Below are 69256 nucleotides of genomic sequence, written 5' to 3' on the forward strand. Positions count from 1 at the left end.
CACCTCTGATTCTGAGATTAGCTCAGGGCAAACCTGGGTCTGTCTGCACCTGATAGTGCCCCCAGACTCACCCATTGCTTTAGACAGTACTGGTTAGGACAGAGAAGAACACAAAGTAGTTAATTGTTGTGTAGACCTGAGTGCGCTCTCTAGAAGCATTTACACTTTTGTTTGTGTTCCAGTGTGGGCAGACCAAAGCATGTTCGTGTTATGGCTGGTGCTTTAGAAGGGGATATTTTCATTGGTCCAAAGGCAGAGGTAAGAAAACTTGTGTACTGCACTTCTCCGTATATCTCAATATGCTGCGGTAAGATGGGCTGTAGCAGTTGTGCTTAAAAGGGCTGTGGTTCCTTGATATCAGTGTATAGATCTGAAGAGCAGAATAGATTGTCACTTTCAAGTTTGTCCCAGGTGGAGTGGGAATTCCTGAAATTCTTGTGCCAGCCTGCTGACCACAGACCTTTTTCCCAAGTCCTATCTCTCTCACTTTTTTTCTAGGCTACTTCTAGGTCAGTATGGTTACATCCTTGTGTTTTTGACTGGGAACTTTAGAAATGGACCCTACTTGGTTGCCTTTTATCTCCCTGGTGTGGGCAAGAAGCTGTCTTTCTGCAGTCCTGATTTTGTCAGCATGTAGCTGTATGGTCTTACATTTCTTGTGAGCCCTCCAAACTACATTCCCCAATACCACCCTGTTATGTGTTATATCGTGACTGAGCTGGTAGAACAAAGATACCGTTTGATAAGTGTCTGTATGTTGGCTTGAAAAGTGTTAGGATGGAATGTGCTCTGCAAATGGCAGACTTTCCTACTTGGTCTAAAAAGGCCTTTTTTAATCTCATGAATACTTCTCTGGGAGAGATGTTTGTGATTAATGTTCAATTTTTTCCTTATATGCTAAAGACAAATTGTCTTTTAGTGGAATCAAAAAGTGTCTCTGAAATTAAATCATAGTCATGGTGCTCAGAAATGTGATTGTTTGGGTCTGACAGATATGGTCTGTTGTCCTCTCTGTTTTCTCAGGAGCACAGAGGTCTCCTCTCAATCCGATACCCGATGGAGCATGGCATAGTGAAGGACTGGAACGACATGGAGCGCATTTGGCAGTATGTGTATTCAAAAGACCAGCTTCAGACATTCTCAGAGGAGGTGAGATACCTCATCATGGAATGGCACAGGCATCATTCAGTGTGTGTATAACACATAACACCAGGAGCCTTGTAACTCCAGGAAAGATTTGGGGCGTTTCCTTTGCTTTTCTTTCTAAATGTGTCTGTTGTTAAATTAGGCTCTTTCACCTCTCAGGAGGTAGTACACAAGAAACATCCAAGTAGAATTTCTCCCTGGATCTAATGTTCTGGCCTGACTGAAAATCTAACTTTCAGATTTTGTTATTCACACTCTCTCTAATGATTCTGCTCTAGGCCAGGTGCTTCCCGCTTTTCCTGTTCTGCCTGCACATCAGGCATATCCACCCAGCAGAGACATGATTTGAAGTGAGGAAGGAGAAAACCACAATCCTGTAGTCTGGAAGGAGCTGACCAAAAATTATTAAATGACTTAGAGCAATAGGTTGTATAAGTGGAGTAGGAATATTTTGCCTGCTCGTGCTAAGACCATATGCCTTCACCCTTTCTTAGGGTCTGTGTATTTTGGCTAATCTGGCTGAATTTTGGCACCGAGAGTCATCTTGTTCATCCTTCACAGGACAGGGTCACTCACAGAGTAATTTCCTAACACTTCTTTGTAACCAAACCAGAACACTGCTGGTCTTTCAACTTTATAGAGGTTATTCACAGTCTAATACAGCTCAGTAGCGGAAATTACTCCTTTCTGCCTGCCTTCTTGCACCACTGGTTCCTAAAGTGAATAAGCAGAATTTTTCAGGAACACATGTCTAGCTGCCTCCTGATTATTGCAGCACAGCTCCATGTTTTCTTTACCAGCATCCTGTGCTGCTGACGGAAGCACCCCTAAACCCGCGCAAGAACAGAGAGCGTGCTGCTGAGGTGTTTTTTGAGACCTTCAATGTGCCAGCACTATTCATCTCCATGCAAGCTGTGCTTAGTCTGTAAGTGTCTTTTGTCTTTGATTTGCGCTTGTGAAATGTTGCCGTGAAATCCATTTTTTCAGAAACAAAAAAACCCCATGGAAGACCACACTAATGTCTGACTTATCCCCTTTTCAAGCAAGAACTGAAACTCAATTTAATTTCTGTAATAAGGAGTTTACAGGAACTTGCTGAACTATGATGAGAACTAGGTTTTGGGATTTCTTTTAAGCCCCTGTTTATGTGAAATCTCTGCTCCCCGAGTTGAGCCTGGATGTGCTGCATGCTTGGGGTCACTTTGAATTGCTTGTTCTGACTTGGTTGTTTTCCCCTTTGCTAGCTATGCGACTGGAAGGACTACAGGAGTGGTGCTGGACTCCGGGGATGGCGTTACCCATGCGGTTCCCATCTATGAAGGCTTTGCCATGCCTCACTCCATCATGCGGATTGACATTGCTGGCCGTGATGTCTCACGCTTCCTGCGTCTCTATCTCCGGAAGGAAGGCTATGATTTCCACACAACCTCTGAGTTTGAGATTGTCAAGACCATCAAGGAGGTGATGCACTGTTTCTGTGTTGAAGTCATGACTTGTGAAATCTAGTGGGAAGTGCCAGCCTGCCTAGCTCTGCACCTCCTTCCTTTATCTACTCGAGGGAGACTAAGGCCACTAAGATTGTTAAAGGACTGGAGCATCTCTCATATGAGGACAGACTAAGAGAGCTGGGACTGTTGAGCCGTTAGAAGAGAAGGTTGGGGAGGGTCTCATCAGTTTATATAGATGTCTGAAGGGAGGGTACGGAGAAAACAGAGCCAGGCTCATTTCAGTGATGTCTAGTGAGAGGGCAAGAGGCACAAACTGAAGCACAGGAGGTTCTGTCTGAACATAAACTTTTTTATTGTGAGGGTGACCAAGCACTGGTACAGGTTGTCCAGAGAGTTATGGAGTCTCCAGCCTTGGTGATATTCAAAAGCCGTCCAGATGTGGTCCTGGGCAACCTGTTCTAGGTGATCCTGCTTGAACAAGGGGAGTGGACAAGATGACATCCAAGGATGTCCCTTGCAACTTCAACCATCCTGTATTCTGGGACACTTATAGTCAAGGTCACATCTAATCCCTATTGAGGGTCTGTTAACACGGAGATGAAGGCAGAATCTGTTTTGCATTTATCTGTGCTGCAGTTTCTCAGGGTCTGATGATAATCTTTCACTAGTGTTTGTTTACCCTTCAGGGCATGGGTCTGTAAAATCCATGGCAGGTAGGGATCGCAAGTGGGATATTGAAAGTTGTTTTCCCCCGCCCCCCTCTGTGAAAGAATTCACTCACAGCATTTACACTTATAAAAGATTCCCCTCTTTATGGGGTCTGCAGTGTTTAGTGACCTTAGAGCAATGCAGCAATCTGGAAAGGCACGATTAAGATCCCTAGCAAAGCAGTTACCTTGGCTTCTGTTGCGTGCCAAGAGAGGAGGACAGAGGTGGGACAGCGAATAATAGCTCAGAGCTGCTGACCACTCACATCAGCTTTGCAGCATCGCCGTGCTCACACAGACGGGTTGCTCTCTGATTTCAGCAAGGCTGTGTGTGACTCAGGGCTGCCTACGCGTCCATGCCTTCAGTATTCGGGGCCAGTCTTCAGGCCAGTGCTGGCTGTGATTTCTGTGTGCTGATGCCTGGCAGTTGCCGCCACGCTGTGGGCCCCCATCACAAGCTATGGTTGCCGCAGATAACTCTGGGCTGAGTCAGAATCCTGTACCAGGGCTTGAGAACGTTAATGTGCTATTCTTGAGTCTGTGACCTACTGGCAAAGGACCATAATGGAAATAGTTTGCTTGTTCTGCATGGCCGTGGCTCAGTGTCGCTGTGCTGAGGGAGCAGTGTTCGTGCTTCATGTCATGGTGCAGCTGAATGGCTTTTGCAGAGCAGGAGACTTTATAGGGTTGTAGGTTTTAACCTGGTAGCTGCTTTCTGTTCTACAAGTGTTTATTGCTGAATGGGAGGAAAAAACCTGACGTGTGTAGATAATGCAGCATCTGTGGACCAGAAGATCTGGTGATCAGAGGCGTGCTGGAGAACTTTGTGCTTCAGAAGCAGCCTGTTTTGTACCAAGCAGCAGTCGCAGTGCAATTGCAGTGACCTTATGGGACAAAGCAAGAGGCTTGTACTCTTCAGAAACACACTTGTACTTTTCATAAACGGCCAAGGCTCCCTTTGCATCTTGGGTGCTGAAACTATTAAAAGGCATTGTGCTGACCGTTAACTGCAAAGTCTTGCACCAGTGCAATCTTTTCTCTAGACTATACACTTAGGGAAACAAAGAGCATGGGAAAGGAAGCCAAGTCCCGCTTTGCGTACTGGCTACACTCACCAGTAGTGAGTCAGAGAGAGGAAACAACCTGATTTTTGCTCTCCGGCGTACACATTTTGCTTTGCTTTAAGATTAATACCTACTTCAGTGCAAACATTGTTCTCTTTTTCTTGGCTCACTGTGAGGGTGGTCAAACACTGTAGCAGGTTGTGCCCAGAGAGGTTTGTAGATTCTCCATCTGTGGAGGTAATCCAAACATGACTGGACGTGGGTTTGAGCAGCCCGCTCTAGCTGACCATGCTTGAGCAAGGGGGTTGGAATAGATGATCTCACGAGGTGCCTTCCAACCTAAATGTTTCAGCGATTCTGTTCAGATACTATTTTTTTTTAATCCCCAAATGATAACCATTTGGAATAACAAAGCTTACTGTGGAAGAAAAAAAAATGGGGTGCTGGAGCAGTTTGAAAAGTCAAAGTATTTTGTTTCCTGTAACTTAAAACATAGGTGGTCAATGGGAAGTGAGCAGCTTAGATCATGTTAAGGAATTTTTGCTGTTAGTTATTAGTTATCGTTTACCCTGTTGAAATGCAGTAAGGGACTTTGTTCATGCTCCTAATGTGTTGCAAAGTTACCTGAGCGCACCTTTATACGAGGTTAATGGCACTAAAGGTGTTTCAGGTGCATGTTTTACTTTGCCCTACAGTAGGTTGGAAGCGCTCACAGGATAGTTACCCCATCTGCGCTAGAGGGAGGTAACTCCTAAGCAGTAAGAGGTGAGCAGCAGCTAGAGGGCGGGGTGAGCGTCCTTGATGTCTCTAATCATCACACGGAGCTGCAGCATGAATAGGTATTTTTACCTGATGTGAACCCAAAAGATCTTTTCCTCAGCACAAAATATTGTTGAAATTGGTCTCCCTTGAGGGAGAATACATGAATTTTTGTTGTTAGTGAGAAAAGCATTTTATCAGAGGCATTTGGGTTTACCCTTCTCATCTCCCCCTCCCTGATTCTTTCCTCTGCAGCGTGCCTGCTACCTGTCAATAAACCCCCAGAAGGATGAGACTCTGGAGACCGAGAAGGCTCAGTACTACCTGCCAGATGGAAGTACTATTGAGGTTTGTAAGGGCGACCCTCAGAGAATTCCTGATGTGAAGCACAGGGTTTCTAGAATATCTTTCAGCCTAGTGATGGGAAATTTAATGCGGTGTTAGACGGGAGGGGATAATTTTAAAAGACCAGAACTCATCCCAGACTGTTGACTGCGCACTGGAATTTTTAGGGGAAGGAAGCCTTATTATAAACCTCACAACTTCTACTGGAAGTCCTGGGTAAGGGTACAACGTGACCATGGGGACTCTGAACTGTTTGAGTGCAGGCTCTGATTTAGCAAGTCTTTATGCAGATGAGGAACAGAGTGTGGATAGTTATTAGGTCACTGTAAATTCAGCAGTGGTTTTGTATGTGGCTTTTGTCCTGCCTAGAGGTGCAGAAACAATTACTTTGAAGAGTGAGCTGGGAATACTCCTGAAAAGATTGAGCCTACTATAGAATGGTTGAAGGAGAAGAAATACAGGTTTTACCTCCAGCACCAGGGGTGGATCTGCTCCTTTTTCTGCCAGTGACCTGCTGTATGGGACTGAGCAGGTTTCTTCATCTCTTTCATCTGCAAAATGGAAACAGCACCTTTTCTAAGAGCAGTAGACCAAACTGGTGTTCACTTGGGAGCTAGTGATGCAGCATGAAATGTCCAGGAAACTTTGTTACTCTCAAATTTCATGTAGTAAAGGCAGGCCCAAACTGTAGACAGTGAACAGAGTCACACTGCTCTCTCTTCCTCTCTGATCCCTTGCAGATCGGCCCTGCCCGTTTTCGAGCCCCAGAGCTCCTGTTCCGGCCAGACCTGATAGGGGAGGAATGTGAAGGACTCCACGAGGTGCTCGTTTTTGCCATTCAAAAATCAGACATGGACCTGAGGCGAACGCTGTTCTCCAACATTGTGCTGTCTGGAGGCTCCACGCTTTTCAAAGGTTCCTGCCTCTCCTCTTTCAGTGGGCTGTGACATATCTGATCTCTTGCTTCCTTCTCATGTGAAACTGGGAAGACAACCTAGATCACCCAGCTTGTCCTGTGAGATGAGGACTGTGGGAACTCTGCTCTCTCAGGGGGGTTACTGTCTGATTTTCCGAGTCCTAGTCATACCCTTCTGGGTATGCAAGACACCTCTGCCCTTGTATATCACTTGCTGGGCTTGGGGGGACTTTTATCTTTTTTCCTCCTATCACTCTGCCTGTGTCAGGACTGAATAGCTGTGCTCATTTCTGCTGCTCTGTTCAGGATAGCTGAGACTGGATACCTAAAAGGCACTTGCATCTCCTGAGGTTCCTTAGGTCTTTGGTACCTGAGAGAGTCCAACAGTCCTGGTACTGCATGAAATGTCAGCTACATGTGTGCAGAAAACTTTCTACCCATCCCCTCAGGGCTCAGCTGGCCCCCATCAACTTAAAGATCTCCTCTGCCAGAACCCGTCAGCGTGTTATCCACAGGTGGACGTCTCCAGATGTCCTGGTCTTCCCAGTCAAACCCTGTTCCCCAGTACAAATGGGCTGGACACAGGAGGAACGCCCAGAGGAGGAGGAGGGAAATGGCCCACCAGTGTTATGAGCAAAAAATCTTGTTTGCTTGTCTCAAGCTGCTGCTGAGGGATAGAGCCTGTTGTGCCAGTGTTTGAGGTCTGGCTGAGGGAGACAGAAACGTTGTCTCCCTGGCTGTGTTCTCTGCATCTCCAAACTGCTGTCTCTGTGAGATCTGGAGTGGGATACTTGAATAGGACTGCACAGGACATGTCCACATTGTTAGTAGATAGAACTTGGGATTTTGCTGAGGGGCTCAGACTACGCATTTTCTGTCTTATGTAGGCTTTGGTGACAGGCTGTTGAGCGAAGTGAAGAAACTAGCTCCGAAGGACGTCAAAATAAGGGTAGGAGCAGTCTCTTTTGTGTTTTATCACTTACTATATGTTGTTGTTCTGTAGCCTTTAAAGAACTGTGCTGAGAGTGCAGCTGTCATTTGTTTCAAACCGGAAACAGCTTTCCTGAGACAGCCCAACAGTATTTGCTGTTGTCATGAAAACCTGTTTGGTTTCACCACAGAGAAGATGGCTCCTGTGACAACGTGACCCCCGTCCAGTATCCTGGACTACTGTGGCTGTTTTGGGGTGGTGGGCAGGGGTTTTGCTGGGTGTCTTTCTAGTGGGAGAGATCATACCTGTATTTGTCAGCTGTAGTGAAATGGGGGGAAGCGTGGCAGAAGGAGCAGACTGGATCTTGGGAAGGTACTGACTGATTCTCTCTTTCTCCCAGATATCAGCTCCTCAGGAGAGATTGTATTCCACGTGGATTGGGTACGTACTGCGCAGTGATACATCTTGTGGTGGGATGAGGGCTGGGGAGGCATAGCCTATTGGCACTCATGCTGTTGTCCCGTCTGGTGCTGTGTGTCAGGAGGTCTCATCCTTCAGCTGCGCGGTGCTCAGTGTGGCTACTGAGCTTGACTCCATCTGCACTGCCAGCCCTTTAGCCTTTTCTGTCATTAAGGATCCTGCAGGACCCATTAATTCTCCTTTTCTTACCAGTCTTAACATCCAGTCTGAGGTGGAACAAGCTCATAGGTAGTACATTACTTGGGCAGAAGCTCTAGGTACATTCTCCCTCTTGTGTATGTCTTTGCTGCAGATTGGGAGAACTAAGCTCTGCTCCACAATCCTAGAAAATGAGACCAGATCCTGTGTGACGAGAGCTGGGGTTTGGAGCAGCAATCGGGAGGTCGTGTGGGAGGGGGCGGCTGGTGCTAGGCTCTGTAGTGCTGCCATGTTTGAGGCTAACAGGAGGGGAAGCGACTGTCCAGAGAGCATTTCTGTTGCAGATAACTGGGAAGTGTCATACAATGGAAACAGCTCATCTCTGCAGAGATATGATGAGGGTGCCCCCAACATTTTCCTTTAACTCATAACGTGCCTGTCTCTCCCCAGCGGCTCTATCCTGGCCTCACTGGACACCTTTAAGAAAATGTGGGTTTCGAAAAAGGAATATGAAGAAGATGGAGCTCGTGCCATCCAACGAAAAAGCTTCTAGCCCTGGGACCTGTCCTCAGTCTCCTCTGAAGACTCACTTCAGTTCTAAACTCGCTTTTCTGAGTCCGAGTGTCTGAGAGCTGCCTGTGTGTGTGTGTGTGCGCCAGCATGCCCCGATGTCACTGAGCAAAGACGACAGCAGCAGGAGGGTTGTATTAGTACTACTAACTTCTTATTTTTTTTAATTTTTTTTTTGAACGGAAAGGAGAAAATACCAGGGAATTTCTCCTGAATGGCCCATTCCTTTTTCATTTCAGTCCCTTAATTTCTGTATTGCAATCACATTTGTCACTGTAAAACAAACAAGCAAGCAAGCAAGCAAAAACAAAGGGAACAGCTTATAGAAACTGCCTAGCAAGCCAGAAGGGAGCCAACCACTGCAGACTGCTCACGCAGGCGTTAGTCAGCCCGACTGTGATGCCTGGATTGTCTGGAAACGCACAGCTGAGGTCCCATAGCTACTTTCTTCTTCAGCAGTGTCTTCACCATCAGTAGGTTTTTTGAAGTTGTTTTTAATATATTTTTTATTAAGAGAAAGCACATTCTCAACAGTTAAACCCATTTGCCCCCACTGTTTTGGGGTGTGAGTGCGTGTATGCGTGTGTAACTTCTTAGCCTGGTGTGTGGGTCTGCACCACAGCTGGAGAAGTTGGTGATAGGACTTAGTTTGTATTGCATGGAGTAGAACAAAGCAAATCTAATCAGCTATCATTGTACTAGACGGTTATTCTCTCGTACCTTGTTTTAAATATCTTTTCTCCTCTGGAAGCAAGTGCCCCAGAATGGGGGTGAAGGCACTTGTGTGTTTCCCCCTCAACCTGCCAAGATTTACAGTGCTGAGTTCTCATGTTCTTTCTCTGTAAGAGTCGAGGCTGTTTCCCACCTTCCTGCCATGTTAGGGCAAAGGGAGCATGTATTTGCAGCCAGGCATAACTCTTGTGTACTTTATCCATTCTGGGGCAAAATAATAATTGGGAAGGTGCATTGTAATGTAAGAATTGTTTTATTTATTGAAATGTCTGAGGATATCTCAAATACTGACCACAGCACCTGGGAATTACGCTTTGGGTCTTCTTTGAACACCTGCTACCCAGCTGTCCATTGTTTGGTGTTAACACTGTTCACAGCTTAGCGGAACAACCGGCCAGCTCTGCCATGCCACTGCCTAACTGGTCTTGAGGGAGTCGCGCTGTTCTCTATGAATACACTGCGTTAGAGGACAATAAACTGTACCAGGACGTTGGTGTGAGCAGGAAGCTGTCGCCATGGCTGTGTTTGGCAGTACTGCACATGCCTTTCTGCTCACCTGGTGGCTGCTTTGCTTCTGCTTTTACAGCCACGGGCAGGCCTGCAGACCTGCTTGCACTGGGGTGTGCCACTGTTTCCCCTCTAGGTTTTACTTACGCGTTATTTGGTGCTCTGTCTTTTTTTTTTTTTTTTTTTCTTCCCCCCCCCTTGTCAGTTTTCTGCAGTACCTGGCAGTAGCTGTGGAGCTGGAGTTGCTCGGTGGCAGTTCCTGCCTGTTCCCCACCTTTCTGTTCATTGCCACACACCACCTCGGGGTCACTCTCAAGCGCAGAGATGGGGTAAGAGCTGAAGGGCTGCTGCAGAGACGTGGCACAAGCTGGTGCATCACCCCAACTGACGTGAATGTAAGCAGCAGCGTGTTGCCCCTGTGGGAACCATGTTCTTGGAGCTTGAGGCTGGGCTGGGAGAGATTGTAGGCAGGCAGGTGTGGTGGTCTCTTCCCAGCTGAGGCCAGGCTGCTCCTTCATCTACCCTGATCAGAACAGACTGTTATTTAAAGCAAGAACCTGTTGGGTAGAGAAGAGCCATCAATGCTCAGCCTTGTTCTGCTGAAAAAAATCAGTTGTGTTCTTGCTGGTTTGCTGCAGAGGGGAAGAAGCAAACCCCCTCTGGGTTTGGTTACCACACGCCCCCCAGGCAGTGCCCCGGTCTCTTCCTCCCCTTCCCAGCCCCTCTGCCGGCCTTGCAGAAGCAGCAGTGCTCCATTTTGTAACCTGCAGTGACCGGGTAGAAAGGTGCCGTCTCCAATCTAGCATTTGTTTGACCTGCCTGACTGTTCCCTTGCACACTGTCCAAACCATGTTGCCTGGTGGTGCCCAGCATACTTAAATAAAGTCATTCATATACAACCCTCAAGCCTCCTGGCCTCATCTTCCCACATTTGCATTTTTAAGGAGGTTACTTGTGTTTTTTTTCTTGCCTGTGCAGAATTGTTGCTGGCCAGTCTCTGCAAAGAGACCGTTTCTGGTCCAGCATTGCCTTCCTGATCCAGCTTTTGAGCGGAGCGAGGAGAACCTTGGGCTGCATCTGTGGTCTGTACTGGTGATGTCCAAAGCTATTTTTCTCCTCAGCAACCATTATATATTCTGTTTCTCACTGCAGACGGGACAGCCGAGGCGCAGAGAAGCTGTGAGTGAGGGCTGGTGCAGGCAGTGAAGGCAGCCCTGGGAAGGTGGCATGGTGCCCAGCAACATCCCCAGCCTTGTCCCCAGAAGTTGAAGGAACAGGACAGTCTAGTCCCCGAGGCCTTCTAAAGCAGCAGGGGTAAGTGACTCGCCTCCCCACAAAAGGCAGGCGACACACCAGTCCCCTGATCCTCTCTGCCCCCTGCAGAAACAGGCCAGGTCCCAGCAGAGTTTTGCTGCAGGGGAACGTCCCTTTTTCTCCCATACAACCCCAGTTGTGCCCCTGCGGCACCACGTGAACCCGGCCAGGTTAGATCCCCCTGCTAGAAAAATCACCAAGCAGTACAGAAAAGATCATCTTTAATTTATGAAATGAAGAATCATTCTCAAACTTAGTTGCACAAATAACTTATGATTGAACTATCAAGAGTTACAGAAGCCTTGCGGCAAGAACGTCTTGGTCCAAGACAGAAGGCAGCCGTGTCCTGAGGCAAGAGGGCAGGTTTGTGGGCTGAGACCCCCGAGGGAACCTGGCACTAAATAAAGAACAGCACACCCCCAAGCACGGAGCAGCCTTCAAACGCTGCCTGCAACCCCCCTGCTCCTGCAGGGATGCGCAGGGCAGAGCTCTGCTTTGGCACATCTCTTCTGCCTGCCCCCAAACAGGGATGGAGGAGACATTCCCTCACCACAGCGATCCCTTTGGTGACTACCTGCCCGCTCTGCTCCGAGGCAGAACCAGGGAGACCAAACCACCTGCTCTCTTCCTTGGGTCCACAGCTCAGCAGCCAGATGATGTTGGAGGTTGGAACAAGGTCCCTTCCAACCCAAACCATTCTGTGATTCTATGATTAAACTCTGGGGCACTGTTTTAAGTGGAGAGGAGCCAAAGTGTCAGTCTCTCCCCACAGAGGTAAAATCTCAACCCTGTGAATGCCCACCATTGTATCAGACAAGCTCCTAAGAGGAACTGAAGGCACAAAAGCAGGACCTGGTGTCTCCTCCAGACTGTGCTATCCCCCTGTGAGAGGGGAAGGCGCCAGGCTACCTCACAGGGTCACCTGGGATGGCCCTAGGCAGGGAAGCACCTCCATTGGCTTGGTTAGGGGTTGGTTCCCTGACCTTGGCCCCATGGCCCCAGCCAGCATGGCAGGGGGCTCTGGCACAGCTGTGTGATGGTGACAGTGCTGAGTGGAAGAGGATGTGGAGGAAAGAGGAGGAATAAACACAGGCAATGGGATGCCAGATGAGATGTTCCAGCTCAAGACTCTTGATCCCAGTTCAAGCCCCGCACCTTTCCCAGTCCAGCAACAACTGCCTCTGTGAGGTTGCGAAGGAGGGAGCCTCAGCATAAAACAATCACAGCCAGCAGACCCTGGCTGTGCAGGATATTGTCCTGTGAATGAGAAATGCCTAAGAGCAGATTTGGTCCAAGAACCACAGCACTGTACGTGGGAGAGGTTGTATCAGCTACTGGGAAAGGCCTCCAGGTCCTCCCATTCCTGCTCCTGCTGTCCTGAAATCACCCTCTGGGTCACTTGGTCCCTCAGGAGCCTCCCACTCCACTCCCCAAAGCTGCAGAGCTCTAGCAAGGAAGGAGTCCCCATGCTGTCCCTTTCTGCTCAGCTAGAGCCATAACCAGGGCAGAGGACCACGCTGGAGATGGGGCTGTCCCCAGCACACACTGCAACACAGCACCTCCCTGCTGGGATGAGCAGCCCTCTGCTCCCTGCAACAGGCTATGATAAAGTGTTCTTGCTCCTGTGGCCAAGCAATCTATCCCAGGCCCCTCAAACATTGAGCTTCTCTGCCTTCCCCAGCGATCACCTCCTGGAATGAGTAAACATTGGCATTACAGCATTTCACAGTTGAACTGTAAACATCGAGGTTTCTCAGCCTGCCATTCCTGTGCTTTGCCTGCTGTCCTGCACCAGCCTAGGACCAGCAACGCCCCGGGGGCTCAGACACCTCTAGATTGTTTTGACCTCCGGTGCTCGGCCTTGCGTCAGGTTTTGGCGCTGAGCCTTCACCATCTGCAGACGTTTCCCATGCAAGCTGAACTGCGACCAGCTGAGGAGCTGCAGCAGTGCGCACACGATGGGTACAAAGACGAGGAGGTAAAAGCAGCCCTGGCGCAGAGTTGGCTCCAAGGCTGCAGCAGACTCCAGCTTCGGCTGGGCACTCACAACGTTGCTCAAGGGGTTGCGCTGGAAGATGTCGTAGCCTGGTGTCAGAGAAGAGTTTGTGAGACCGGGGACAATGGGGATGGACCCTTGTCCGTTCTGAGTGACTGGCTTGGAGATGCAGAGACCAGGCACAGCTTAGCAACTGGAAGAACTTTCTGCACCCACCCAGGGCACTGAACGCAGTGGAGGTCTGCCCTCTCCTGCCCCAATGCTTTCCTCAGGAGCAGACTTACCTGTGTACGTGCAGAGCAGCCAGGTGCCGATCAGAGGGGCGAAGGTCTGTCCTGGCTTGGTGACCAGAGCCACCATCCCAAAGAGCAGTGCGGAGGCCGCCTGCTTCCTACGGTTCAGGACTAGATCCTCATCCACCAAGTCGGTGACCACCAGGTTGAGCAACTTGCAGGTCCCTTCTGTGAACACCCGGTTGCTGCAGAACAACAGGCAAAACACTGAATAGAGGCATCAAGAAATGACTGGAGTATGAGAGAGATCAGAGAAAATGGCAAGAGGGTAGAGAAAGGTTCCCCAACACTTAAAAAAAGAATTTGAGAAGCTCTGGCTACAGGAGGGGAACAGTGCTAGCAATAAGCCTTGTGTACCATGCCATGATGTCTTAGATCAGTCCTGACCTGCCACACAGACAGGGCTGGGGATAGGACACGCTGGGCCAGTGGCTAACAGGCAGCTGCAGAGGTGGGGAGCTCAGCTCAGCAGCCGGCAGAGGCTGCTGCAGGCTGCCGCCAGCCCTGCTGGGTCTCTGTCCTCCTGAACATCCCTGCCTCCCTCACTCTGCTGCAGGCACAGCCTACGGATTCTGCAGTGACACGTTGCAAGCTCAGGTGCAGTCAGAGCTGGGAGCCATATGGCTTCTGTGCAACCCTGGCTACTGCTGCCCACCTCCCACTCCTCTCTGTAAAACAGGGACAAGTCATTTCCCCTCCCAGGTGGCAGAGAGCAGGGGAATTGAGTGTTGCCTGTCTACATACCTGGCAATGAAGATGCAGAGCAGATACACCTGATCGGGTCCTGCCAGGAGCATGACAACGCTGAGAGCCAGCTTCAGGAAGAAGAGTCCTCGCACCACAGCGTAAACCCCACAGCGGCGGCAGAGGGACAGGAAGTAGAGGTTGTTGAGATGGGGGGCAATGTAGGAAACACCTGAGCAGAGACAGAGGCACAAATAGCTTCAGGGAGTTTCAGCATCCACCATGTCCCCAGGACCGATACCGAGAGAGGGGATACAGCTAGCTATTGTCAGCAGGGCTGTAGGACACAAAGTACAGAATAGCCCCCATGCACACAGAGAAGGCTTCGTGGCACAGCAAACACTCTTCCTACAGATGGAGGCCACCTTCCATCAACCTCACAGGCAGGAAGGGAGAGAATACTTTCCCAGTGTCACACAGGGCCTGTGACTCAGCCCTGGAACAGAAATGAGAGGGAGAGGACAGCATGACCAGACCTGGCCCACACAGAACCCTCCCAGGGTAATCCTAGGACCAGTGCCCACAGATGTGGGGCAGCCTAGAAATGGTCTATACACCACAGAGAGGAAGGGATTAAATTCAGGGCTGTGTTCCCTGATACACCCTGGGGACGCTATCTGCAGCCACTAATGTTCAGAACAATACCTCTGTGGCATCTAGCCCAGAGTCCAACATGCTGGTCTCACCACCACTAGAAGAGGCTCCAAGTTACTTCCGTGCCCAGGAAGGAAGACACAGAGGTCCCAGGGAAGCGTGTGGGATGTGTGCATGTGTGAATCTTACGGCCCACAGACTGGCGTGTGAGCACACCTCTCTCCAGATGAGGTCTGGGAAGAGTGAATCCAGACTCAGGCCAGGTCCCAACCCAGCTGCTCCCTCCAGTCCCACCTGAGACTCACCGAGCAGGAAGGATCCAGTAGAGACCGAGATCTTGTCTGACAGCAGGTGCTCCAGGAACAGAGGGAAGAAGTTGCTGTTAAAGTGGCAGTGAAAAACCTGTGAAGGCAGCATGCAGATGAGCTGGTCAGCAGGAACAGCAGTAAAAGAGAACAGAAAAAGCTAACAGCCCTCTGGACTCTGTTATCCTAGGAGCCCTGTGCCAAGGGACCATGCAGGATGGGCCTGGAGTACTTTAGTAGAGCAAGAGCTTGTCTGTGGAGTTCACGACACTGAAGGCTTTGAGACCACAAAGCTGCAATGCCACCAGCCATGCCCACTGCACCCCTGGGGTCAGCACCACTTCCCAGCTGCTGAGGCACTGCTCACAGGGCACCTGCTCAGCACACAGTGCTGCTGGGGCAGGCAGGGCAAGGAGGTGACGGCAGTGACCACAACGGTTTGGGGGAGACAGTGACATGGCAGGAGGGAGGAGGCAGCTGTCAGGAGGACAAGGATAAGGTGGCAGCAAGGCTCAAGGCTCGAACACAAAGATGCAGAGCAGCATCAAGAGCCTGCCTGAGGGGAACTGAGGGATCGCTGGGGAGACAGGAGCTGTGATTGCAGCACACAAAACCGAGGAAAGCTGGGCAGGCTGCCGGCATTTGGTAGTAATCACTGAAAAGTATGAAGAACAGAAATGCCAAAAGCCAGCTCGGAGGTGGATCCATCTGGGCATCTGAAAACAGTGATGTGAGCCTCAGGAATGCAGGAGAAGGAGACACTGCTGACAGCCACACCACCAAACCGCACTCCTGAACTCATCCCCACCATGAGCCAGGTTTTGTGCTTCTGCACCCCAGATGGGCTGCACAGAGCTCAGCCAACCTCCGTAATCCAGCCTACACCCAGGAGAGGAGAGGAAGGAACATCCCACAGCTTGCTCAGGAAGTATCCTCAGGTCACAAGCAGGGAGAGTGGCTACCAACTGCTGAATCAGCCAGCACGTGCGAGAGGCTCCAAGAGCAAGTGGGTGCTGGAAACACCTCTGCCCTTCCTGGGGAACTCACATACTGCTGAATCACCATCTCAGACAGCCAGAGCCAGCACTCATCCTCTGAATCACAACATGTTGCTGTTGCGCCTACCTGGACGAGGTTCATGCAGACAAACCAGAGGAAATTGCGATGTCGGGAGAGCTGCTGGAGATACTCTGCCAGGGTGATCCTCTGCTCCTGGGGGACGGAGAGTTTCTCAATGTACAGCCTAAAGGGAGAGAAGGAAAAAAACAAAAAAGCAACCATGAATCCCTCACATCAAGCAAGAGAGAGCCCCCAGCTGCAAAGCTGTCTCTCCTCAGCTCCCACCCCAACTTTCCTGCTCCCTGGCCCAAATCAAAAGAGCACTTTACAACAATGTTTGCTTATTGCTAACAGGAACCACAGGCAACGGGTCTCCCAAAGAACATTTGGCTTCTGAATTCAAAATTCAGATTTCTGTCCATAAAAGCATTGTCCTCTTATTAGCCATTCCGCTATGCATACACTCCTCTTCCAGATCCCTGCGTTAGCTCACCTGGCAGATCTCAACAGGATCTGCTGTGTTAGTACAGCATAATGTTGGCAGCTCAATACACAAGACAAGTGAGGCAGCCCAAGGAAAAGCAAGGGAGCTGAACGGGCAAAACCAGCTGCGTGGTGGCCCACCAACAGCCCAGCCACTATCAGGTAGCTAAAGCAAGTGAAAGGGTAAGAGACATTTGCTTGTCCAACTCCACAGGAAACGGGCAGCAAGGTGGTCTCATGCTCAAGCAGGAATGCTTTCCTGATAAGCTGCTTCTGATATTTTGCCACTCACAGGCCTCACTGGGTGCTCTAGACATTAACTCATTTCAAGTTCCAAACACTGGATGGGCCATACAGCAGGTCAGGGCTCTGCCTCCAGTTTGGGCCAGGGGTGCCACGAGACAGTTTTGTCCTATTTTCAGAAGGCCTTAGGAGCCAGTGTGACAGAGGTGATTCTGAAAACTGTATCAACAGACAAGAACCGTAAGAGATTAACAAAAGTTTGCCTCGTCCTGGATCTTCCCAACATTTAGTTTGCTGCAGTGCATTAAAGGACTCTACAGATCTATGCCAGGCCTTTGTTCCTGCTGCAGAATTGATGACACTTACTCTTTCAGGGTTGATTCTTGGTCCCATTTTGCTTTCCCGTCAGCCTCAAACCGCTGGCGGAGCAGCTGTGTGGACAGGGTGAAACCAACAATGGAGCAGAGGGCCAGCACGATGCAAAATATGCGAAAGGAAAAGAAGTCCTCTTTGTTCCACACTGCGTAGGACATGAACACAGAGAGGGAGCCTATGGCACTGAAGAGGGAGCAGTAGAAGTTGAGGCTAGTCCTGTCTTTTGCTGAAACAGCCAGGTCTGCGAGCAAGGCGTTGTGATGGAGGTCAACCATGGTGAGAAAGCTGTCGTACGTGCAAAGGCAAAGAAGGAACTGCAAACCAGGATGAGCCCAGGCAACCCAGAAAGCCAGGAAAGAGATGGCAAAGAGGGGGCCATTGTGGCTTAGCGCTCTGAGCCTCTTCAGAACTACTTCTGGGGAGGAAATCTCTGCTCCTGGCCTGCAAAAGAAGACAACAATTTTAGACACTTGGATAAAACCCTGCATGAACATGTATTCTCCCTCTTCAAGGAAGTCATATGAACAGCTTAGACACAAATACAGCTTTTGATCATGCAACAAGCACCCACATCAGATATCTTCTCAGCTAATATGTGAATACACTGAAAAGATGGGTTTAAGAAGGCCAAAAAGCATGAAGGAAAGGGATTTTTTTTCTCCAGAGCAAGTCTCTCACGGAGAGTGCTGCACTGTCTGTGCTTTGCACGGCATAAATGTTAAACACTTAGAAGTTTTTACTAGTTGCAGGAAGCCACACCATGATTCTCATTAAAAGCTTGACATAAATGAGAAATGCTGATGGCCAACAGTGATCCATGATCCAGGGAGTTTGGGAACAACTGCTCTGAGGCATTCCAGGTGGAAATAATTGTCCTTTCCCACCTGGCATCTCCAAAACCACATACAGACACTCTCCAACACCCTACTAAGAGGCTTGCTCATATAGGAGGGGCTTGAGATTTTAGATGCCCATATATTAGGTTTTGTATAACTTGTGATTGTTAGGGGTTAGGGTCACATCTACCCAATAGGTGCATGACTTCCTCTATCCAGCCAAGTACTGAAATAACATGCAAAGAGCACTGAACTTTAGAGATGCCAGGAAAAGGAGGTATTTAAGAGTACCACGCCCCAGAAACCATTCCCACACTATCATCTTAAAGCTTCCCATTTCCCATCATTTCCCCCAGAGACTAAACAACTTCCCAGCCTCTGCTGGAAGTGGAACTGAACTTACTGCTGTGTGCTAAGGAACACTCGGTCACTCAGCCAACCAAACAGAGGGTCATTGAGGCTGTTCCAGATCAGAAACACTGTCTAGGAAAGAAAACAGGACAGTGAAACAAACCACAGGACGGCTCCCGCAAAGACCCAGTTCTGTTACTAAAGCAAGCAGTGCTGAGCTGGCGTGCTGAACAACCAGCAGGAACAGTTCCAGTGCACCTTCCCTGCCCCATTGCCGCTGTACGATTCTCCTGTCTGGGGCAACTGCCAGATGAATACAGCAAGGCCAGTGGTTTTCCCTGCTTGTGAAACACCCCAACATCCCCAGAGGAAAGGTAGTCTTAAGAACAAAGTCTCTGGGTTTTCTATCCCAGTTTGTTCTATCTTTATGTAAGCAGAAAAAAATGAAAAGCCGAAATTAGCACTCAGAAGGCTCCCTTGCTTGCTCTCCGAAGGGAAACATTGCTATTACAACTAACGCTCTTAACATTTCTAGCAAGGAATGGTCTTGGTTTCAGAATTTCTTACTTAAAAGGGCAGAAATCTATGGAAGACTAACCTCTCCTATCCAAAAGGACAGTTTATCAATCTTGTAAACAGAGACAAAGGTGTCCACGTAGTACAGGAGGAACACATTGTGCAAAATGGAAACAAACAGCGACAGGGACCCGTAGATCACTGCAGTGGGCAGATGAAAAAGACAAGCCAACGGTCGCAACCCCATGTTGGTGTGGTCAGCGTTCAGCTCCCTCGATCACCTCCATTTCAGATGGGATGTCTTCTCCCAACACCTGCTACATCTTTGTTGGGGCCAATCCATTTTTGCTCCTGCAGGAGGGAAAAAGTACATAAATAAAATAAAATAAAAACAGATTAAATGTCTTAAATGAACTAAAAGTTGAATCAAATTAATTGGTAAATCTTTGCCAGCAGAGATCAGAATTCATATTACTTTGAGGAGCTGTTCAAAAGTGGATTGGAGGGGATTTAACAGACTAAAAGCTGTCTGCTGCACTAAAGCTGTTTCATTAAGCTGGGGCCAGGCTGCGGGCTCCCGGGGGTACAACTGTCTCCTGGCGAGCAGGCTGCCCCGTCCTTTACCCTGTAATGTCCTTTGTCATCCAGCAAGTAGCCGATTAGCTCTCTCCAGCTCTTTAAAGGCAAGGTCACAAGAGGATTCAAGCCAGATAGCTGCAAAGAACAAAGTAGCCTTCAGAAAACACACCTAGTCACTGACATTTTTAGATACCGGTATGCATTTTTAGCCAAATAAAAATGGCAACAGCTGTGATGTAATCTCACACGTGCACACTGCTTTCCCCCAGCAGTCACAGCAGACTGCACCTGGGCTGGCTCAGGCAGGAGTTATTTATGGCAAGCAGTGCTGCTGCTCTGTGACATGAAGAGACACAACCAGAACATGACGGCATGCAGCGGACACGCTGCTGTCGTGCAATAAAGGCAGTGAAGAGTCACTTAGCAGCTGTCCAGCTCATCTTGGAGTGGCCTGAATTTTAGGATTGGTGTCTGAAATAAAGATGCTTTGGCTGGACAGCAATATATATATAGAAATAAAACAAGTGGAAACAACAGACCTGTACCAGAACAAGCCACTGTAAGTTCACAAGGGGCTGAGGTGTGAGGGGAGGACTCCTCACACTGGCGCTGGCTGGAGCTCACAGCCAGGAGGTGGGACCATCGTCCTCCCATGATGGAGGACCCCTCTCACACTCAAGTTGCTACAGACCAAAAGCGAAACACAAGGCACCTCTTCTGAGGCACTTGTGTATCTGGTGAGATGTTAAGCATTCTTAAGTCAGTGTAAGTCAGCTTTTCCAGCCCGTGCTATCATAAGAAGCCCTGTTCACAGCATACACATGATGGGTGACAACAAAGTTGCTATCTTAACACTGTCAAAAGCAAGATAAAGGGCTGGAAGTCACTCCTGTTTCAGCCCTCCAGGGTCTGCACTCATCCAACTCAGCCACATCGGGGGGACTTCACAACGTGGGATAAGAATGAGCACATCAGAAATGGGAAACTACGTACCAAGCCAGCCTTCTCAGGCTTGCAACATCAGCTGCAGCAAGTCCAAGCAGAAGATCAAGGGGAAGAATAAACGGCTGGGTATGAAACCTGATGAAATTCCAGTCCCATTCAGTATTTCCCAGAAGTCGTGAGTTTGACCACTTCTATCTAGGCAAGATTAGAAAAGTAAAAATAACCGTCCGCTCCGCCTAGCCCAAGAAATTCCTCATAACTAGTTTAGAAGGAGCAGGAACAGCATTTGTTCCAATCAATTACATCACTAGATTGAAACTGCACATCAGCTCCACTCCCAGCCAAAGCACCAGACCTCAGCTGGATCCAGCTGCAGAGCCCTCCTGGAGCTGAGCCACCACACTGCATCCCCGCCATGCCAAAACCCATGGACACATAAAAGGGAAGACACTGCTTGGAGGGGAATTCAGCCAGACAATGAACTTTTATAGGTGTAATTAAAGACAGACAAGCCTCAAAGGAAATTGCATTTTGTACGGTGATGAACTGAAAAGGAATCAAGAACTTGTGACGTGTAAAGATAAAGGTTAGAAGAAGGGAGAGCTAAGCCAACCGACCCACCAATTAGTCCTGTGTCTCTCCCCAAGAGCCTTCTGCGGAGGAGGGCAGATGAAGCCACTGGAGTGCTGAGCACCCTCACGAATGGGATGGGGATCAAGTGGAGAGCATCATTTTGCACTGTATGAAACCTGAGTGAATCCAGACCTTGACCACTGCGTACACATCTAACCTCACTAAAAATTCCTGAGACACAGAAATGAGATCAAAGAAGGGCAACTAAAGCAATCAAGGGACCGAGGCAGCTGCCTGCTGTGGAAATACTAACCAGCTGGGACCCTTCAGGCAGAGAGCAAAGGCTGAAGAGGGACATGATTAAGGTTTACAGAGTCCCACGTGCATTGGATAAAGGGAAGGTGGAACTGACGGGCGCCAGGACACAAGAACTGGGAACACTCACTGTAACTAGCAGGAAATCAGTTTAAAGCACATGAAAATACTTCTCTACCTGGCAGGTAGCAAACATCTGACGTTTGCTGCCAAAGGAGGTTGCAGAGATGGGTGGCAGGTTCAAAGGATTAGACACATTCATGGAAAACAGCTGTACACAAACAGCTACTAAAGGGAACAGGCAGGGAAATCCCCTCCAATGTCCCTAATCCAAGCACTGTGCGTGCTGGGGGTGGACGAGAAGAAAGGCTCACAGACAGTGGCCGGGCCCACGTGTTCTCCCTCTAAATAGCATCTCCTGCTGCTGCCGTGGGGCAAAATGTGGGCTGAGACAGACCAACAGTCTCACCTGCTAGGGCTATTCTTAACCTGGACTTGACTTCGTCACCCAACATCTGTTTGAAAGCAAAGCCTGCTCTAGGCTTGGTCCTTAGCGCTGCACTTTACACATGTACCCTTACAAATAATGCTTCACTAAGCACATGTTGCACAAACCACAGCTGCTGAAGTTTCCAGAGACACTTCATTTTCTCACTTACACGCTACAGCACTGTTTAAAGAAGGTGAAGTTCCACTTCCTCCCCTTCTTCTCCCTCGTCGCTCCCTCACAGATGTGCAACCCTTCCAGCCAGCTGACGTTTCTAAGTGATTTTACTTTGCTGGGATAGTTACTAGGTCATTTTATATTATTTTTTTTTCCCCTCCCCATCTGCAAATGTGCAGATGAAAAGAAACAAATCATAGTTGTCTGTAAAAAATAGATTTTGCTTCCACATCCAAAGCACTGTGCTATTTAAGCTTGCCACACTGGTATTTTCATAACCTTTTCCTTGGGATGGAGAATTACTCATGGAGTATGTCAGAACTTTTAAACATTAGTCTTTAAGTAGTAATGGGAAAAGGAGCTGCAGGAGGGAATAGCTATCATTCATTGGCGCTGAACTTCTAACGCACAGTCATAAAGCAACAAGCTCGTAAATTAGAAAGCAACTAGACTTTATTTCAGAAACTTCCACCTCCGCATCTGACATCTGGCGTCACTCCTGCCAGTGACGTTTGCAGATCTTATCTTTTTGAGAAGGATGTTTGAATAGTGGCTACCAGGAAAGCATTGCTTTTGTTTGAGAGTGCTGGCGTATGGCGGCTGGAAACACACCACAGCTTGGGGCTCGCACATCTGTTCTAGCTTGCTAGCCAGCTCACAGCTGGATTCACGAGTCATCGTGTCCCGTGGCAATTCAGCAACCCCTTGGCCTTACAATAAGACTGAGCTCCAGCCTTCCACAGCTGGAGCCAGTTGTACTGAGTTGGCAACAGAGCCATATACATGAATCTTGGCCCAAGCTAGTCTTTTAAGCAAGGCCAGATGATTCCTATATGCTGAAACTGCTACTCAGGAACCTGAAATAGTCATCTGCAGACCTGACCGCAGTAACAGGATGACTCTCACGTTCATTCTCCACTATGTGGGTAACACAGGCTGGAATATCCCCAATAACACTTCAGGTACGATGGTGCTTGCTCCAGCCTTCACTACACGACCTCTGCTGCATATTCTGGATTTTGGGTGGCTTACTACCTAAAGCAGAGGGCCAGACAGATACACCAGCTCGGTGTCTCTGCATCTGCCGCACAATAAATCTGCTATCTAGATAAGCCACCCAAGAGGGGACCCTATTTCTAGACATTCATCACAGCCAAACAGGACTGGGCTGCTGGCGGCCCAGCCCCATTCACAGGTAAGCCAGGCTAGAGCTGCTGTCCTGTGCCCCATCCCAGCATAGTGCCCGATGCTGGGCACATCAATTCCTCCTAGACACCTGAAGTGACAGTCTCAGCCAGAGAAAACAGTCATGGATGTCTTCATCTGGTCGGCCTCATGTGTCAGTGACAAGTCTGCTTTGTAAGCATGGACCAGGTTCTGCACACTCCTTCCCACCCTGCCCATGGTACTTCAGGAGGCCTCCAAAGCACAGACGCTGTTGTGGGTCCTCACCCCATGAAGCTACTCAGATTCTGGCAGGACTCAGTCCAGTAAAAAGGAAAAATTGCACCACGGAGCTATTTCACTAACTTAGCTAAACTGAAAGAGCTTCCACTTAAACCAAAAAGATCTCAAAACCTCGTTCCGATCCCAGGAAAGCTCCAATCTAGACACACACTCCACAAAATTTAGGCTCCTCTGACCAATCTTTTGACACCCTGCACCCTCTTAGAGGTGGATACATCTCCAAGACCCCAAGTTTCTCCATCATACTACTTCTGAAATCCTAACACCATGTTTCCTCAGCTAACACCGCTTGCTAGCAGAGGGAATGCTAAACACTGTCCTACATGAAACATTAACGATCTCCCCAACAGCAGACTCCCAGCAGCCTGGTCTCTGAACGGTCAAACAATGAAGCCTTTGAAAACCCGATACCTGGGTCAAGCAAGGAAACGTGCCACTTCGCAGAGGCTATGAGGGTGTTTCCCGCTACTGTTTACCAATTCAACAATGGCAGATGCCTCCATATCACGGGACGTTTGGTAACACCTTTTTATTACGGGCAATCACAATCACGTGCTTCCATCAGGTGCTGCCGTCACTCCCGCAGAGTTCACACAATAAACAGAACTGACACACGGAGGACAATGAACATCTTGAACCAGCTGGTAGTTTCGTGGAACTGTGTTCCAGCCGAGCAATCTTGTTAAATCAGATCTCATTCTCTAATGAGATTACAAGGTTCGTTAATAGAGGTAATCCGGTAGATCTCATAGTCTTGGAACCTGGTAACACATTAACTTAACAGCACATGGCATCCCTTTTCTAAACAATTCATTCTTTTACAGTGTACGGACGTATTAAAAACTGGTTCCCCATGATGTTGCTGTCAACATAAGCTCTAATCCTGTAGCGGACTTCACAGCACTGATATGGGGACCACTGCCAGGTAACTCTGGTCTCAAATTACAAATGTGGAAGTAGATACGAAACCCTTACTGAAAACAACTCCCAAGAGTGGAATCACAGAAGCTAGAAGAGGGGATTACCACAGAGATCGAGCCTGTTCTTATTAAGACTCAATAGGAAGCACAAGGTAAGAAGCACTTTTAAACACTGTGCCCAAGCAGCAGCAAGTGGGAGTTTCTGCTACACTATCTCCATCTTCTCACCAGGGAGACTTTTTACCCGTGCAAACCTTTCAAAGCCGCGGTCACCCCCCGAATGCCCCAACTTCGGCCACAGGCCACTAACTGGAGGGCTGATGGAAGCCCAGCCACCAAGGCCACCAGAGATCTCTGTGGCATTTAGGCCTGAAAAACACAGGACTAGTCACCAACTAAAGTAGCTGACATCCCTGCTGGGGGACAGGCACGCAGGGAGCTGGGCAATGCCTGCAAGGCAAGGATAGAGATGGGAACGCCGTTTCTTTGGCCACTGAGAGGACGAGCCCAAGCAGTGGTGTTGCTGCCAGCGCCCCAGAGCCATCCAGCCCCCTGTCTGCACAATCCCCCCATGCTAGGGGAGGCCTACCAGCCCTGCGAGAGGAAACGGCCGGGCAAGGGGCACAGCCGTCATTTCGTGGTGGGCTCCCACTCAGGCCCCATGGTGGTGGAGGGTTGTGCTGTCAGGTGTGACAGGGACACGGTGGTCTGAGCCCCGCTCCGCTCCTCCAGGTAAGATGGCGCAATGCCAGGGCCACTTCTCCTTGCCGGGACCCTGCGAGGGGGCGGGAGAGAGGCCCCCACCGCCTCCAGAGCGGGGCACAGACGGACCGAGGCCCCTGCCCGCGGGCACTTACAGCTGGGGGGGTGGGGGGTGGGGGAGCGCACCCCCCGGGCCCACATGGGACCGTCCAGAGTAACGGGGGGGAGGCACAGCCCGGGGCTCTACCAATGCGGAGGGGGGGGAGACCCCCACCCCGCAGGGGCCGCCCCATCGCGGAGGGGTCTCCCCCACCCCATTCGGACGGCCCCCGCTGCAGGCGGGGAGACAAACCCAGGCCGGCACTGGGGCGGGGGAAGCACCGCGACGCAATCCCCTCTTTCTTCCCCCCCCAGCCATCGCCTCAACGCCTCCTACCTCCGTCCGTTACCGGCGCTGCCCCCGCCGTTCCGCCACCGAACCGCACCTCCGCGCACGCGCGTCCAGCGCCCTCCCGACCCCTCCCCGCGGCCGGCTCCGGCCCGGCGCCATCTTGTGTCCTGGCAAGTGAAGCCGCCCCCTGCCGGCCGGCCGCCATCTCGTGTGCGGTCACCGCGCCGGGAGTCACAGAATGGCCTGGGTTGGAAGCGACCTTTCAGACCATCGAGTCCAACGACCAGCCTAACACTGACAAAAACCGTCACTAAACCGTGTTGCTAAAGCACCACGTCTACACGTCTTTTAAATACCTCCAGGGATGACAATTCCACCACTTCCCTGGGCAGCCTGTTCCAATACTCAATAACACTTTCAGTGTAGAAATTTTTCCTCACACTGTGAGAAACAAGTTCCGGTCCGAACGAAATAGGCTCAGGCAGAATCCTCTGTGAAGCACATTTTTATTCACGTTCTTGCAAGAGCGGGTGACCTAGCAAGTAGGCACACTTTCAGTTCTTGAAACACACCTTTTTATTCCCTAATCCCGTCCGAATTTTTCCCTCCCCTGTTTCCCATTGGTTGGGCACTCCAGGGTTCACAGTCTGTCCGAGGCGCCTAAAATTCTTCCCGCATGTCCTGCCGCTGTTTACTTCTCTTTATGCTACACCTAAAGAGATTTATCTGACTAGTTTATTTCTTTCCTTTTTGGTAACAAAAAAATTGCTTAATGTCATTAGCCCTGGTTAAATGTTTGACTACCCTTCTAGACACTAATCCAGTAGGAATCAGTTTGTCCTTTTGTCTGTGTGATAAGAGATGTTCTACAAGCCTTTGCTGGAGCCTCTTTGTTTTAGTCATTCCCTTATCATGTCACCTCTGATAGAAACAGCTTTTCTCCTCTGCAAAAGCAATACCTGCCTTTCTTACAATTCCCAACCTAAACCTCCCCTGGTGCAACTTGAGGCCGTTTCCTCTTGTCCTATTGTTTGTCACTTGGGAGCAGAGACGGACCCCCACCCGGCTACAGCCTCCTTTCAGGCAGTTGTAGAGAGCGAGGAGGTCTCCCCTCAGCCCCCTTTTCTCCAGGCTGAACACCCCCAGCTCCCTCAGACACTCCTCGTAAGACTTGTGCTCCGGACCCCTCACCAGCTTCACTGCCCTTCTCTGGACACACTCCAGAATCTCAATGTCTTTCCTATAGCAAGGGGCCCAAAACTGGACACAGTATTCAAGGTGGGAAGCAGCTGGAAGCCTCCCCAGCCTCCTGCAGTTCCTTGGCTGGCCCAGGGTCCTGCCACTAATGCCAAGGGGGACAGAAAAGGCATGGTGGCCCCAGGTCTGGTCCCCCGAGGTGCCCTCCAGCTGGCAGGCCACCACGGGACCTGCCGCCCCTCACCGTGGGGCTGGAGGAGAAACGGGGCTGGGAAGCACAAGATGCCCCTGGTGAAGGCAGCTGTGCCCGTGGTGCCTTTTCACCTCAAACACCTCGAGCTGCTCCAAGGGAGCCTCAAAAGAGCATTATGCCAAGCCACAAAACGACAAAGTAGAAACAAAACAACAAGCATGGCTGCTCAGGGGCAGGTATCCTTCCCTGTAACGCATCAAATGCCCTACTTGTCTCTGGTCTTAGTCATCAGCTGCTTATGCTTCTCTCCCAAGGTTTATTTACATTATGTCCCATACATTTCAGAAGACAGAGACTGTTGTCCTTTATTATTTAAGGTCTCTCTGGAGCTTTCTTTCAAAGAAGCAACTCCTGTTTTCAGTGTAAGCATCACCTTCTACCCCTTACCACAAGAGTTGTTCCTATTCAAATATTCACTAACTTTATCAGGAAAAATTGAGGCAAAAACCTAATTGCTTCTACCTTCACCGCAGCAGTTGCTCCCATCCAAACATTCACAAATTTCACCAGGGAAAACAGGTGAAAGCCTAATTGATGGATTCAGAAAAGTACCATTGTATCCTATTACTTCCCAATATTTTTGTGTATTAGACTTACTACCAGCTCCCTAAACAGGTTGTTATTATTTTTTCTTTTTATAGAAGCCAGGCAATTAATTGCAGTCAACAGGTTTTGTAATTACAGAGTGATTTGTAGGTATTTAGCTTCAGCTGTTGGGATGTCCTGCAGCAGAGGAAGGCAGTCAGTGTGCCTGAGGAGGGTGCTCTGCTGCAGCGGCGGTGCTGAGCCACCATGAGCTGACCTGGCAGACCCAGTCACCCTTTTCACACCTGGGAAGGGACTTGTATCCGTAAAGGCCCACCACAGCACAGGTGCTTACTCTAAGGTAGTGCTGATGGGAGCCATTTGTATGGCTTCTTACTTAATTACAACCTGCTGGATGAGCAGTGAGTATAAAATCAGCTTGGCTCTCTATAGCTGAGTATGAACAAAAAGCTGGGGAGGGTGAAGTGAGTTTAAAGTAGGGCTCGCTTCTAAAGTGCTCAGTGGTGGGCTCTTTTTCTGTGCTATCCAGTCTGTAGCGTTAAAGTTTACAGCTCTTCTTTGAATGTTCCTAATAGTGTTTTTCTGCATTAAGGAAGAACCTGAAGTTTTGGTGAGTGCATTTGAGGTTTTTGTTGGGCTGGCTTTGTGTGCTGACTTAAGCTGTTCCTTTACCTGTGTCTTCTATCCTTGCTATGCCTGTGTTTTTATGTTCAAACTCTATTTTTTTTTCCTATAAGACATCTTGCTAGCTAAGGCATGTACCTTATATTAGCTTTAGTAGTCTTGTCTATAGGCAGCTAGGCTTAAAGGTCCCTGTCTGAGCACGTAACATAACTGCTGAAGGAGAGAGCTCCCTGTTGCTTTCCTTAGCTACAAGGGCATGTTCAGACAGGTATTGCAGCCCTGGTTACTACAGAAAAGCTTCTGCGAGGTGTTATGTGGTATCTGAGTGCATCTCCTGGCTCTGCACATGTCATTAAGGTACGTCAGTGAAAAGACACCATAGAAAGCAAGCTGCTTTCTTCTTTCTTAAGACCAGGCTGTGTACTCTACTGTTGCCTGCTCCTCAGTTAAGTGAAGGCATCATCTTGGCTGTTTTTTTTTTCCAGTATGTGAGTACATGCGCACTGAGCAAATGTCTGTCTCTGTTTTCTGCACTTCAGATTAAAGACTTGCTTATGTTGCAATGTTTTACCAGTTACAGTGGCAAAACAGTATGAGTGCTAGCTTAAATGTTTGTAATAGTGGTGTATAACTGAGGTATTCTGCGCTTTGCTTGGCTTCTTGAAAACAGAGATGCCTAAATCCCTCTGGAGACATTGCCTCTTTCACCCCAGCACATCTTTTCTTTTATCTAGTAGATGCAAGTCCACATATAGTAACATAACTCAATTGGGGCATTGATTCCTGCCAGTACTGTAGCCTGTAACTTTCCTAGCATCTTCAGCTTGTGAAAGATACTAATGTAAATTGTTATTGTTGTGTGATGATAGGGTTTAGACACTTTAGTTTGGGAAAAATGACATAGAAGGGCTTCTCTGAGTGATTGTGTTCTTGGAAACACAAGGTTGCCTTTTGATTCCCATTTAGAAAAATCAATAATGTTTCTTGTGAGCTATGTTCTGTATTGTCTAAAGACCATAACACTATAACAGAAGGTAGTTGGCGTCTTCTTTAAAAAAAAAAAAAAACAAACAAAAAACCCCAACCAAACCCCAAAATGTATTACAGAATCATAGATCAGCAGATACTATAGCTGTTTGCCTCAGGGAAAGCAATAAGAGCAGTATTCCCATGGGTAATTCTAGCTCGGGTGTTTGAATTTAAGCTAGAAATACAATGTATGTTGCTGTTGTAACAGAAGGCATTTTTATACACTAAAGGGATAATATGTAATACAACCCCAAAGTCTGGATAATCTGTTTCCTGCCCTGTCCCACCTTTTGGTGTGTTGATTGCATGGGAAGATCTAGTAAAAGTGCATAAGAAGCTATGCCTTGCTTGCTTCTAAACAATACAACCTCAATACAGGATGCACAAGAATGAGATCCAAGTGTATTCACATTTTAACTACTTGTGTTTTAAATGGTTTGCTGTGACACTGGACACCAGTGTTTGTCAACAGTTGTAGGAAACCCACCGTGAGCATGACGCCCCTCTGGAGAACCAGGCTGTGTAACCAGCTAAGGCCTTTGCAGGATGTCAGGGGACCCTCCCAAAGACACTTCAAGGGCAAAGACTTGTAATCAGCCGCTGAGAGAACAGGATACTATGAAAGCACAAAAACAGTGTGCAAAACATTTTGCTCTGCTATGAAAACTGCCTGCCTGCAAGATAAGAAAGTGCCTGCAGGTAACTGGGGCTAGGCAGAAGAATCAAGGCTAGGGAATTATTTGTCTTGGAGTAGGTGAAGTAAACAATATATAACCAGGAGGAACCAGATAATTACAAGGGTGTCCGAAGCAACTCTTGCGGGGTAGAACCTTGCAAGGCCACCCTTTCCATATCAGTAATACCATGTAAGGCTGAGATTGACGAGGTAGTGATATTGGAAATGCTAGACTTGATTAGGGATGTAGCAAAACTGAGACCAATGGGGAAGAAGTAATTAGGGGTGGGTTGTCTTTTTGGGAGGAGACTGGCTGGAAGAAGGGAGGCAAGAGCACGACAAAAAGGTGGATCCTGAAGTGAGAGAAACAGAGAATAAGGTATAAAATGTGATGAAGGAAGGTGGGCTTAGCTGACTGCAGGAGATATCTGCAGATAGTAGTGAAGCCTGAGGACCCAAACCCACTGGGATGCTGGAGTGATGCTCCTTGGACAACTTGCTGGACTCTCCATCAGGTCTATGTTGGAAAGGCTTGGTGTGGGAGGGCAGAGCAAAGAGGGGTAGACTTGCACCCTGGTACTAAGTGGTGTGGGAGGGAAGGGTGACGTGCCTGTAGCTCAACAGCGGTTGTGCGTGGTTCACAAGATTTGATTAGTAGCATCATAGTTGTGTGCAAAATGATATAAATAACCAGGAGATATTAGTGGTGTGTTAATGAGATTATTGATCATACAGTTGATCTGTTGGTGTGATTGATGAAAGTTAGTCTCCTGAGTCAGTTGTCTCAAGACTGCAATCTGAAGGGGAACTGCTGGGCAGAAGAAGTGACAGCTGGAGGCTTGTCTGGGCTCTCCCAATTTGGAAGCTTGAGCTAACTGATACTGAGACCTTTTCTTTGAAGAAGAGTGTGTGGGTTGAAATGATGGATATCAGATGAATTCTTGAGTGAGAGGAGGGGGGACCTGTTTGTGCAGCCTGTGTTTGAACATGGAGGGGATCATTGGGACTGTGAACACTGTGAAGTGCAGATTAAAATATGCTAGTTTAAAGAAAAAAGTAGTGTCTAGATAGAGAGCTGTGTCTTAGAAAGTGTTTAGACCAGAAAAAGGTGGTGGCTTTTCAGAAAAAGAGCTGACTGGGATCCTGAGACATGGAGCACAGAGATCTGACCCTCAGGTGAGGAAGACCTCTGATGCAATGCGTGCCTGCAGTGGTTCCTAGGAACCAGGTTACAGGGTGGTAGTGGGAGCTTTAATAACAGAAGTTAAGCTATGCTGAAAGGAGGACATGTCGAAAAAAGAGAAAGCTTGGAGTGTGTCCAAGTTCTAGACCTTGGTGCAGCAGACATCTCTGCCCAGGGAGAAGCTGAAGGGGTGATGGTGTTAGGATCACCTTGTCAGCAGGCAGGGGTGGTTTCCAGAGCCCTGCCTGCTGATGCAGTGACCCTGTGGTAACACACACCACATTTTATTCTTGGCAGTGCAGCTGTTTCGGGCCTGCTGTGTTACTCAGCAGCTGCAGTGAGAGTAGGAGTGGCTGCTCCAAACATCTCTGTCAGCAGCAAGTTGCATTTTGACCGCTATTTGAGCAGAGTTATGCAAGGGGTGGCTTTTAGATCACTGGAGTCAAGTAAAGACTTGCTCTGTGATGACTAGGGCTTTTCCTGGTGTTTTGACCTCATACAGAGTCTGGGCTTTGCACAGACCTCAGAAATAAATGCCAGACCCATACTAGATGTCAGTGCTTTCTGGGAATGCTGCTTTGAATAGCTGAAACAGATCTACTCCCTCTTCAAAAGGCCTATGTAAGGGGTGACTGACTGTAATGCATATTAACTGTAATTTCTGCAGTTACTAGTGCCAGTTGGAGCTCTTTTCTTCGTGGTGCACTAGTAACAGCAGAGTTCAGAGGACCAGGGTGAGGACTAGGGTCTTCTGGCTTCAGAAGTTAAATCTTCCCCCTTGGTTGAGCTGAAGGGATTGTTCCTGGTGCGAGAGCTGGAGTGGTTCTGAGCCCATGTCTTGGAGGGCAGCATCAAGTGCAGTAGGTTTTGCGCAAATGCCCTCTTGGCAGGGTGGCAGCTTGCTCCCCATGGAAAGGGAGTTGGTGTGTCTGAGGTCCTCTAGGCTGTCCATTCCAAAAGGAGATCTGGTGTCAGCTGTGCTGATGGTATCTTTTCAGTTGGCTCAGGCAGCTGTAACAATTTGGACAGTGGAGTAGTTTCCTGATGGAAGGGTCCCTCCTGTGGTATGGGGGGAGGCAGGATCAGATCTCCAGCACTGCTGAGAGAGTTCCTTGGACTGGGTGAGTGGTGTGGGGAGTGAAGGCAATGAGGCTGCTTGTAGTTCTTCCTCCAGAGCTAGTTCTACCATTCAGTGTGCCAGAGGAGCAACTGTGCTTCTTCCAGGCTGAAGAGCCTTGGGGACCAGCATTCTTTGCACTCTGCAAAGCCTACAGACTGGTGCCTTGCTGCTCAGGGCTGCTTCAGGCTCCTCAGCTGTGCTGACGAAGCTAAACTTTTGTTAGGCTCAGAGATGAGCGGGTGAAGGCATTGGTCTAGTCTGTAGACCTGGACTGCTCATCCTGCCCCAAGGTGAGGGTGTCACTCCTCAGCTGCTGCTCCTGACCAGCTCTGTGCCCTGGGGGCAAGGCGGGGGGAGGCATCCATCTCCATCTGCCTGCTGCCCTGTGCTGCTGCTTGCTTTGATCTCACCAAAATAGCTCCTTTTAGCACAAATGTACAAAACTGTATGGATTTGTGGGTTTGTCCTGTTTCTACTAATAATGTGTCGCACTTCTAATTTCTTTCAAACCCTTTCCACCTTGTAGTTTTACTGATCTTTGAGGAATCATTAAGCTTTTTCTCAAAGTACCTCCTCTTTTCTGCAAAGTCTGGTTTTTTTTGGTGGTCTGTTTTCAAGCTGCTTTCAGTATCAGTTATCTTCCTTTATGTGTTACTGCTGGACGGCATAAGGCAGTGTGGAAAATAGCCTTACTCCTTTTCTGAGAAGCAGAGGCTGTGTGTTGTCCTGCCTTGCCAAACTTTCCATCTAGGAATATCTAAGAGAGGATCTGTGTAAGGAGACACTGGTGCATAATAGCTGCCCAGCTCCTGCCATGCAGTGCCAGCTAAGTGTGCAGGAAGCAGGTTTTTGCTATATGGCTTTACAGAAAACGAATTTTTCTGAATTGCATGCAGAAATCTGTGACAGTGGTGGCACTCAGGGTGCAAGTCTGAAGCCGAGAGCTCCTCCTGAGCTGGCCTGCTGTACCACCTGAGCGTGGGAGCTGGCAGAGCCTTCTCCAGGCTGCGCTCGGTGCTGCTGGAGAGGCCACAGGGGTGCAGTGTGTGTGCAGGAGAGGGACAGAGATGGCCCCACTTCATCTCAGCCCACCACACAGCATTCTTCTTTTCTAGATGCTACCAGAGCTTGTCTCTTCCAAGAAGTCAGCCCTCCCCCCAGGCTGTGCTGGGCTTTGCCGGGCAAATGGGAGGCAAGACCTGTTCTCTGCAGCCCTGGTTTGTACTGCTGTTAATCGGCTACTGCCTTGTGACGCCTTGTTGTACTAGGCATGATGTAGTAACCGTTTGTGGAAGTATTTAAGTGCTCCTTGGAGCGCTTTGCTGGTACAGTGTGGGTTTGCTTTTCTCTTGGAGACCGCAGCAAAAACCTGTGGTGCTGTTTTACCTTTGGGGCTGGGGAAGGGAGTGTGTGCAAAATCCAAAAGTGCTTCCATGATTAAGCAGCACTGGTGTGGGAATCTGTTCCCCTAGGTGAAAATCAAGGCCTGAAAGGACCCAGCTTGTAACAAACTATTGCACTTCCCTTGAATTCCTATGTTGCTGCCAGGCACGTCTGGCTGAGCGAGAGCATCCCTTTTAGGAAGGCAGCCAAGTGCCTCTGTCTTACAAATCAGTACGGTGATAGAGGAGCAAAGCTATAGTGTTGTGCTGCATGGCTTTCTGTGCTGCTCTCCATCTTCCCTAAGGAGTATTTGGGAGTCTTCTGGGTGAGTCTCTCTTCAAAGACCTCAAATGGAGCACCATCTTATGTTGGCAATAGAGTGGGTGGAATTGACAAGGAAAAACAAGCAACTTCTTTGTAATCCTCTCCCATACACTGTTTCCAGCTACTAGGATGCTGGATAAGTGTGTGGGACACTGATACCAGAACCGTGGAGGACAAACCTTAGGTTTGAGGAGGTTTGGTTTTAACCTCTCACTTCCAGAACAGTCTGTGATGTTTTGGTTTGGGTTGTTTCTTTTTTTCCAGGGAGGCTTTTGCCAAAGCTTTGTCAGATGGCAAAAAATTTGCAGAATCTGCTCAAAATGGGGAGACTAACTGGAAGTAACTCATGACTACTTCATCACTTTGGTTAGAGGAAAATGTTGCTTTTGCAGACCTCATCCCTGTACCCTTTGGAGTTGCTACGGAGCAATGGCAATAGACCTGTGGTTTTTGTGGGGTGGGGAGAAGAACAGGGCAGGAAGAAGGCCAGGAAGAAGAGTCTGAAAGCTTGGGTGCTGGAACAGTGGAGAGGAAAACTAAATTAATGGGATCTCCCTGTTCTTTTCATTTGGGAGCTGATCACAGGGCGATGGCATGAGGCAAGAATTCTCTTGGTTGAGACTTAAAGTAAAATAGATGGCCATGTCCTCTTCTGTGTGACAAATGTCTCTACAGTTCTGCTGGCTTGCAGTATGCTCCACGAGGAAGCATCTAAACCTGTTCAAGCTGCTAGCCTGACCTGAGGACCCAGCTACCTTTGGCTGCTGCTTCAGGTGGACAGAAGGCTTGGTGACGCTCTTTGAACTGCTAGTCTTGGTGAAACCAATCTCTCCAGATGTGCAAGATACTTGTATGAAGCTTCACATGTTGGATACTGTGGCACACCTTGTATGTTGGTCTGTGCCCATGCTACAGTCAGACTCACTTTAATCTAGCTCCTAGAGAATATGCAGTCTGGCATGGACTTGAGTATTTATACTTTCCTCTGTTTTCTGCAGCTTACCATGGGTTTTGTACTCCACAGCTACCTAAACAGAAAGCTCCACAAGTTCAAAGCTAGCTTGGGTGACAATAAAGCTCTACCACCCTGAGACATGTCCAGGAAAACCATGCTCATCTGTAATGCTAGGAAGTAATTTCTTCTGCTTTCGATGCTAGAACAGCCCTACCAGCCCTGGGCGTTTCTGTATTAACTAGTGGTGGATTCATCACCTGAAGTAACTGTGTAATAGAGTGGTGAAACAAAATCTTCTCTGTACTTGAGCTATCAAGTGTACTCTCTAGTTTTGTATTGCAAACATTTCTTGATTGCTCCATAGCAACTCTGTCTGGGTCGGCTGGCACTAAAGCACGCTTTGCTTGGCAGATCAAGTATTTTGGGAGCTGTGGTGTCAGTCTCCTTGACCTGCACCAAGATGTGTGAAGAAGGAGAGGCCTGGCCAGATGGCTTGGTGGTGGGTAAGGGAATTGCTGGAGTCAGCTTTGGCAAGCCTGGGAAGAGACTGAAGTATCACATTTTCACCAAGCAGAGATGATGATCTCATTTCAGCTGTTTCTGACCTTCTTGGGAATTTTCTTTCCTTTTTATTTTTGTGTGCCTGGCTTCTCATTTGGCTCCAGCCAAGTGGGGTTGAACCCTTTTCCAGGAAGATCAAAACTGCTGGAAAAGTTAGAAGGGAGAGGCTGCCTTTTCTCTTGCTGTGGCCTTTCTTACTGGGTTGGTCCCTTGTTGCTCTCTGCTGGCAACCACAGCTCCCTGTGCCCTGGCTGGGGAGGCTTGGCTCCCAGGCACAGACAGCATGGTGCCTGCATATCCATCCTTCCAGTCTATGCCACCAAGAAGCTGGTGCACATTCATGGCTGTCAGGACCAGGGAGGCATTTAGCAGAGCTCACCTCAAGCTTTAAGGACTGTTTTGTCCTTTCCTACTCACAACATCCAGGTGCCAGGCAATGGATGTGGTGATTTTTCACAAGGCATAGCAGAGCTTGAAATTGGAGCAAGGGAAGAAAGTGGATAGTAGCCTGAAAAGACAGGTCAGCAAGGATCTCCTCTCCTCTTCTCATCATTCAGTTGCTCCTGGAGAGCTGGAGGCTGTTAGATGTTTACTTCCAAAGCCAGGACAGCCTCTGGCTGCTGGCTCTGGAGAAACAAGAGAAGTAGGAGCAGGTGAAGAGGAAGGGTAGAAGAGATTGAGGGTTGGACTCTTTCCTCAAGGGGCAGCAGTAGGTAATATCACTGTTTGGGGTTGTTCTTCTTAAGCATCTTGCTTTTAATGCCTTTCAGCCATCAAGTGTCCTAACAAAAGATCACCCTTCTGGCAAACCCTGTTTTCCCTGAGGCACTGCCTGCTCTCACTTCCCAGTGAGTGTGGGACAGGGTCAGGCAAGCTGGTGCTGGTTCTCTGAAAGCCTCCTCTCCTTCGTGTACATGTGGATTTGTCACACCCTCTCACAGCCCTGCAGAGTCTAGCAGGGCTTTGCTCCAGCTGTGGTCTCCCAAAACCTGCCTCTGGAAGCTGAAGTGAGCCTGAAGGTCAGTATGAACAACAGGCACTGGTGTAATGGTTGGGTAAATCACGTTGTCAGCCCCTGGGAGCACAGGGCTGCAGCTCTGGAGGGGCAGGGCAGGAGCCTTGTGTCTCCTGCATACTGAAATGTTGCTGCAGCACACCTGATGACTGAGAGCAGTGCCATGCCCTGCAAGCCAGGAGCTGGGATTTGGGCCCTTGTGCTTGCAAAGGTAACTCTGTGCCAGGGCAGTGCTGAGAGCTGGGTGCTCGGCACAGGGGGAGAGCTCTGTGCTGGGGGCCAGAGAGGGACAGGGCAGTGCCAGGCAGCTGCGCAGTGGAGCCCAGGAAAGCCAATGCCAGTGACAGCCCCAGCCACTGAGCTAAGACTTTCCCTGATGGTTTTGCAAACCTCCTCTGGGGCTGTAAAGTATTGTCTGCACTGTGCCGGCTGTCAACACCTTGGTTGACATCACCATCTGCTTCCAGGGAAATATCTTCACTTCTGTGGTCAGACATGTGACACTGCTGCCCTGGAGCACTCCCAGCCCTGCTTAATCCTCATCTCATCTCCCCTGTTATCTCTTCAGTTTGCTTCCTCTTGTGGGCCATCCTGCCTGGCTGAGCCACCGGCTTGTTCCCCACATCATTTTCCAGTGCAAAATCAAAGCAATTAATAGCTGTTCTTGGGCTGCCTTGTTACTAAAACCTGAGTGATTTAGATGACCTGTTACGCCCTTCTCCCCCAGCTGCCAGGAAGGCCCAGGAGCACTGATGCTGCCAGCCAAAATGCTGGGTACTGCATCAGATGGTAGATGGAACACTTATAACTTTTTGAGGAAGAGCTGGCCATCAGATAGACAAGAACAGCTTCCCTGGGGCTGTCCCAAGCTGGCATGAAGCAGCACGCTGTGATCCAGCCAGAGGGGTAAACTGGGCTTGCTTTGTTTCACTAAGTGGATGTGATAGCTCTGTGATCTCTCTGCAGATGATGGCTCTGTGGAAATGATCCTGTGGATCTCAGTAGGGATACCAGGCTGAACTGGATTAAAAGAGGCAACGAGACCGTTTTTTAAGAGGAGACCATTTATTCCATTTACCCACCTTGTGCTGCTATTGATATACAATACCCCCTCTGGATTTTTGTGGTTGTGCTGAGTAAGTTAGGCAGGCAATGTGTTTAGAAACTAGCTAATAGTCTCATATCGATAAAGGTCTAACAAAGTGCGCTCATACAGGGTGCAGTGGAGCTCCTTGCTGCAGGAGGCTCAGCTCTAACCTCTTCAGAGTGGTCAAGCAAACTCGGGAGAAGTTTGGGAGCCCTCAAAGCACAGAGGGGCACCAAGGCTTTAGTCCTTGCCTGGACTAAAGCAGGACTGGACTAAATGCAGGAAACATCGCAGTGCCTGCTCTCTTCCTCCCCAACACCTGCTAGTGAGCTGGGGAGACCTCAGTCAAAGTTGAGCTTTCTTTACTTTGCTTGAAGCTGTTTGAACCTTTCTTTGTAAGGGCTTTAACAAATTAGGTTGAACTTTTTTTTTTTTCCCCCTCTCCTATCTGGGGAGGTGATGGTTGTGATGGGCTTTGGCTCCTAGGCTGCAACTCTTGTTTAAGGGTACTGCCAGGTCTTGTCTAAACACTCTAGTGCTGTTCCCCTGCACAGGGGGTAGACTTCTAGCTCTGCACCCATGGCAAAAGCAGGCTTGTGCTAGTGCAGATTATGAACCTCAAGGGACAGGAACAACTTGTGCTGGCTGAAAAAAGGAAAACCTCCATTGTGTAGTACCCAGTGTACTATCTGTGACAGGCAGGTTCTTAGGGGACTGTCAGTTTTCCTGTTAGGCTGGAGGATAGCACTGGACTGAGGGATGAGTTTCATCTTACCATCTTGGCTCAACACCTGTGTGAGAGGCAGCTGTAGTTAGTGCTGAAGCAAAAAGCCTGTAGGATCTGAACTCCATAGAAAAAAAAAAAGGCCTTGCTGCCTTTAGTTCTGTGCATGGCCTTTTCCTGTCTTTGGTAGCAAACTTTTTCAAAAACTCCACGCTTCCCTTCCTGCTCTTGGGGAGAGTACAATGAGTCATGGGAGGACATTGCTTAATACCCTGGAGGGTGCTTGGATTGTTGTATGATGAGGGCAGGCTAGGAACAAATTCAGCTGTGGGTTAGAATTGCTCAAGGTAAATGCACACTTAAATGTGAATGATAACTAGTGAGACCGAAACCAGATGCTTTTACGTGAGAGCTTGTCAGAAGAAATGTAGATGTGCCTGGATTTTACTCTAGAAACAAACAGTAGGCACAGCACTTTCTTGCTTATCAAAATAAAAGCAGGGCTTTGGGAGGATGGGGAGATGGTCAAGAACAATTGAAGATTTTTTTTTTTTATTTAAGATGTCCTTGTCTGGGCAGGATGGCTGCTGAAACGTTTGCAGCTGGGCTGTGTCCTCTTTCCTCTCTTTGCCTGCTTGCTTTATTTTTGGACTTCTTTCATTTGTGCTTGCCTTCCCCATTTTTATGCCTGCTCGAGGGTCTCTGGCTTCTTGCAGTCTGTCTTGCTGCCTCCCAGCAGTGCAAAACCACGTCACGAGGATGTGAGGCTATGTCTTCTGCCCTCGGTGGTTTTTATGCCAGCTTGTTCCCATCCTTGTAACTCTGAGATTTGGGTGTGTTAGATGATGAGCCTTGCTGAGCAGCTAACAGGCAGTCGCTGGCAACGCGGCTCTGCTTGTTCTTGGCATGTTACTGCCCCTGCAAGCTGCAGATGTAGGCAACTCCTTTTATTAATTAGTTGGTATGCTTACAGTGCTAGGTATATTTCCTTATTCACCCTGGTTCTGGAATGTATATAACCAATGTAAATTGTTTCTCTTCCTGTCCTGTCTTCACAGCTTTTGAGACTCAGCAACTGCTCTGGATAAATACCCCCTGTGTAAACTCCAGCTGCTGTACCATGTACCAGTCTGGCTTTGTGCCACGGGAGTACTACCCAACTGTGATCCCACCTTCTGCCTACACCTACCCACCGCTGCGGCCTGGGAGAGCGGAAGACATGACCAGCTCTGTGATGTTCCCTCCCATCCACGTGCACAACTTCTACAGCCGACCCATCACCTTTGTGGTGGACCGGAATGGCTACCCTGACTATGGGGGAGGTCAGGTGGATTATCATCATCTCTACAGTGCTTCCAACCCCTACTACCGTCCATACTACACCTGGCACTTCCCTCCTGTGGTCCCCATCCCTCTCTACAATCCCTATGCAAACTACAATCCCTATGCTGCCTACCAGAGGTCAGATCAGTATCGAGACACATGGCCAGAAGGCTTCACAATGAGAGGGGAGCTTCAATGGGGGAAGCTTGGGAAGGTGTTTGGACCAAGGAAAGACCTCCCAGAATTTCTGAAGGATGATCTCCGGAGGGTTTATGGCACCTACCCACGGACCAACATCTCTATAACCTACAGGAAAGGGGAGTTCTTGGTCAAGGGAGACCCCAAGGTAGGAGAACAAGAATATGCAGTGGAAAAAAAAGTCATCCAGCAAGCTATGACCGCCAGTGCTAGTGAGGCAGATGACAGCAGTGAGGACCGGAACCGTAAGAAGAAAAAGAAACTAAGACGTTGATGTAGTCAAACACTTGAAGGACAGATGCTCCAGAGCCCTCGTGGGAGCCAGTTGGCAGCTGTTCTTCGTGAAGCTGGCAAGTAGCACGAGCAATGGATGCGACCACTCTCTTTGGCTTTTAACTGCTCCTCTTCCTCCACAAGCTTACAGCAGCTTTACCCTGTTTCATGCACGGTGCCCATCCTGTGAAGAAACCACATGGCACTTGGTCTGTTGGATCAGCTCTTTGGTCCTGGTTTTGAAATGAACGCTTGCTTTCCATTGGGTTGGTTGAGTGGTCACAGTCAGGTGGGGGGATTTCCAGACAGCAGCCCTTGATTAGAAGATGGGCCTCTTCCTACCCTGTCCAAGGGAAGGTCCTGGAAGCTGGCTCCCTTCCTGGCACTTGGTTAAGGAGATCAAAGCAGGATTTCCTCCAAGCTGGGGGCAGTGCAGGTGCCAGAGGAAAGAGGGGTCCTTGAACACTGTGAAGAGCAATTGTCTGCATATCTTGTCACTGTTGTTTTATGACCATACCATTGTGCTTAATCACCATGCGATGCCTGTATGCAGCACTTCCCTACATGCTGGTAGAAGATCCTGGTGTCCACATCCTCTCACGCTTGGTAACCTGGTGCTTGGTTCTCCTGGCCACATGTCCTTGTTGAAATAGCTGCCTGAGACCCTGCTCTGGGTCTGACTTGGCTCTGGTTGGAGGCGCTGGCTCACCAGTGGGGTTACTGGATTTGTATGAACCACAGCACTTGGTCTCTTGGACCAAGCACAGCTTGGTTTCTTGGAAGGGTGGACTTCAGACAGTTGTGCTGGAAACCTGGAGGGTTGTGAGGGGCTGGGTCTGACTTGCTTGTAAACTGTCCCTTTTAAATGATTATAAATAAACAGTAACAAAAAAAAAAACCAAACCAAATGCAAATGCTTATGTTTCTGTTTTTTAGCTATCTGACAACAGTCTCTCCTGTAAACAACTTGCAACCTTTTTGCAAAGTTGGGGGTGACTTCTGACTTGTTGCTCTTGCCCAGCCCTGGGGGGTTATTCTGCTTGCTCTGTTTGGCAGCACCCTGCCTTGCCCTAGCTTGTTGTCTGACTGTTTCCTCTTTGGGGACCAGCAGGGACTTTCTAAGCATACACATGAAAAAGGGGACCTAATCTGTCCCCCTGTAGCCCCCATCTGATGTGCCACATGGGAGAAAGGCCTTGTAATGCAGGAGGGAACTGGGTGTTCCCCATTTGCCTAGCAAAGGAGAGAGCCCGTGAGGGTGACCTCGGAGGCAGCCCTTGGTGGCTCTGAATTGCTATAAAGTCGAAGGAAGTGGTTGTTTTTTTTTAAGTTAATGCAACAATTTCTGTTTGTTTAAACAATTGCCAGAATGTCTCGGCAACTCTCTGGATTTCCCCTTCTCTAATCAGCTTCTTCAAAAGGGGTTAACTCTGCTGCCAGATAAACCTGCAAGAGGCTGAACGAGAAAAACTGCTGCAGAAACCTCGCACCAAGCTGATGCTCCTTGGCTGTGGGACTGACTGTGCCAGCAAAGGCTTCTGCTAATGGCTGTTGGCCCTCGGTTATCTGGTATAGGAAAAAATAGGGATACCTCTCTCTTGTATTTACTCTTTGGCTAAGCGTGGTATCCTGCACAGGTGGAGATGTGCAGTTAGCTGTCTGCTGATCTTGGAGCAGGCGCAAACCATCTCTTCTTGGCAAGGTGAAGGGGAGCGTGGGGTTTGCCCCATGGTGATGATCAGATGCTATGTAAATTACCAGGACTTACATAATTTATCCTGAATGCCACTCCTCCGGCCAATAAGTTCCTGGTGGCAGCTTTGCACCATGTTATAGTGGAAAAGGTCCCCAAAACTCAAAGCAGGAAAGACAACCTGTTGCCTCCACAAAAACTTTCTCCAAATACCTGTCCCTGCTGGGGACATCCCCAGGGCAGGCAAGGAGGGAGCGGGCACAACCCTTAGCTTTACCCGGCCCGTCCTGTTTATCTTCTCCCAAGTTTTGTTTGGTTTTGCTGCCTGGACTCTGAACAGGAGATTGCTGGGCACACCCAGGCTGTTGTTCTGGCAATGTGTATTTTTAGCAGAGGTTTACAATCGCATGCAGTACATCAGGAGGCAGCAACGTATTTATTTTCTCTAGTGCCATTTCACTTCCACACAGAAGAAAACATTTTGTAGTCGGGCTTTTTGTTTTCCTTTAAGGAAAAGCGTGTCACAAACAGTCGCTGCCTCGAGCAGCTCTCTGAGAGCAGGGGGACTGTGGTGGCCGTAACTCACCTCCATCCTCTGGTCTCCGTGTGGGAACAAAGATTTTCACATTCCTTGGAGGAACAGCTCACAGCCATGCTCCCTGAAGGTTTGAGGCTTATTTGCTGCCCAGCTGCAGAACTGAATCCATAGGGCATTTCTGCAGACTTTAACGCCTATGGAATTCAGTTCTCAGAGCCAAGCAGCCAGTGTGAGTCGGCTTCCCCTGGCCCCAGCCAGCTGCATCTCCATCTGCAAGGGGGGAAAAAATAGCAAAGAGCTCATGATGTCTCTGACACAGTGCAGGCACTCAGCTGACACAGGTTTCTGCAACAGGGAGCTGCCACAAGGAGAAGACTCTGGCACCTCTGGCTCTTGCCCCAGAAGCAGCACAGGCAGCCGTGGCTTTCTGTGGAAACTTTGTTCAAGTTGGCTGCTTTTTTTTTTTTTTTTTTCCAATGCTTCTACGTGTTGTTCGGAGCTGCTGCAAAGCTTCAGGTCAGCCCTGAGCTCTGTGAACCTGCTGGAGCTGTAAGAGAAATACCATTTCTTCCAGATGGGGCTGGTATTGGCAGGTGCATTGGGAATCCCACGTTCATGTTTGCCTTGTGTGCGGGTGGTAACACGTCCCTCAGTCTGAACTGCTCTTGCTCTTTATCTGCATCTGAAAATGGGGGCAATGGGGTACACTCGGTGCTGCAGGAACAGCCCGGTGTTCCTTGGCACTAGCCCTCTGCTCATACTGAAACCAGTGCTCGTGGGAACCCCTGGTACTGAGACATGGCAGCCGATGGATGGAAAGGGTTTGTGCAGCTGGTGGCACTGCGGGAGGACCATGAGGCAGGGGAGCCTGCCCGTTTGGGACTGGGAAGGGACGGAGGGTAATACTGCAGCTTAAAATGAAGCAGTGAAAGGCCTTTTCCAGGCAGCTCAGGGAGCAGATCCAGGGGGGGATCAGTCTCCGTCTGGGCCAAGCTGGGACGTGCTGCCGCATCCCACAACGATGCACCTGTCGTTTGCTGTCCCCACCCTCCAGTTTGGGCTGCAAAGCTCACGTGCACGGAGGGTCAGACTCGGGGGACCTGTGGGGACCCCTGTGAGCAGCTGTGGAGCTGCTGATGCTGCCGGCAGATTTAGGCATCCTTGGTCCTCAGTAGGAGATGTCCATTTGCAAATCCAGGGACTGAGCTGGTAGCTGGAAGGCAGGGAGAGGCTTTTTTTTTTGGCTCAGCAATAGTTTGACCGCTGGGAGAGGGTTACAGCCCTTTGCCTGTGCGTTGGCAGTGCAGGAGGGGAGCCCTCGGGTCTGATGGATCAGCAGAAGAGACGGGAAATGACACACACGCTTTGGAGCACGGGCAAAGATTTCGATGGGGGAAGCACCGAGAAACTGTTGGCGGAGGAGCTAACTCCACGATTGCTCAACTGCCAGCCTGAGGCTCTATTTTAATCCATCCGCCGGGAATCCGAGTTCAGCTGGGGCAGTGAACCCGCTGTCCTGCTCGCCAGGCCTCCCCGTGGGGTGAGGCTTCTGCTCCAGTGGAGGTTTTGTCATGTGCCTGCCGTGGGATGGGGTGACAGCATGGGGAGCCCCAAGGAGCTCAGCCAGGTCCTGCCACCCAGGGGATGAGTGTCTCAAGGGAGCCAAGCCCCGTTGAAAAACTCGTGGGGTCCCAGGTCCGCAGGGTCTGGCCGGGGTGGGTGTGGAGGGGTGGCAGTGGAGGAAGATGGGGTAAAGCAGAGCCATACACCAGAGTCCCCCTGCCCTGGAGCGGGTGGTCGGGTGCATCTCAGTGGCAGCAGTGGGGTGGAAGAGGTGGCTCAGGGACACGGCTGTGCACTGTGCTTTTTTTTCAGACCGCTGTTTCCCCCAAAAGGGCTGAAGGGTCGCTGTTGTTCAAAGTGCTGGTCACCCACCTTCAGCCCTCGACTGCTCTGAGCAACCACCACTTTTGGGAACCGAAAGGTGGAGGCGAGAGAAAAGCCTTCCTCCCCGTCTTCCTCTGTGCGGTGGGTTTGCAAACAAAGGGGAAGGGTTTCAAGCAGGCAGACATGGAAGCAGGAGTAGGGTAACTCCAACAAGTCCTCCCTGCTGGTGCTCTGGGAGTCATCCCTTTCCCTCGCTCCGTGACCCCAGGGAGGTGACGTGGGTGCTGGGGCCACATGGGACAGCTCAGCAGCTGCTTGGTGTGTGTCCTGCCATGCCCTGTGTCCCTGCCCTCCCTGGGATGGGGCAGGGACTGCTCCAGCTGTGTCCTGCTGCGTACTTTCGGTGTCCTGCCCGTGGGTGCTGGGGCACCCCATCACCAAAAGGGACCAGCGGCAGTTTGAGCCAGTTGCAATGGGAAGCCCGTGGTGGCCAAGCTGGGAAAGGAAGGGTTGAAATGCAAACTCAGACAAGCTCCAACTCTTTTCTTTCAATCCTGGCAGCTCCTGCAAGCAATGTGCCCGCGTCATGGCATCTACAGCACCCCTGGAACCAAGGGGCCCTGGGAGCAGGGAGTGAAGTAGGCTCTCCCTGGGACACAGCACTGCAGGCTGTGACCCCCCCTCCAGCAGTGCTGGGCTCCTGCTCCCGCACCGTGGGCAGAGGGACAGCTCTACCCAACCTCCTGCTTCCAGATCCACCCCTTCTTGCAGGCGCTGGTGCTTCCATGGTGGTTTTGGGATGCTCATGCAGATTCCCATGCGCTGAGTGTGCTGGGCATGTCTCCTCTTCCAGGCTCTGCCTTTGCTCCTTTGCGTTCCTGTCTCCAGCTTTGCCCCGCATTCCTGCACAGGGCTGAATATGGCCCTGTGTCGTTGGGGGTAGCCCTGGCCCCTGGTCTGCACTGGAGCACGGAGGTGGGTAACGCCAGGGAGGGCAGGGATGAATGGAGATGTGGGAGCCACGTGGGTGCTGGGTATTCTGTTGGTGTGGAGGTGCCCTGCCCTGGCTTGACCCCACGCTTTCTTGAGGATGTTTCAGGCTGCAGCACTGAGCTGTGGGGTGACCAGCACATGCTGAGCCCGTTGCCCCAGCTGAGCCCCAGGGAGGATTGCATCAGCCCATCTGCCTGCCGTGCAGGTGCGGGTTTCATAGCCCCGCCGTGATCTGCTTCCCCTGGCTCTGGGGCAGGAGCCCTTGGCACCCTCCACTGCTCAAACCCTCCTGGCTTGGGGCGTGCAGGGTCCCCGTGCTGGTTCTGATACACATCCCCTTCTGGTGCTGGCTTTCCCGGGCTTGTCCTGCCTCTGGGAGAGGTCTGGATTTGAGACCCTGATGTTGATCCCAGCAGCCGGATGACAGCTTGTTGGGGCTGACAGACATGCCCAGGAGCGGGTACCAGGGAAAGGACGGGCTCCAGCACAGGAGCCAAAGAGTTGAGAGCTCATCAAGGCTCCTGACCTTATCCCAAAAATGCTGGTGAGTTGAGAGGCACCAAGGCAAGTAGGTGCCCAGTGGGATGCTGCTGCTGCTGCTGCTGAGGGTTTTCTGTGTAGCATGAGTTAACCTGCAGCCCCTCACAGCCCCTCTTCCTGGGGCAGGAGGCTCCAAGGCCCCAGGGCAGCAGTGATTGGAAACGGGGGGGCAGCTGGGCCCTGGAGGGGACCCACGGCGGCACCCATGGGTGCGTCAAGGTGCCATGAGAGCCACTCCAGGGAAGCATCCCTCCAGCCCTGCTTGTCCAGCACCCACGAGGCTGTGTGAGTTACACTTTGCCTTCCCTGCAAACCCCTCATTTCCTTTCTCTGCAACAGGTAGGGCCGATACCATCAGCAAAGACAAAGTACCCCAGCTGAGCCGCCTGGCCCAGCCCCCAGAGCACAGCACAGACGGCTGTGCAGGCAGATTTCCCAACAGCGAGCCGTGTCGGCAGGTGATGGGAGGACATGGAGAAGCAGGTGCTGACGCATGGCCAGCCCTGCCACCTGGAGATCAGCGCCGCACCGCTTCAGCCCTGAGCTGCCGGTCACATTTAGCCCTTTCTGGCTTTCGCCCTCCCTCCGTCCCATGGGGGACATGGGGCAGGCGGGAGGGCTCCCCTCTCCCTCACTCCTGGGGGAGGTGAAGCACGAGTGGCTGCCCCAGGAGGGGACGTGGCTGCCTTGCCAGGACCCCTCAGGTACCGTCACCGCTCGGCGGTTAACGATTTATTGCTTTACATGTTAAAAAAAGCAGCGGCACCCTCCTTTTGGTGTTGCCAGCTAATTAGCCCAGGAGTTACTGATTAGCCAGGACGTGCCCGGTGCCAAGCAGTGGCATGGCGTGGGTGCTGCACAGTCACCGGTGCGGCGCTGACATGGTGGCTGGGGCGTTAATCCAGGAGGTTTCACTTTCTCCTCCCGGGAAGTTTGCAGGAATAGTTACGTGCCTCCCCGCCTTGCCCCCCCCCCGCTTTAAAACATGAGCAGAACGGGTCCAGTTTTGCAGATTACCAAAAAAAGACAGCGATAAAAGTGAAGATGCTCGTGCCCCACGCGTGGTGTCTGGCACCTCCTCTCCCACTTCCCGCAGCCGGGAACGAGCGCGTCGCCATCGGCCGCGAGACGTCACCACATCCCGGCTGCTGTGCGTGGGGAGAGCCGCCCTCCGCACGCAGCACCCGGCTGTGCCTGCTTGGGGAGAGCCCCAGCCAAGAAACCACCCCGCACCCAGCCCCACCAGACCCCCCCTGGCTCCGGCGCAGACCCTCCCGTGACAGCGGTGTGATCCCGGCACTCACCCGGCAGCTCCGGCTCCCGTCGAGGCGGGTCTGTCAGTGGCGGGGCTGGAGGCACTGTTAAATATCACCAGCCCAGTTACTCACTTCTCTTCCTGGACGGCAGCGTGCAGAGTTTCCACCCACTTCTTTCACCTTTGGTTTCCAGGCTTTCTGAGAAAAGGGGAAGCTGTGGGAGGGAGCGACCGGCATCCCCGTGCCAGGGCCGCGGCCCACAGCAGCCTCTCCTTCCTGGGAAGGGGTGGATGCCGGAGAGGGGCCTGCTTTCCTGGGAAGCTGTGGCATGGCCGGGAGCGCTCTGTGCTCGTGCTGGGCTGCCCAGCACCCCATGAGTGTCCTGGGTTGGGGGGATTTTCCTCCCCAGCCGAGCGGAGGGGGTGCCTGAGTGCTTCCTCCCTGGCAGAAGCTCAAGGATGGCTGCCCAACAGCTCAGCCTTCCCCTTTGGGAGTGAAAATTCCCCCCCCTGGGGCTCAGACACATCCTGTCCTCATCCTGCCAAAGCCCCCCCACCTCCTGCTTTAACGTAGCACCTCTGCAAGTGGTGCCAGCACTGGGGTTGGGGTCACCTCCACATGGCTGACACCTGTGGTGAGCGGTGTCTGTCCTCAGCCCACAGAGTCCTGCCAGCAGCCGGCGTTGCCGTGGGCTCGTCAATGCACTGGCCAGCGTTCAATGCAGCAGCATGCCCGTGGGCACTGCAGGGGGCTGGCTGCCCTCCCCTGGGACATCGACAGATGCTGTCCCCTGGGACATTATGGCCGGGCAGGTAGCCCCCGCTGGTTACCCCCAGCTCTGGTGGGGTGAGCGCATGTGCCCAGCGGGACTCCTTTTCTGTAGGGTCCCATTCACTATTGTCCTCTTCCCATCCTTTCCCCTGGTGCTGCCGAACGCCCGACCATTGTTTCTGCTCAGAAATGACGTCAGGTCCCCCGGGGTTCCCCCTCCGCCGCTGGTTTGGAAACAAGAGTCTGGGGCCCGGCACAGGCTGCGGCGCTGAGCTGATGGTGGGGCGAGCGCTGCTGCTCCTCCTGCCCCGTGGTGAACAAATCCGTAAATAAATTGGTAAATAAATTGATAGGGCGATGGCGAGATGCCTCAGCATGTCTGTCTGCCTGCACCGCTCTTGCCTGGAGTCAAGGGCTGCCCTGCAGGGAAGCACCTGGAAGGCTGTACCGCAGAGGTGACCGAGATGGAGCCATAGATTTATCCACGCAAGCACCTAAAAACATCTGGCATCACCAGTTCAGGGCCTCAGGGTGTATTTTCGGGTGGCCAGGCCTGGGCTTGGCTGGGTGCCCCAGCTTTGCATGGCCGCCACTTTCTGCCCCATGTCTCCATTGTGGTGGGGCCGGATGGGAACGTTGGCATGTGAATCAGAGAGCTGAAATTTCTCTTATTTCTCAAGGCCGGGCTGCCCTCCCGCCCGCAGCAGGTCCCACCCGGGCATGACACAGCTTACGAGCACCCACCGCCCCCTCCCCACAGCCAGCGCCCCAGCAGCTCCCGGTCCCACGCTGGAGGGCTGGCTGTCTCCCCGCTCCTTCCTCCCTAGCTGCTGCCCCGGATGGCTGCTCAGCCTTCCCACAGCAGCGCTGCAGCATCGGGGATGTGCCACCGATGTCCCTGTTGGGGACAGGGTCTGGCCACATCCCTCCCCAGCACTGGGTGCTTTACTTCTCCTTGCCAGGGCTGGATGCACATTAAGATAACAGCCTCAGATATCCCCCCTCCCCAAACGCTTCTCCTGATGCCTTCCCTGGGATGAAGCTTGCCCTCAAAAAGGTTTTCCCCCTTCCCACTACTGCAGCTGGCCCTGGCCACTGCTTTGCACTGTCCCCCTTGGCATGCAGTCACCCGCCCACCCGCACGCCTCTGCTGGGAAGGGTCCGGTGGGCTCCTGCGTACAAACACCGCCAGGGAATGCAGGGAGAAGCAGGCAGGAGAGAGGCACAAGTCGGGCAGAGAAGGAAGCCACTGCCGGCCAGGCGCCAGGGGGATGGGCTGTGAGCAAGGCAGCAGGGCAGCTCTGACCCTGCACGGGTGGGAGGAAGGGGGATGCACAGCTTTGCCAGCTCCCATCATGCAGGTCATGGGAGGAAGAGGAGGAAGAGTGTGCTTGGAATTGGGGTGACCACCCGGCTCCCATTTCCTGTGGGTGTCTAGGCAGAGAGGGGTGAGCAGGAGCAGCCCCTGGCGCTCACCCTGCAGCCTGTGGGACCCATCCCTTCCCCGTGACATTAGAGCAGCTGAGACTTGATGCTGTCCCCGGCAGGGGAAATCTCCATATTTCCCTTGGTTTTCCCCTCAGCTGAAGGCAATGGCCTCGAGCGAGGAGCAGCCTGTCCTGGCTCCCTGCGGAAGCGCGGCTGCTCGGCAGCATTTATCGGGGGGAAGTGGGAGCTTCCTGCAGCCTCGCTGGCCCGGGAACGCGGGCGAGTGTGGGGGATTCGCCCTCAGAGGGTCCCATGGGAGGGGAGGCAGGGGGACAGCCGGCCACGGGGCTGGGGCTTCACCCTGGGGGAAGAAAATCCACCTTCCAGCTCTGGGGAGGGGGCAGAGGAAGGGATGGCAGCTGGATTTTCTCTGCCAGAAAAAACACCAGGTACAAAAAACCAACCCACCTTTGAGCTCCTGCGACTGCAGAGAAAGCTAGCCGGCAGGACCAAGGTGCATTTTAGGGCTCAGAAATTAGCCAGCAATTAAAATACTTCACGGTGTTACTGCTCAAGTGGCCTTAAGGGAAGGGCTGACGCATGCTTTCCGAGTGCCTGAGCCCCACACTACTACGGGGTTTTGGGTGAAAGCTGTTGCAGCTGCCCAGCGCCCGGGGAAGGACACCTGGAAAGGGGACCGGTGAAATGGCTGCAGCCCGTGGGACTGTCCCAGTGGCCAGCCACAGCCTCCGGGGCACGAGGGGGACAAGGTCTTCCCCAGCCCCACTGCCGGCTGAGATGCAGTCCCTTCTTGGGAGATGCAGTCCCTTCCTGGGAAATGCGGTCCCTTCCCGGGAGGCTGCTCTGGGATGCAGCCCCAGGCTGTGCCCAGCAGGGAGGCTGTGGATGGAGGTGCTGTGAGGTGACAGTGGCTGCTCAGCCCTTTAGTAGACACTAGAGAAGCCCAAAAGGGAGCCCAGATCCAGGCTTGTGCCCAGCCAGCACCAGCCACTCCTCCCCAAGCCAAGTTTCTCTCTGGTGTAGGCTCACAGGCGTCTAATACAGAGCTAATCCCACGCTTCTGCCTTAGCTGAGGCTCAGTCCATCTCCAGACCTAAACCTCCAGACCTAAACATTGGGCTTCGTGCGATTCAGTGTCTGTCTCTTGTGCTTCTTTCATTTTCTCTCTCCTCTAAGCCAGCAAACTGCCTGCAAGCCCTCATTCCTCCAACAAAAAGTGTAATACGTGGGGGAAACCACATCTTTCAGCCTTGCCCTTGGGATGAAAGATGTGGTGTTTGGGGCAGTTTGGGCTCAGTGGGTGCTTTTTCCGCTGTGAAACTGTGACAGCAGAGATGCTCTTCCTGAAAGAGCCAAGCAGCTTTGGCTCGTCCGTGGAGCCTGATCCCTCAAACCCGAGGGCTCAAGGGGCCGCACCAGTGGCCTCAGAGCCGGGGTGGCAGGACAGCTGGCGTCCCCGGGGATGCTGGTGTGAAGGACTCCTGGCCACCAAACCCTGCGCCGAGCGTTTGCACAGCTGCAGAGGAGCTCAGCCGTGGATATAACCATCAGTGATGTCTTGCAAGAAACCTCCCCCAGTGAAGGCACGGCCAGCAGCGGGTATTTTCCTGCCACGGGGACTCGCTCTGCCTCCCCCCCTGCAGAGATTTCTGTTCGCAGCCAGGGCTTTGCTCAGACTGCATCTCCCTGGGCTCGGGCTCCCTTCTCCACCTGCCTGGCTATTTTTATCCCATATCAGATTTTCACATCCTTTGAGACCTTCCGCCCTCTGGCCAGATGGATAGGAATTGGGTGAGATTTCCTAAATGACCAGGACAGGGGAGAAATTAAAATGAATGGGGGACATGCATAGGAGTTCGGCTGGTGCCACTGCCAGAGATGGCATTTACCCCTATGGACCGCCTCATACTGCCCCCAAAGAGATGCTGAAGGCAGCACGTACCCCATGCAGCTCCCTGCTAAGTGTGCTGCGACAGCACAAACCGGTCCCCTCCGCACTGGCAGCCCCAGAGGAAGCGTGGCCGGGGGGGGGAAGGGAGTTTCTCGGGTTGTTTTTCCCCTCAAGGTTCCTGTTTCCCCTCCAGCCCTCCTCCACAGATGCCGGCAGCCAGCCCCCATCCCCACGTAGCTTTGCAGAGGGAGCGAAATGGATGGTTGGGGCTGAAGGAGCCCGGGAGATGGAGGAGGGCTGTGAAGAGGAGGGCACGGGGAGGCAGGGGTGCCCCCTCGCCCCGGGGCCAGCACAGCCCTGCCTGCCAGCAGCCCTGAAGCTCTTTGGCAGCCCAATCTGCTGGTGGGGAAGGGAGGAAAACCACAGGGCTGAGTCACTCCTCCGAAGGCATTTGCATCGGGGCAAGTTCCAGTAGAGCCCCCCCTCCTGCTACCTCTGTGCGGGGCGTCACGGGAGGCTTACAGGAACAGCCGCATCCTTTCCCCCCAGGATGGAGCCTCCCTGGCCAGTCACACTCGGCCAGCAGCCAGGCAGCATCCGCCGCCGGCTCCGGCGGGTTTCCATTGGAAGGCAGGAAGGCTTCCCAGCAGGGAAAGCTGCACTGGTGAAGCAGAAGCGAGAGCGAAGGCGAGCGGGGCTGCGGGGAAGCCCATCCTCTTATCAGAAACAACCAAACGGGGTGCTGGGCGAGCATCGCCGTGTCTCAGCATCTCCCAAAAGTGGGCAGGCTGGGGGTGGTTCCCCCTCTGAGCTTTGCGTTAGCAAACAGGGCAGGATTTGGGGTGACAGTCTGCAGGTGGTTGCCCCAGCCCAGCAGATGCTGCTCTGGAGATTTAGGCTGGTGGAGGAGTGGCTTATGAGGAGGTCACAGAGGTGGGAGCACCCCAAACGCTGCCCCAGCACCAGCAGAAGCCCATGTTTTTGACAATGATGGCAGAGGGGTCGGAGGAGAGGTGGCAGGGCTGGAGTTTCCCATTGGCGGTGGGGACTGGCAGGGGCGGAGGCGCCACCCTGAAGGTCACAGGGTGGAAATGGCTTCTCCAGGAATGAAAGCGCCGCAAAAGGGCATCTAAGGGCTTGGTGTTTATTTCCTCTCAGAATCGTCTTGGGGGGCTTCTCCCTACACTCTGCACCCAGGGCTGACATTTCCCCAAGTATTAAATCCCTCCGATGGGCAAAACTATGCTCCTGCTTGAAAAGAGCCTGGCCAGGGTCAGGCACTGTATGTGGCTGGAGCAGGATGCGTCCTGGGATCCAAGCCTGAGTTTAGGTGCAGGCATCACCCTGCTGGGGTGAGAAATCTGTGCCCATGTCCGGATTTGGGACCCGGGGCACAGTGCCGCAGCTCTGTGCACCATCGCAACCAACATCCGACCTCCCGCTCCTCCCTCTAGCGGCTGAAATCCCAGCATTTCCCAGGACTCCCACCGCCTCCAGCATCGCCGGGGGCTGGGGATGTGGCACAGGCGTGCAGGGGGACCCTTCTGCCCAGTCACCCCCACCCTGGGACTCTGGGAGGGTGACCCCAGTCCCTGCCAGCCCTCCTGGCAGGGATGCTCCTGCCTGCCCCAGGTCTCATCCAAGAGGACATGGAGCATTGCGGGGGGATTTTGGATTAGAAACCATGTTACACATGATGGGAAGCTTTAGCCTGGTGCGGGGCAGGCATCATGCCGGTTCCCACGCTGCTCCACGCTCACAAATGCCTGATGAGGAACGCCAAGGGAAATGTCAGCTCACCTCTAAGTAATTCCTTTCAGCTAGCCTTGCAATTAGTCCCTTGGAAAAGAAATAAAGATTTTGGTCTTAGCCAGCACTTCTTTTTGCAAACGGTGCCCTCATCTTGTAACTAGGGCACAGTGGGAGGTGAGAGCCGCTTAGCTTGTAGCTAGCATCAAGCTTTTCACAGACAGCGTGAGGCGGATGCGATGAGCCTCCGGTGATGCCGGGCTCATCCCCAGGCGGGCTTCTCTCCCGTCAGGGTGGGGAAAGGACCCTGCAGAGGCCGGGTGGGCAGGGAGGGATGCACAAGCAGCGAGGGATGCACGGCAGCTCGCCTGCACCCAGCAACCCGGCTCGGGGCACACTGGGGATTTTTCCCCCCCTGTAAGTGTTGTGCAGTTGTGTGTGGACCACAGGTTCACTCCTGCACTTGTGCTTTGCTGCAGGACAGGTTGGGAGGAAGAGAAGAAGGAGGCGGGGAGCTGCGGCTCCCCAAGCCAGGAATCGGTGCAGTGTTGCTCCCGGAAATCCAGCTGGGATCCACCCACTGTTTACAGAGGAAAGTGTAGTGAATCATCTGTGTGGGGAAGGAAAACACACCAAACTCCGGTGTTTTTAAGCTTTCCAGGCAACTGAAAGCTGCCCGGAGAACACCTGACAGGGATCAGATCTGGCGCAGCAGCCCAGGCGCCCTGGGGATGGGCGCGAGGGCTGGCACTGCTTGGAGGCGTCTGCGGCTTGGGGCAGGGCACCCGTTTCTACCCCAGCCCAATAAGCATGGGTGGCTAAACCCATCACAGCTGGTAGCAGCAGTGCTCTGCTCCCTGCAAACCAGCCCTGGGGAGCTCCCAAAATGCCAGGCATCAGGAAAGAGCACTTGGAAATAAACGCTTTTTTCTAGACACGGGAGAGAGAAGATCGGTCTGGGTATGGGTTTGCTCTAGCAAGGACTTTGCTGCTACAGCTGCCCGACACAGGGGCACAGAGCCCTTGAAGATGGCCTGGGGTGCTCCACCTGGCCTCCAGAAGGACACAGGTCTGCTGAGGTCCTCTGATGTCCCTGCCAGCCCTGTGGGCTGTCTCAGGTACCTTCTGGTGTTTGGCAGAGCTCAGGCAGCTAAACTGAGCCCTCAGCGTCTCAGCACAACGCACAAAAAAAGGTTATTTCCCTCTGCAATAAACAACAGATGAGAAAAGGTTTTGTGTTCATGAATACCTGCGCTACCTTACAGCTGGAAGAACCACTCTCCCCACGGATGTGTCCTTAAACCAAGCTGCTCAGTGCTGAGACCTGCATGCTGTGCCCGCAGGGCTGCAGCAGCAGAGGAGGGTGATGCTGGATTCATTTAGCACCTGGAGAGCATCTGGGATGGAGTCTGGGCCTCGTTAGGATCCACCAGTGGGAGATGGAAAAGGGAGACCGCAGGCACCTGCGGTCAGCAAATAAAAGTCAGGGCATGAAAACCTACCAGCTTGTTGCTGCATCCCTGATATAGTTCTGGGGAAAGCTGGGACCCTCCCAGAGGTGTGTGCTCAGGAGCCTTCAGAAAGTTGCCGGGAGCAGAAGGTGGAGGTAAGTGGGGATACAAGGGGAGAAGACCCCTAAAAGCCAGCTGGGACCTCAGGCAGGGGTGCAATGGCTGCTGAGTGGGTGGCAAAGGGCTGACCTGGCCCAGGGGCTGCAGGCCTGGTGCTGACCCAGCTTTGGGCCCCTTTGGGGTTAGTGAGGTTTATACCTGCCAGAGAGGATGGGGCAGGTGAATCACGGGCAGGGTGTTGGAGTGCAGCAGCTGGGAAGCTGGAACAGAGATCCCGAGGAAGCCGGAGCTTCTTTTCATCCCAAGCCAGAGCTGATGCCCCAGGCGAAGGGGAAATGTTCAGCACTCATGAATAAACTCGAGGAATCAGAAAAAAATTGTGGGCTTTTAGGGATGTTACCCTTCAATACAAATGCAGGCGTATCAGCCCTGCATGCCAAGGAAAGGTTTGGGGCTGGATGGAGCTGGACCAGCAGAAGGTGCAGGAGGAGAGAGCTCCTGAGCAGACCCTGCATGTGAAAGGTACAGCTGAAAGACACAAAGTTAGAATTGGGAAAAAAAAGGGAAAAAAAAAAAAGTGCCATGGGCCTCTGGGTGCAAAGCCAGTGACCTGCTGCCCATCAGGAATGGTTTCGGGAGTGATGGATCCTACTCATGGCAGAAAGCTGTGGCAGCTCTGCAGGGACACGGCCACCGGTGTTAGCAACACGGTCATGATGGAACATGGCTGGGAGCAGGCACTAGAGGGCTGCACACTCACGTTATTGCTGTCAAAGTGCCTCAAACTGCACAGCCTGGCCTGGAAATGCCGATCAGCTTCTACTAGACTCAGTGACCCGACAGGGAGAAGTCAATAACTTTGAAGAATTAGCAATTACCCGCTACATGGCCAAGGTGGTGATTTTTCCTCGTTTTAATTGCACTTTTCCCAAGCTCTGCTGCTGCCTAGGCAAACTTACAAGGTGAAAAGAAGCAAGTTGTGTGTAGGCTTGATGCTGAGGTGTGCGTGCTGAGCTTGCCCAGTTCCCTTAGCCCCTGGCAGCTGCTCCAGCAGAGCCCTTGCTCCCAGGAAAGCTGCCTCCTTGGCAGAAGCAGTGGGCTGCTTGGATTGTTTATCGTAGGTAAGCAGCAGCTTGGGGATGGTGCAGGCATGGCTGATCCTGCCTCAGGTCTGGGTGATTCACAGGGTTTGCTCTTAACGTGGATTTCTAGGGAACCTGGTACCACTGAAAAGGTGGAAAATTAAGATGTGCTTACTCAGAGTCATCTATCTCCAGGGATTTTTGAGCAATGTTTACATGCCCACTTATGTTCACTGCTTTATTTTTTTTTAATCTATTTTTTACCTGTTTCTGGCCTTCCTGTTCACTCACTGGAAGTCCCTGCTGCTTTGGGGGCAGCTGTGGCCCCCTCCACCCCATTTGCAAGTTCTCATGTGGTTACTGGCTATACTGAGACCTTCTGGGAGCTCCCACCTGGATACAGTTCTCCTGCATTTTGCTCCCAATAACGTTGCGGTGTGCCCACGCTCTTGTAGGTGGACCTGCCCAGGCATCCTGGGTGTCTTCTGTGCAAGATGAAAGCTTGGCTGCAGTTTGAGCATTCTGTAGGAAGGCATCTCCATATCCTGTATGAAAGACCATGTTGGGAAGCTTGAGGCTATGCAGCCTCACTCCATCTTCAGGGGAGCCCTGTGTCCCCATCAAGTGCTGTCCCTGGCCAGGTGTAGATCATGGAAAACCTGTTGTTTTCATTAATGCACCTTAGTGTATGCGAGATGTTTGCTTTTAGCTGGGTGAACACTCTCTCTGGGTTGTCCTCCTGCTCCGCGCTGCTGAGAGCCGGGGATGGAAATGTTCCCCTTGGTGCCTGCTCTTGCCCTCAGCTGTGTAGTAAGTACTGAAAGCATCTCATCCAGGGCTGCTCAAGTTCTTGCTTCTTGTCTCCTGTCGAGTGTCCTGGCCAGGGGACTGTATCATACGGCAAATTTAACCTGCCTTCCTTTCCTCCGTTTGCCTTGCTGTAATGAACCAGCTCATTTTGAAGCTGAGGTCTGGGCTGTAAAACGCTTCTGAGACCTGCTGGAGGCACCAAACCCAGGGAGACCAGCGTTCACTGTCTTTCTGACCAGATCTCCCCTCCCCAAACGCTGTTTTGGGAGTGCGGCTGGCTTCTTTCACATAGCATGTGGATAAATCTTCAGGTCCCTTGTGAGAGAGGTGGGCTATCCTCAAGCATACAGCAGCGACAGCGTGAACGGATGCACTCAGTACGTGTTTGTACCCTGGAGGGGGAGGATGAAGTAAAACCTTTGTCCTCAAAGGTGTCAGCAGTGTGGGAGGAAGGCATTTGTCAGAGATGGTCTCCCTGTGAGCTCATCAGGCGTTGAGTCCTGCCTCATCCTACCTTGTAATAACCTGGTTGGGCGGGGAATCAATGGTTTTGTCCCCAGAAGCCTGATATAAATAGAGTGTGGGGAAAGAACTGCAGGAATAGCTGGGGATGAGGGAACGTCTGCAGACATTGCTCAGGGCACTGATAGAGCGTAACTGTAAGGGAAGAAAAAGCCAGCGCTTGCTTGGGAGAGTAGGTAAAAACCAACCTGCCCCCGCTAGGCTCACCAAGTCTTTGGGAGGATTCATTAATACTTTTGCAAGTTAAACCCTACAGTTTTCACAGCGCTAGCGAGTGTTTGTGTTCCTCCAGTAAAAGAATATTTTCACTTTCATTGTACTGTCAGCACAGGCTCATTGATGAGTGCGCAAGGAATCCTAAATCAGATTTGCTTGATATCGTATCAGACTGGATAATCGTATTTATTGCTTCTTTGAAAACTTGAAGCTTTCAGTTTCAGTCCAGAGTAAGTTGTCATCTCTGATCGACACTTCAGTAAACGGTACCTGGGAAAAGCAGGGCAGTCGCTTTAGAAACCACTTGTTGTACATTGAATTCTTAGGATTAGCACCATTTTCCTCTCGCATGAAAATAAATCTTGAGTGTTGCTATGCTTGCAAAGACTCTGCTGAGCTTAATTGCTTTCTCTTAGCAGTGTTTAACTCGTACCGGTCTTCTGATGAGAATAAACCTGTCCTTTTTTGGTTCTTACAGAGCCTTCATGAAAGTACCCTGAACCCCACATCAAGAAGCGTTGGTGGGTCACCACAGGTGTGATGGCTTGAGTTGCTCATGCTGGGAGAGTCCAGGGATTGCGTAGCTGTGCCGGGGGGAGCAGAGGTTTAAGGCTGGTATTCTATCACTGTTATTTACTGCTTGGTAGATGAATTGTGATGTGGCTTTATAGAAGTACTTGACCTCTGTTTTCCTGTGACATGGTGACCATATTTACCTGGCAGTGCTGGTGTTGGTGGGCAGAAGGGAGCCTGTGCACAACCCCTCCAAAGCTAAACTGCCTGGGAGATGGGCTAGCTGATATAATAGCACCGGGAGCGGTATGAGATGTGATGGTCCTTACATACGGAAGGCATTTAATTTTGCTGGGTAAAAACTCAGCCAAAATTTGTTGCCTAAATTTGTGTGCGATGCTCGAAGTGGATGGAGTTCTGACGATGTTTGTGAGGAGAGTGTTTTGCTAAGACATCTTGAAATACCACTGTGATCCAAAAGAGGCTGCTAACAATAATAATTAGCAGTGTATAACTGAGGCTCAGCCGCTGGAATAGAGTACCCAAAGGTACTGCTGGCGAGATCGCTATGTGGGGCTGTAAAGGAATAGATGTGTTAGGAATGCTGGAACTTGGGAAAAACACACTTGTGGAAAGGCTGTTGAGACCTTTCCCGAGCTGCCTGTACCTGCTGCCTGTTGGTTACCTCGTCCCGCCAGCTGAGCAATGGGAGAACACCGGGGGAAAAACTGCCAGTCAGGCTTTGCTTTGTGAGAGCTTCTTACTGATTTTTAGTAAGAAATAAGAGGCAAAGTTAATATTTTTCTGCCAAAGGACACATTCTTGGTTTTGTATGGGGGGGGTCTGAGTGGGACCCCAGAAAGTGACAAGTGCTTGTGGGGTCCTTGTCTCCTCTGCCTGGCAAACTAAGAAAGAAACTAGAGGGAACGTGTGTTGCAGTAAAAGGGATAACGGGGTATGTAGGACACCCAGGATCTGTTCTGTCTGGTGTAATTATTTACGTGGAGCGGGAGGAAGAAGAATTTGAATTTGTTTCGTGTCCTGGAATGAGAAAAGCAGAAGTGCTGGGAATTGGATGCAGAACGAGCTGGCGCGTGGCTCTGCCCAGGCAGCCGACGGCTGTGTGTGGGTGCGGGGGTCAGCAGTGGGACACCCCACAAGGGACCGAATACCAGCTGCCCGCCAGTGCTCTGCCGTGCGGGCGCAGGATGTGTGTGCTTGTGGATGCAGAAGAAACCCTTTATTTCTTATTCCGGAGTTCAGCTCTGCACAGCCCATTAGACTCCACAGACCGACCTCCCATCTTTCACAGGCCGTGCAATTTCTTCATGTTCTCTTGACATTAGCTTGCTGATTTATGCTAAACTACATATACTACAAAAAGACAGATCTGAAGACATCAGGAAATGAGAAAACCAACATTTCCCCTGATAATTTGTTCTACTAGTTAACCACTGGCACTCTTTTCTTGTTTCTTGCTTCTCGTTTCAGTCTGTCTGCTTTCTGATCCTAAACATCAGTTCCTGTTATAAATATCAGGAGTAAATCAAAATGCCCTCTAGAATAGCACCTGCTTTCTTTTCAGAATGTGGAGTGTGGTAATTAAATCTCTTCAATTTGTCTTGGTCTTGCAGAAGGCCGGCGTTTAGTGCTATTGATGCTGGGGAAAAAGCAAATCCCGTCCCTTCCCTCACCAGCTGATTCGCGCCCTCCCTCCCACACCCCCGCGTATGCAGCCCTGTAACGCAGCAGGGCAGGGAACTGCTGCTGTTGAAATATATAAGCCTTCTTTTTGTTGCCTCTGTGTTATTTTCTGTTTGCAGCCTGCTCGCCACAGGGCTGGATGGATGCCGGGTGGTACGGAGCTGAGCCCAGCGTGGCGAGGAGGAGGAGGTCAGAGGTGTTCCAGGTGGGATGCTGTGGCAGGAGAGCATCCTTTCAGGGATCAAACTACCACCAAAGCCTTTTGCTGAGGGATGCTTTTCGGGTCCTCAAATTAAAAGACAAGCAAAAGGCTGCTGTGCTTGCCCAGTGCCTTGTCTGCAGTGCTATGTAAGAAAGAGTAACAAACCAGTTATTGATAATAATGAAGCAATCAAGCTTTCTCAAGCGTATGAGAGTGAAAAATGCCTTCTTTGCCTGATGAGAAAATGGTTTTGCTTCCTTGCCTTTGAAGGGTGCCCGCTCTGAGGTCAGATATATGTGAGAGGAACAAGGACACACTGCTGATGTACACCCTGTTCCTCCTGAAGGGCTTGGCTGATAGGGTGCGGGAACATGCACAAACCGTTTGGGATAAATATTCCTGCCAGGACAGGATCAGCCCAACTGAGGCAAAGGTGAATTAAATTATGAAAACTTGGTTAAATGAAAGCACACATGAGCTGGTGCTATTAGTGGGGGAAATGCTGAAAGATATTTGTTTCTACGTTCCAGTCAAAACAATCTGGGTTAGCAAAAAGTCTGTTTAATAAGCCAGGAGAAGCTACTTTGATGGAAATGGGTGAAGGTGGGCTTGCAGTACTGGGGCAGGAGAGCTGAGGCAGCAGCAGCCTTCGCAGAGAGCAGGGAGCTGATTTGTACAGTTGTGCCTGACAAGGAACGTGGATGAAACTAACCGATTAAACTTATCTTTAGAAGTTAAACTCTTCCCTAAGAAGGAATTAAAGGGAACTCCTTTGGCCCAGCTGAGTGAAGTGTAAGAATATCTACTCAGTTATAACAATTTCTTACATAGTTTTTTTGTGTGGCCCATTTAATGAAGCTGCGATTGTTTCACGCTTCATGTGACTCAACTCCACCAGCTCATAGTTTTAACGTAGGAAATGCTTTCGAGGTGGGCTCATGCAGTATCATGCTTTGTATACGAAAAGAATCCTCAATTATTATTTTTTTTCAAGGCTCTGACAGGAAAATAAAATTTTTAAAGTAAAGAGTTTAGTAAAAAAGTCTATGACTTTTCTATAAACAAGATAATTATAATGTTGATGTAATATTACAAGTTAATTATAAACTAGATTATCACACAATATAAAATTAATGGCATAGCTGAGCTCCAAACCATTTCATTATTGGAGATAATGTTCAGATAATCAAACTCAGCCAGCCTGTTGAACATACTACCCTTGTACCTAGAAATTGACTTTCTAAGGATTACAATGTTAATGTGGGTTTCAGGAGGTCACTCGTCTTTCCCAAGGCTTATTTTGGAACTGTACCAGTTTGCCTCAGCTTGGGGTTTGACCTGTGGGTCAGCCCAGGCTGTTTATGCAGATGCCAGAGTCAACGGCTCATCAGTAAGTGGCAGATAAGCTACTGAGAAAATCACCCATGGGTGTCCCAGGCTGGCTCTCCGGTGCAACTCTGAAACTGCAAAGAACCGGGTTTGGTTGGAAGCAGGATGCTGTAGTGGAGGGAGCCTATTTTAGTAATGCTCAGAGTGATAAAAACATGAAGTAGAGTGTGTGTGGGTGTGTGTGTGTGTGTGCAATTATCTCTCCTCTGTAGCCAAGCTGTGGATACTGAATGTAGGAATTGAACAGTAAAGAGAAGCAGGGGAGGAATAATCCAAGAAGAATTGATCTATCTTTTTCTTAACTTCCTGAGACAATATACCTAACTGTCCTTGTAGAGAAATTACTTCTTGAAGACCATTGACAGTTGTTCCAAATCTAGGTCCCAGAGGGCTGGGGGCCAGAACTGCAGCCAGCCACCCAACTGCCGCCGCAGCCAAAGCGGATGCCTGCTGCACCCATTAAGAGAAACATACTAAAACTTCAATATCGTTTTGTTTTCAACCCAGACAGAAGGTGGTGCAAGGCCTCGGTCCTAGGTTGTTAGGCTAGTTATCATCTTGGTGTGAGAACAGCCTGTGTGAAGTGGAGCCTGGGAGCAGGCGCTGCTTGTTATGATTTCCAGTTCAAGTGCGAGATAGCAGCAAAGCTTTGAAAACGGTCACGGGCTGAAAGCAGAGAGAGAGAGAGAGAAAGCCATAACAACTTATTCATGAGTGATTACTGAAAAAGTGTAGCCTTGAGAGCTGGGAAAAGACTGCTTTTGCCTTAAGGAAGGAGTTTTTGCCTTAAGGAAGGAAGAAGCTTCTTAGCAAAGGGGAGGGCGGAACAAACCCAGGCAAGGGTGGGATAAAGGCATGTGGGGAAAGTAGCCTCCCTTCTCCTGGAGCCTTGCAGCACTCTGTCCAGAGACCAAGGGCTGGCCACTAGCTAGAAACTCCCCAGGCTTAGAGGGATAAGGCCTCCAGTTTGGGCTGGGGAAGAAAGCGGGCGCCTACTTCAGTTTTGACTGTCCTTGTTGAAGAGCTGTGGCCTGAAACCATCTGTGACTTAGCCCACCACAGGTCACAGTTGCCAGTACTGACTGTACAGCATCAGCTCCCTGGTACCGAATGCTCACAGCTAATCTAGGATAAAGGACTGGCTGTTTTGAATATATGATGATCATGTGGATCATCACCGGTTGTTAGACTCCATGATCTTCAAAGTTCCCTTCCAACCCATTCTGTATTTAAGAACCAATATGTAGTGACGATGCTCAACAGTGTGAGAATTCTTGGCACAGGGTGTTGTCAATGAATGCCAATATAGTAAAGTTGTTTTAAAGCTTAAAATAGGTATGATTTGTCAGTCTAAGCACTCCTGTCACAGTGATCTCTAATTCCCTAACAGATACGCATATATTCAGTTGCAACCACACGCCTGCGCTCGCTCACCAGCATGTGCTCCGCTCCAGCACATGCTGTGTCCTGCCCCATGGGAGGGTGAAACGTAAGAGATAAAGGCGTTATGAAGGAATCGGGGACAATGGCAATGTTAAAGGAAAAGAGACTTCATTACCTCAGCTACCCAAGGCATACCTGGTTTGTATAAGAGCTTTGGGGTATCTTTTATTTTTATTTTATCACCTACATAACACCAAATTTCTAGGAGAAAGTGCTAAAAGCAGTTCTGGGCCTATATTCTGTTTGCTAGATGTCTGTATGGAGGCAGCTGACTCCATATTTCTTCTAAATCCTGCCTCTGATAGGTGTCACCTGAGATGTCAGTGTGCATATATTCTTCCACTGCTTGGCTCATCAATTTAACCTAGTTTTCACTATGTCTGAGGGTATCTGCTGTTTGCGAAAACCCGATTGATTTCTTTGAATGCTGTGTTGCATTTAGCTGCCTGATAACCCTGTGACTTGGTCACTAGGAGTATAGTTACACCCAATTGCTATAAAGTGTGACTCCAACTAGCGTAAGTATACCTGAAACCACGCTCGAACTACCAAGCTCAGAAATCTCTAACAGTGTAGCCCTGCAGAACACAATTTGGCAAGGTTTATTTGCCTATTTGAGCATGTGTTGTGTACATTTAGGTACCTGTCTGTTTGACGTGCAGCCTGCAAAACTGACATGGGGGGGGTTGCCTATATTGCACCAATTCCTGGCCATCTGCATCTATGCTGTGTTTATGTGTGCTTAGGTGAGTGGCTATGGGGCTTGTTGCCAGAAGAGAGGGATTTATTGGCTAAAGTTTTACAGGAGCCTGTCCGGTGTTCAAGGGCATTCAATGTTTTCATTCAGAGTCCATATAATGGCATAAAAGGTATATTTAGTATGTTTGCGGAGTACATTTGTTGAACTGTTGTGAGTTTGGGAGGAATGGTGAGGACTGCAGAACAGGATTGGAGTTAAAAGTTATCTTGAGAAATAGTCGCGGGAATGCAATAAGAAATAGTTCAAAGGACTGCAGTGACTTAAAGCGCTGCAAGAGTGTCAGATGGAGAGCGAATGTTCAGCAACAGCTCTGCAAGAGATGATCTGCAGGTTATAGCAAGTCACAACTGTATGCGGGGCAGGGGGAGGGGAAATCCTAGGTGTACGAGCAGGAGTTTATCCTGCAGGTAAGGGGATAGATGCTTCTGCTCTACATGGAGCCGCTGCGGGAGTACCGTGTGCAGGTTTGCACTTCATTCTTCAGGAAAGCTGGGAATCACTTGAGGGAATTCAGAGGAGACCAATTAGTGGTGCGCTGTAGCAACACCTGATCTTTCTTAGGTGCGAATTGTTCTAGCCAACCCTGCGTGCTGCCCAGTTTTGTGCGTTTCTAACAGTGATTTGGCTTTAGATCCAAGAAAAAGCTTATGACTCATCTCAGCTATCTGTAATATGGGCCAATGTGGGGGAGCTTGCTGGAGTGCGAGACTGGGAGGGTGTAGAAAAACACAAGACTCCAGGAAGAGGAGACGTATGCTGTATTTTGCTGTCCTATGCCTGTAAAAAAAATAAATAAATGAATGTAACAAGATTTTGTGTGAATCTTTATGAAAGGGGAAATTTAGTTTAAAAGAAAACTTATTTCACTCACTCATTGTCACACATCTCACTCATATTTTCACATCCGCGTACTCATGGGCTCTAAGACACCTGTCAAAGCTCACAAGGATCACTTGCGTAACACCAAGGATGAGATGTTGGCTTCAAATCCATGCTCCTCTTGATCATGCTAGAGCTAGTTCTTGAGCTGGTTTGAACTAATTTTTGGAAGGTCTTTTACGCATTTAAAAAGTCAGAAAGTTATTGCAGTGAATTTTTTTTCCCCCCTAAGAATCTTGCTTCTTCCTCCTTAAGTCTTAGACAAGGTGGCTGCCCATTGTCTTTGTATCATTGCGAGTATCCTTATGGCCAGTTTTCCCTCCCGTTAGGATGGCAGAAAGCAATGGCACATACAAGGTGACACAACCTTGCCACCATCCTCCTGTTACTGGAGCACGGGTCTCCTGAGGAGTTGTTTCTGCTGTGGCTTTATTGGAGCTTCATGATGTAAACATCTCCTCTGCCAGTGTTTCAGTCTGATTGCTGTTGATCATTTTCTTGGCCCTTACTTGATTAGTAGTTTTTTTGCTGGTGCTTTCCTTCTTATTAACATTAGTATTGCTGCTACAAATCTCTGCATTTCTCCCTGGAAGAGGTAGATGGATGTGGCGTATCGCGATCCGTAGCATTTTGTAGGTGAGAGATGACTCTTAGAACTGGTGTGGGAGGAAGCGGTCCCTTCACAGGCTGTTCCATAGAGCTTGCTGCCGCCCTGGTGTTGGCCGTAAAACTGAGAGTCTGGATTAACACAGTTGCAAGCTGTAAATGCTAAGCAGATCAATTTAAAGTTGTCCATGAAAACGTTTGTGGTCATAAGTACGCATGTCAGGAGAATGACTAGTGTGTGTTAAAGGTGTGAGAAAACTATGTAGCGATATGTAAATGTGTATTAACATAGCAGAATTATTATGGTACACAAAGCCATGACAGATTATATTTTTCTACGCATGGTGCAACGTTGCCAGCTTTTTGTCCAGTCAAAAAAGGAAACTAGCGTGCTCGCTGAGTTCCTGGCTAGAGATGCCAATTCCCTGGAGGAAAGAGGCTCTGAAAGAAGAGCAAATACTTCACAATCTTTAGGTAGGAACATTCCCCACTGGTGAAGCTGTTATTGTGGTTGAACCTGTGGTACCATAAATAATCTCTCCAGATGTTCACCTAAATGAAAGGACAGTTGTCTGCCCAGTGAGCTGCATGTCAGGGTATCGGTGTCTACTTGGAAAAGGAGGTGTAAATCGATTCCTGGAACACTCAGTAGGGGTTTTGCTGAGCATGTGGTCTGATAACATCTGGGAATTAGAGTGGGAAGGGGAGAGGTTCTCCAGAAAGATGGAAGAAAAGGAAGCTGGGAATGCCAGTATCTGCACTGTACTGTAACTTGTGGCTGTGCTGAAACCACACAGCAAATTGGTGGTGAAGGGAACAAAGAGCAGCTGAGGCAGGCAATGCTGGGAAGCCGGGTCTGCAGGTGCCTGGAAAAATAGTACAATAACTTCATGTGTTTACACAGGCTTAGCTCAGACATGTTCGTTTGGGCTGTAGCTACGCCTCTAGCTATATGCTCGGGTCATAGGAAGTCATGCTTCAGTCAGGAAGCCAGCCCAAGTCTAAAGGAAACATCCTTATTCTGTTTTTATGAATGAATGTCTTTCTACTTAAAAAAAACCAACTACCCCTGCATAGCACCCAACAGTTCCCTTTGCATTTGCAGTGCAAAGAGTAATGGCTGTTTATATCAGAACACTTCCACAGGAGTGTGGGTTTTATCCCTTCCTCCAGCTCCACAACTTTTTTCAGCCTCCTTGTTCTTGCAGGAAAAACAAGGGGAAAATCACGGAATCACGGAATCTTCAGAGTTGGAAGGGACCTCTAGAGATCATCTAGTCCAACTCCCCTGCTAGAGCAGGATTGCCTAAAGCACATCCCTCAGGACTGCATCCAGGCGGGTCTTGAAAATCTCCAGAGAAGGGGACTCCACAACCTCCCTGGGCAGCCTGTTCCAGTGCTCTGTCACCCTCACCGTAAAGAAGTTTTTCCGTGTATTTGAACGGAACTTCCTATGTTCCAGCTTGTGCCCATTGCCCCTTGTCCTGTCGCTGGGAACCATTGAAAAGAGCCTGGCTCCGTCCTCCTTAAACCCACCCTTTAGGTACTTGTAAACATTAATCAGGTCCCCCCTCAACCTTCTCTTCTCCAGGCTAAAGAGTCCCAGCTCTTTCAGCCTTTCCTCATAAGGGAGGTGCTCCAGTCCCATAATCATCTTGGTTGCCCTACGCTGGACTCGCTCCAGTAGTTCCCTGTCCCTCTTGAACTGGGGAGCCCAAAACTGGACACAGTACTCCAGTTGTGGCCTCACCAGTGCAGAGTAGAGGGGGAGAATGACCTCCCTCGACCTACTGGCCACAGTCTTCCCTATGCAGCCCAGGATGCCATTGGCCTTCTTGGCGACAAGGGCACACTGCTGGCTCATGGACAATTTGCTGTCTACCAGGACCCCCAGGTCCTTCTCCTCAGAGCTGCTTCCCAGCATGTCCGCCCCTAACATATACTGGTGTTTGGCATTCTTCCTTCCCAGGTGCAGGACCCTACACTTGCTTTTGTTGAACCTCATTTGGTTCTTCTCTGCCCAGCTCTCCAGCCTGTCCAGGTCACGCTGGATGGCAGCACGGCCCTCTGGAGTGTCGGCCACCCCTCCCAGCTTGGTATCATCAGCAAACTTGCTGAGGATACACTCTGTCCCCTCATCTAGGTCATTAATGAATATATTGAACAAAATTGGTCCAAGTATTGACCCCTGAGGGACACCACTCGTTACAGGCCTCCAACTGGACTCTGTGCTGCTGATCACAACCCTCTGAGTTCTGTCACTCAGCCAGCTCTCGATCCACCTCACTGTCACCTCGTCTAGCCCATACTTCCTCAGCTTCCTAATGAGGATGTTATGGGAGACAGTGTCAAAAGCCTTGCTAAGGTCAAGGTAGATGACATCTACAGCTCTCCCCTCATCCAGCCAACCCGTTATAACATCATAGAAAGCTATCAGATTGGTCAGGCATGATTTGCCCTTGGTAAATCCATGCTGACCACTTCCAATAACTTCCTGTTCCTCTATGTGTTTGGAGACGACATCCAGAATGAGTCGCTCCATTACCTTCCCAGGGACAGAGGTGAGACTAACCGGCCTGTAGTTCCCTGGGTCCTCCTTCTTGCCTTTTTTGAAGATTGGAGTGACGTTAGCCTTCCTCCAGTCCTCAGGCACCTCTCCTGTTCCCCATGACTTTTCAAAGACGATGGAGAGCGGTCTAGCGATAACATCTGCCAGCTCTCTCAGCACTTGCGGGTACATCCCGTCAGGGCCCATGGATTTATGAATGTCCAGCTTGGCCAAGTGGTCTCTGACCCGGTCCTCCTCAACTAAGGGAAAATCTTCCTCTCCCCAGACCTTTCCCCTTGCCTCCAGGGTATGGGATGTGTGAGGGACGGCTTTATCAGTGAAGACCGAAGAAAAGAAGGCATTCAGTAACTCTGCCTTCTCTGTGTCTTCCACCACTAGGGCACCTGTCTCATTCATCAGTGGACCTATATTTTCCCTAGTTTTCCTTTTTCTGTTGATATACTGGAAAAATCTCTTCTTGTTATCTTTAACTGCAGTGGCCAAGCTGAGTTCTGATTGAGCTTTGGCCCTTCTAATCTTCCCCCTGCATACCTTTGTTATATCTTGATAATCCTCATAAGTTGCTAAGCCCCTTTTCCAGAGAATGTTAGCCTTCCTTTTTTTCCTGAGGTCCAGCCAAAGCTCTCTATTTAGCCAGGCTGGCCTTCTTCCCCGTCGGCTCGTCTTTCGGGACATGGGGATGGCCTTCACCTGTGCTTCTAAGAGCACCTGCTTGAAGTATGACCAGCTTTCCTGGGCACCTTTGCTCTTCAAAACTGCCTCCCAAGGGACACTCTCAACCATGCTCCTAAACAGGCTAAAGTCTGCCCTTCGGAAATCCAAGGTGGCAGTTTTGCTGGCTCCCCGCCTCCCCTCACCAAGAATTGAAAACTCTATCATTTCATGGTCACTCTGCCCAAGACGACCTCCAACCTTTACATCCCCCACAAGACCTTCTCTGTTAACAAACAGTAGGTCCAGTAGGGCACTTTCCCTAGTAGGTTCCTTCACCAGCTGTGTTAGGAAGTTGTCTTCCACACACTCCAGGAACCTCCGGGACTGTTCCCTCTCTGCTGTGTAGTATTCCCAGCGGACATCCGGAAAGTTGAAATCCCCCACAAGAACAAGTGCAGATGATCGCGAGACCTCTGCCAGCCGCTTATAGAATACTTCATCGGTTTCTACATCCTGATTAGGGGGTCTATAACAAACTCCCATCATGATATCTGCCTTGTTGGCCTTCCCCTTGATTTTTATCCATACACACTCAACACTGTCATTCACACTGTTGAGTTCTAGACATTCAAAACCGCCCCTAACATAGAGGGCCACCCCACCACCTCTCTTCCCTTGCCTATCTCTTCTGAAAAGCTGGTAGCCATCAATTACAGCACTCCACTTGTGTGTGTCTTCCCACCACGTTTCCGTGATGGCAACCACATCATAGTTTCCCTGCTGCACGATGGCCTCCAGCTCGTCCTGCTTATTCCCCATGCTGCGTGCATTAGTGTAGATGCACTTCAGTTGGGTTAATTGTCCTACCACTTTCTTGGGGAGACAGGCCCTGATTTGCACCTGATCATTCTCGGACACTACTGTAGTTACCAAATTATCACTACTCCTTGTGTCTATGCTGCCACACAATTCACTATCCCCCACCATCGCTGAGGCAGGCTGCAAGACCTTGCTAACACTTTTACCCATGAGCACTGCTATGTTGCTCCCAGGCACCACTTTTGTGATCCTGGTTTCGTCCCCATCCCCCATCAAACCTAGTTTAAAGCCTTATGGATAAGCCCTGCTAATTCTTGTCCCAGTCTCTTTCCTCCCCTTCGGGTTAGGCTTCCCCCGCCTGATGCCAGCATGCCTGGTTTCCTGTAGATCAGCCCATGTTCAAAAAAGCCAAAGTCCTGCCGGACGCACCAGTCACGGAGCCAGGAGTTAATTTGCTGGCTCCTCCTATTTATCCCCTCGTCTACCCCTGCAAATGGTGGGATAGAGGAGAACACTATTTGTGCTCCCGATCCCTTAACCAGCTGTCCCAGGGCCCTAAAGTCATTCTTCATTGCCCTCAGACTTCTGGTACCTACTTCGTCACTGCCTACCTGAAATATCAGTAGCGGATAGTAATCTGATGACTGGACCAGGGAAGGGAGTTTCCTCCGTATGTCCTTAATTCTGGCCCCAGGGAGGCAGCTGACTTCCCTGTGGGATGGGTCCGGTCTACAGATAGATTCCTTCTAAATGATTCCTGTCTCTATCCATTCCTTGCCATATATGCATTCAAATCTGTCACCTGTTTTCTATTGCTTCCTATCTTTCCTCATATGTGACACATAAAATGATACATAAATGCATGCTGAGA

At 50.5% G+C, this 69256-nt stretch overlaps 3 protein-coding genes across 8 annotated transcripts in view; 2 read left to right on the forward strand and 1 right to left on the reverse strand.

Moving 5' to 3' along the window:
* The window catches only part of ACTR1A (actin related protein 1A), a 15429-nt gene extending 6625 nt beyond the window's left edge, over positions 1-8804 (forward strand). The window contains exons 3-11 of the mRNA XM_063337385.1: positions 183-258; positions 1024-1149; positions 1947-2071; positions 2391-2607; positions 5380-5472; positions 6210-6384; positions 7273-7334; positions 7717-7757; positions 8385-8804. Coding sequence (XP_063193455.1) covers positions 183-258; positions 1024-1149; positions 1947-2071; positions 2391-2607; positions 5380-5472; positions 6210-6384; positions 7273-7334; positions 7717-7757; positions 8385-8487 — 1018 coding nt within the window. The 3' untranslated portion in view covers positions 8488-8804. The remainder of the gene's footprint in view (positions 1-182; positions 259-1023; positions 1150-1946; positions 2072-2390; positions 2608-5379; positions 5473-6209; positions 6385-7272; positions 7335-7716; positions 7758-8384) is intronic.
* Positions 8805-12888: 4084 nt separating this feature from the next.
* MFSD13A (major facilitator superfamily domain containing 13A) lies at positions 12889-25563 on the reverse strand. 2 transcript variants are annotated; one of them, XM_063337383.1, is made up of 10 exons: positions 25454-25527; positions 20425-20571; positions 18935-19203; positions 18389-18468; positions 17141-17590; positions 16115-16232; positions 14990-15086; positions 14091-14262; positions 13338-13531; positions 12889-13142 (listed from the first exon to the last, which is right to left on the reverse strand). In XM_063337383.1, the coding sequence occupies exons 3-10, from the start codon at positions 19097-19099 to the stop codon at positions 12889-12891; spliced, it is 1530 nt and encodes a 509-aa protein (XP_063193453.1). In that variant the 5' UTR covers positions 19100-19203; positions 20425-20571; positions 25454-25527. The 2 variants fall into 2 exon arrangements, with proteins under 2 accessions (XP_063193453.1, XP_063193454.1); XM_063337384.1 differs by lacking the exon at positions 20425-20571 and having other exon boundaries at positions 25454-25563.
* Positions 24333-40766, forward strand: C6H10orf95 (chromosome 6 C10orf95 homolog). Of its 5 annotated transcripts, XM_063337389.1 has the most exons (3): positions 24862-25047; positions 27980-28014; positions 39144-40766. In XM_063337389.1, exon 3 carries the CDS (start codon positions 39206-39208, stop codon positions 39878-39880), a length of 675 nt encoding a protein of 224 aa, XP_063193459.1. In that variant the 5' UTR covers positions 24862-25047; positions 27980-28014; positions 39144-39205; the 3' UTR covers positions 39881-40766. The 5 variants fall into 5 exon arrangements, with proteins under 5 accessions (XP_063193457.1, XP_063193459.1, XP_063193456.1 ...); XM_063337387.1 differs by lacking the exons at positions 24862-25047; positions 27980-28014 and adding an exon at positions 24333-24467; XM_063337386.1 differs by lacking the exon at positions 27980-28014.
* The last annotated feature ends 28490 nt before the right edge of the window (positions 40767-69256 follow it).

Source organism: Chroicocephalus ridibundus, chromosome 6 (assembly GCF_963924245.1).
Source record: "Chroicocephalus ridibundus chromosome 6, bChrRid1.1, whole genome shotgun sequence".
Classification (NCBI taxonomy): domain Eukaryota; kingdom Metazoa; phylum Chordata; class Aves; order Charadriiformes; family Laridae; genus Chroicocephalus; species Chroicocephalus ridibundus.

Coding starts and splice junctions, on each gene's coding strand:
- MFSD13A (XM_063337384.1), bottom strand. CDS start 19,099: ATGGGGTTGCGACCGTTGGCTTGTCTTTTTCATCTGCCCACTGCAGTG. Junction 16,233..17,140: donor CAAGAATCAACCCTGAAAGA/GTAAGTGTCATC, acceptor CTCTCCCTTTAG/GCTGTACATTGAGAAACTCT. Junction 15,087..16,114: donor TCTGCATGAACCTCGTCCAG/GTAGGCGCAACA, acceptor CTGCCTTCACAG/GTTTTTCACTGCCACTTTAA.
- C6H10orf95 (XM_063337387.1), top strand. CDS start 39,206: ATGTACCAGTCTGGCTTTGTGCCACGGGAGTACTACCCAACTGTGATC.